The sequence below is a fragment of the Capricornis sumatraensis genome, chromosome 10 (genome assembly GCF_032405125.1).
Source record: "Capricornis sumatraensis isolate serow.1 chromosome 10, serow.2, whole genome shotgun sequence".
Lineage (NCBI taxonomy): Eukaryota > Metazoa > Chordata > Mammalia > Artiodactyla > Bovidae > Capricornis > Capricornis sumatraensis.
Window position 1 is genome coordinate 66,059,646 of NC_091078.1, and position 72,089 is coordinate 66,131,734.

Genomic DNA, 72,089 nt, shown 5'->3' on the forward strand with positions numbered 1-72,089 from the left:
TGTAAACTCTAAAGAGTTAGGTGAAAGTAAAAAGGACTGCCATTACTACTGATGGTGGAGTAGCTTTTTGCAGATCAGTTCTCCTGATAAGAACTGAGGAATGTATCCACATGGCTTTTTAATCTGTTGAAGGTACTGGAGAGCTAGAAAGATAGCCAGAATTTGAGGATTTAGCATTACAGAAAAAAGGAAAACACTGCATCAGTAGACCCGTAACATTTTCCTCTCAAGGTTATTTACTAATGTGTAAGTGATGGAAATAAAGTCCAAAGCTGTAAAGAGCAGTATTGCATAGGAAGCTGGAATGTTAGGTCCGTGAATCAAGGCAAATTGGAAGTGGTCAAACAGGAGATGGCAAGAGTGAACATTGACATTTTAGGTATCAGCAAACTAAAATGGACTGGAATGGATGAACTTCATTCAGATGACCATTATATTTACTACTGTGGGCAAGAATTCCTTAGAAGAAATGGAGTGGCCATCATAGTCTACAAAAGAGTCTGAAATGCAGTACTTGGATGGAATCTCAAAAATGAAAGAATGATCTCTGTTTGCTTCCAAGGCAAATCATTCAATACCACAGTAATCCAAGTCTATGCCCCGACCAATAATGCTGAAGAAGCTGAAGTTGAACTGTTCTGTGAATACCTACAAGACCTTCTAGAACTAACACCCAAAAAAGATGTCCTTTTCATTATAGGGGACTGAAATGCAAAAGTAGGAAGTCAAGAAATACCTGAAGTAATGGGAAAATTTGGCCTTGGAGTACAGAATGAAGCAGGGCAAAGGCTAATAGAGTTTAGCCAAGAGAATGCACTGGTCATAGCAAATACCCTATTCCAACAACACAAGGGAAGACTCTACACATGGACATTACCAGGTGGTCAATACCAATATCAGAATGGTTATATTTTTTGCAGCCAAAGATGGAGGAGCTTTCTACAGTCAGCAGAAACAAGGGGAGATGATTGTGCCTCAGATCATGAGCTCCTTATTACCAAATTCAGAATTAAATGGAAGAAAATAGAGAAAACTACTAGACCATTCAGGTATGACCTAAATATAATCCAGTATCAATATACAGTGGAAGTGACAAATAGATTTAAGGGATTAGATCTGATAGAGTGCTTGTAAAACTTTGGGTGGGAGTTCATGACATTGTACAGGAGACAGGGATCAAGACCATCCCCAGGAAAAAGAAATGCACAAAGGCAAAATGGTTGTCTGAGGAGGCCTTACAAACAACTATGAAAAGAAAAGAAGCACAAGGCAAAGGAGAAAAGGAAAGATATACCCATTTGAATGCAGAGTTCCAAAGAATATTGAGGAGAGATAAGAAAGCCTTCTTATCTTAGTGATCAATGCAAAGAAATAGAGGAAAACAATACAATGGGAATGACTAGAGATCTTAGAGATACCAAGGGGCCTTTTCATGCAAAGATGGGCACAATGAAGGACAGAAATTATATGGACCTAACAGAAGCAGAAGATATTAAGAGATGGCAGGAATACACAGAAGAACTATACAAAAAAGATCTTAACAACCTAGATAATCACGATGGTGTAATCACTCACCTAGAGCCAGACATCCAGGTAATGTGAAGTCAAGTGGGCCTTAGGAAGCATCACTATGAACAAAGCTACTGGAGGTGATGCAATTCCAGTTGAGCTATTTCAAATCCTAAAAGATGATGCTGTGAAAGTGTTGCACTCAATCTGCCAGCAAACTTGGAAAACTCAGCAGTTTTCCAAACTGCAAAACTTAGCAGAGTTTTCTAGAGTCTCACAGAGCTGAAGAAACAACAGTTGGAATTCAGGAACAACTGGTGCTGAATCTGGCCACAGGGTTAGAAAAGGTCAGTTTTCATTCCAATCCCAAAGAAAGGCAATGCCAAAGAATGCTCAAATTACCACACGATTACACTCATCTCACATGCTAGCAAAGTAATGCTCAAAATTCTCCAAGCCAGGCTTCAGCAATATGTGAACCACAAACTTCCAGATGTTCAAGCTGAATTTAGAAAAGGCAGAAGAACCAGAGATCAAATTGCCAACATCCATTGGATCATTGAAAAAGCAAGAGAGTTCCAGAAACACATCTATTTCTGCTTTATTGACTATGCCAAAGCCTTTGACTGTGTGGATCACAATCAACTGTGGAAAATTCTTCAAGACATGGGAATACCAGACCACCTGACCTGCCTCTTGAGAAATCTGTATGCAGGTCAAGAAGCAACAGTTAGAACTGGACATGGAACAACAGATTGGTTCCAAATTGGGAAAGAAGTATATCAAGGCTGTATATTGTGACCCTGCTTATTTAACTTATATGCAGAGTACATCATGAGAAACACTGGGCTGGAAGAAGCACAAGCTGGAATCAAGATTGGTGGGAGAAATATCAATAACCTCAGATATGCAGATGACACCACCCTTATGGCAGAAAGTGAAGAAGAACTAAATAACCTCCTGATGAAAGTGAAAGAGGAGAGTGAAAAAGTTGGCTGAAAGTTCAACATTCGGAAAACTAAGACCATGGCATCTGGTCCCATCACTTCATGGCAAATAGATGATAAAACAGTGGAAGCAGTGACAGACTATTTTCTTGGGCTCCAAAATGACTCCTGATGGTGACTGTGGCCATGAAATTAAAAGATGCTTGCTCCTTGGAGGAAAATTTATGACCAACCTAGACAGCCTATTAAAAAACAGAGACATTACTTTGCCAACAAAGGTCCATCTAGTCAAAGGTATGGTTTTTCCAGTAGTCATGTATGGATGTGAGAGTTGGACTCTAAAGGAAGCTGAGCACCAAAGAATTGATGCTTTTGAACTGTGGTGTTGGAGAAGACTCTTGAGAGTCTCTTGGACAGCAAGGAGATCCAATCAGTATATCCTGAAGGAAATCAGTACTGAATATTCATAGAAGGACTGATGCTGAAGCTGAAACTTTGACCACCTGATGGGAAGAACTGATTCAATTGCAAAAGACTCTGATGGTGGAAAAGATTGAAGGCAGGACAAGGGGACAACAGAGGATGAGATGGTTGAATGGCATCACTGACTCAGTGGACATGAGTTTGAGTAAACTCCAGGAGTTAGTGTTGGACAGGGAGGCCTGGTGTGCTGTGATCCATGGGGTTGCAAAGAGTCGGACATGACTGAGTGACTGAACTGAACTGAACTGAAGTGGCACAGAGCTGAGGCCATAGGAAGGAGAGTGGAACTCAGCATCTCAGGATCTGGGAAACTTAGCAGAGTTTTCTAGAGTCTCACAGAGCTGAAGAAACAACAGTTGGAATTCAGGAACAACTGGTGCTGAATCTGGCCTCTGTACCCTGCCACCAAATTAATTTTTGAAGACAGAGTTTCAGGTGAAGTAGAAAACAATAGCTTTATTACTTTGCCAGGTAAAAGTGGCCACAGCAGGCTAATGTCCTCAAAACTGTATATCCCAACCTAAAGTGGGTAGTGAAGAGTTTTAGAGTAACTGTTCAAACTGAAGAGTGTGATCAGCTTATGGACATTCTGATTGGTTGGTGGTGATGTAATTGGGAGACAGCATCATCAGCCTCTCGTTCCAAACCTGTATGGGGTCTACATGAGTTAGTGAGTGAAGTTGCTCAGTCGTGTCCGACTGTTTGTGATCCATAGACTATAGCCTACCACACTCTTCCATCCATGGGATTCTCTAGGCAAGAGTACTGGAGTGGGTTGCCATTTCCTTCTCCAGAGGATCTTCCCAACCCAAGTATCAAACCCAGGTCTCCGGCATTGTAGGCAGACGCTTTACTGTCTGAGCCACCAGGGAAGTCTACATGCTGGAGTCTACATGCTGGGGAAATATACAGTTAACTCCTCCCACATGGTGGGGGTTTCAGTATCTATTTACAAAACAGTTCAAAGATATTGTAATGTGTACCTATTGTTAAGAAATCAGGACCCTTCCCCAAGGCTACTGTTTCTTGACTGCTCCTCCCTTGTCTAGGCATCTCCTTCCTTCCCTAAATAGCAACTATTTGAGCCTGACTATGGAACTCAGGGAATGTCATGGAGGCTGAATGAAGCTTATTTCCTGCAAACAAGAAACAAACGTGGGACACAGGAAGACTTTTGTGCCCAGGAATCCATAGGGCCCTGCTTGTTTCCAATCCCAATTTTTCTCTAGTACTCTTTAGTCTTGAGAAGAACAGATGTTGGACAAACAAGGGAACAATCATTTTGGATAGAGACATTAATCATGTTAGAATTGTCTGAGACACATGTAATCCATGCAACATATACTGATATGATAGCAAAAAGACTATAATTAACAAACAAAAGAGAAAAATGAAAAGAATGTAAATGTTTGATTAGGTAAAAGTAAAAATAGAATAAAGGGAAAGTAATATAAAGCAGGAAAAAGTGCTATATAAAGGGGTAAAATGACAGATTTAAATCAATTTAAATGATAACACATTAAATGTAATGGATGAAATATTTCATAGGGAGGAAAAAAGAGTCACCAGTATGGTTAAAACGTTAAAACTCTATTTAACTTAAAAGAGACACACCTTAAATACAGGGATACAGAAGATAAAAATAAAAGAATGGGAAACGATTTGTTATAGAAATACTAATCTAGAGAGAGTTGGAGTTCAGTTCAGTCACTCAGTCATGTCCAACTCTTTGTGACCCAGTGAATCACAGCACACCAGGCCTCCTATCCATCACCAACTCCCGGAGTTCACCCAAACTCATGTGCATCGAGTCGGTGATGCCATCCAGCCATCTCATCCTCTGTCGTCCCCTTCTCCTCCTGCCCCTAATCCCTCCCAGCATCAGAGTCTTTTCCAATGAGTCAACTCTTTGCATGAGGTGGCCAAAGTATTGGAGTTTCAGCCTCAGCATCAGTCCTTCCAATGAACACCCAGGACTGATCTCCTTTAGGATGGACTGGTTGGATCTCCTTGCAGTCCAAGGGACTCTCTGGAGTCTTCTCCAGCACCACAGTTCAAAAGCCTCAATTCTTTGGCACTCAGCTTTGTTCACAGTCCAACTCTCATATCCATACATGACCACTGGAAAAACCATGTGAAAGTGAAAGTGAAGTCACTTTAGTTTTGTCCGACTCTTTGTGACCCCATGGACTGTAGCCTACCAGGTTCCTCTGTCCATGGGATTTTCCAGACAATAGTCCTGGAGTGGATTGCCATTTCCTTCTCCAGGGGATCTTCCCAACCCAGGGATCAAAACCAGGTCTCCCGCATTATAGACAGATGCTTTACCGTCTGAGCCACCAGGGAAGTCAAGGGAAAAACCATAGCCTTGACTAGTTGGAGTAGATATATTAAAATGAAACAGATTAGACCTTAAAATAAAAGGCACTACTTAAAATAACAAAAATAACCAAACAACATGAAAATTAAAATGTCATAGGTATAGTTTTAAAATATGTACAACAAAATAAAGGAAATAAAGGAGAAATAGGCTAATATATAATCAAAGAAGGAGACTCATGGTTTTCAAAATTTTCAAATCAACAAAAGTAAACACATGATTTGTATGAATAAATATCAACTAAGTAGCTTATATAAAAAAATCACACTCAACACTGAAACAGTGCATGTTTCTTCTTATACATATCAAACAATCGTGAAGAGAGAATCATGACTAGGGTGTTTCCCTAGGTGGGTTTGAGAGTGAAACATTCTATATTTCACAGGGTGAAAAAAATTTACAGTATGCTATATCAGAAAGCTAGTATCAACAGATTTGAAAGAAAAAAAAAGCCGTTCTGAACATGTTTTCTGACAGTAGAAACCAGAAAGCAGTCCCCAACAGGCAACTACTTGGAAAATGGTTAAATAATTTCAAAATAACCCAACAATTAAAGGATAAATCTCAGTGGAAATTAGACTGTGGACATTATTTAGTTTAAGCTTATTAATAATGAAAATAAGACATGTTAAACTTGTGGGATCCATGTAAAACTGTCAGTTTTAAATATATACATTAGAATAACAGCCTGAAATTCACTTAGACAGCATTCACTTATAGAAAAAAACAGCAAATTAAACCAAAAAAAAAAAAAAGGAGAAACAATAAAGGCAAAATAACAGTAAAACTGATCATAGAATTTAAATATAGAAAACAAAAATCTCCAAATTAGTGATTTTAAAAATAATATAAATAATGGGCTGATCAATAATAAAAAGAGAAAAAATAAATCATCAGTGAAAAGAAAAAGGAGAAATTACTGAAATCATAAAGGAATTACAAGGCAATAAAAAGATTAGCAAGAATAAGTTTATGTAAACAAGTTAAAAATATAAAAGAAATTGAAGAAAAGCATAGAAAAGCCTAGCATGCCAAAACTAATGGAGAAAAAATTTAAAATCTGAACAGTTCTATATTTTCTTAAGAGATTAAATCCATAAAATAACCCCTTAAACTGAGGGCTTTCCTAGTAACATCTTTCAAAACTGTAAAGAAAAATATCTTTCTGACACAAAAATCTTCCAGAGAAAAGTTGAGAAATCCCCTTCTCAACTTGTTTTATAAAGCCAGTGCAAAGTTTATCACACAAACCAACAAGGCTATTTATTACATCAAATGAAAATTATAGGCTAATCCTCTTGACAACTCAGATTCAAAATACCAAAAAATAAAAATAAAGATTACTGAATCAGATTATGTTGGGGATGAATAGAACATCATGGCCAAGTAAGGTTTATTCTATGACTCCAAAATTAGTATAACATTAAAAACTCAAGGAAGACTTCTGGGAATACAGAACAGATGTACTTCCCTGTTTGTCTTGCTAAATGCAGCCAAAAATTTCTGAACATTATTGTGAAACAAACATAAGAAAACTCTCAAAAGTGAAGATAAGCAAGTACATTGATTGGGACTTCAGGAACTGAGGAATGGCATGATATTGAGATTCCTGGGTTTCCTCTTAGCCTGAAATATGCAAGATATGGACTAAAGAAGCCAGGAATATGCAATGAGCACAGTCCAAAAAAATAAATGCTCTCTCTAGGAAAAGGGCCAAAGAAGGACGGCTTAGAAAGACACAAAACTTTTAGGTAAGAACACTCTACTCCAGCTAAACACTATAGGAAAAAACTGGTTATACCTGCACCTATGCTAGCAAAAGACAAGGGGGTGCCTAGACTTTCACTCTTCCAGACAGTAACAAGGCATCACATGTCACTCTCCAGATACGTGTCAGAGAAGACTGAGTCAGCAACAGTCACTTTCATTCCCCCTAAACAGGAGCAAGGACCCCCTCATGTTGTCAGGGTAGACTAGGTGGGAAGCTGGGGTTCCCAACTTCACCCGAAAGTTGTGAAGCGTCCATCATACGCTGCAGTAATGTACGAAAAGGCCTGTGGAGAGTCAGGGCTTCCACTACTCTCCAGCTATAATGAAACCATCGCTTCTGTGGTGTCAGTAGAAGCCATGTTAAGATGAAATAATAAGTAATGAGATACTCCTGTTCTTGCCAGCTGGCGAGATATGGAAATCCAGAATTTCTACCGCTGTCAGGCAGTAATAAGGAAACTGTTCCCTTTGGTTTCAAATAAAGAGAAATTTACTGGGAAACTTGACTTCTATCATGTTTGGCACTAATGATGTATCAGGGTGAGAAAACACCAACAAAAACAAGATCCAGAGTGTCATAACATAATCCAACATATTATGAATCCAACATAGGATCCATTCACTATCACTGGCCAACAAAGAACTGGAAAGACCTCAAAGATTATATAGATAGACCCTAGATAGACTTAAGGATGCATAGGTAGATAATGGAGATACATAGATACCAATGGGGAAGTGACAGGGATGCAAGAAGTATCTGATAAAGATTTTAGAGCAGTCTACACAATAATGTATCAAGGATTACAAACACACTGTAGAAACATGGCAAAATAGACAGTCTCAGTAAGACAATAAAGTTTCAGAAAAGAACTTTAAAAATTTTTAAAGAACCAAATGGGAAAATTTAAGCTGAAAAAATATGTACCAAAATAAACAAACTCAATTGATAGGCTTAACAGCAGAATGAAGAATAAAGAAAAAAGAATCAGGTGTTTGCAAGAATACAGAACCTTGTATACCTTTTTGGTGAAACTATAAGTGAACTGAAACACTCTGAAAGGCAAAGTGTTTATCTGCTATCTAATACCTTTGAGGATGTACATATCTTATGGTTTAGCAGTTTCATTTCTGGAAATATTTGCCTAGAGGAACCTCCATCCATATAATCACGGAACCATAAACAGTGATGTTCACTGCAGCATTATTTATAATATTTTTAAAAAGGAAGCTAAATAGAATATGGATAACTAAACTGATATATTCCCATGACAGAATATGATACATGTAGCATTTCAAATGAATGAACTAGGACTCCTTGTTCTCATATGAATTGATATAAGCATTTCATGAAAGAAAAGAAACCATGCAGAAGGATTTCATTCACCTAAAGTTTAAAAGCAAACCAAGTTCAAGTATGTGTGTATGATAGATAAATGTAAGTTATACTTACATTTTATAAAGAATAAAAACATAGGTGAAGGGCTGTGTGTCAAGTTCAGAACAGGGGTTATTCTGGATAGGGGAGGTAGAGGAATAAATGAATCTTCAGCTTTGCCTGTCATGCTGTATTCTCTAAAGAAAAAGTGATCAATTGAGAAGTGAAACATGAGTCCAAAATGGCAAATTATTAATATCTGTTCATCCTAGCTGGTAGCTACATAGATGTTTATGATAGCATTTTCTTCAGCCTTCCATCTGCTGGCAATGTTCTGTAATAAAAAATATGAAAAGTGGGCCTGTGAGATGACTGACTCATCACTGAAAATACTCAAGTATATATTTTAAAGAACAAATACGTATACACTTAAGAGCAACAGTGTGAGAGGGTCTTATCCGTCAAGTATAGAGACTCTAAATAGATTTCTGTACAAGCCCTAAGAGGTATAAAGACTACAAAATTTTCAGCAGGGTTTGAAAGTCTTTTCCAATGAACAAAGCCTCCAGATAGATATTAGAAGTTTCCCTAATTTTCCTTGTAAATCCATCAGCCTCCTTCATAGAACAAAATTATATCATAATGAAGGAAATTTGCAGTCTCCCACTTACATTCCAGAAATTCCCACTCATCCTAGAGAAGCTGCTCTCAGTGCACCATACTGCACCATAAAATATCACTTGTCACTAGCTTGCTTAAAGAACTATCTCATTTCTTATGTTAACGGACTTAAGGGGAAATCCAAATTTGGCAATACATTTGGGCACCTGTTGTGTTTTAAACTTCATTTTTTAACAACTTCCCTGTTAAATATATTAATAGTGCTCACTCAGTCATATCCAGCTCCTAATAACCCATAGACTATAGCCCTCCAGGTTCCTCTTTCCATGGAATTCTTCGGGCAAGAATACTGGAAATGGTTGCCATTACCTCCTCCAGGGGATCTTTCCAACCCCAGGGATCGAACCCACATCTCCTGCATTGCTGGTGACTTCTTTACCACTGAGCCACTAAAGTATTAATACAATATCTTAATGGAAGTACTGATAGTACAAATAAAGTGGAAGTTCTGCTTTGCATCTCCAAAATTCTCTTAGGTTCCATTGACTGTCCAGAGAAAGCCATTGTTATCAATTTAGAGCAGGGTTTCTGAATGTCAGCAGTAGTGACACTGTGGCTTTGCTGTGAGGCTGTCTTGAAGGATACTTAATAGCACTCCCAATTTCTATCTCCTAGATTCCAATTGAACTTCCTCTGTCCCCACTGTGATAACCAAAAATGTCTTCAGGCATTGCAGAATGTCCCCTGTTGAGCAAAATCTCAAAACTGCTATCTAAAAGTGTATCATCTGAGACTTATACCATACATTTATACATAAAACTTTATATATATATATATATATACGCTGAAATACATAGGGATTTGTGTGTGTGTTTTTAAAATATAAATGGTGTCACATACGCACATTTTTCTGCATCTTGGTTCTTTTAATCTACTGGTAGATATTACAGATCTTTCAACATCTGTAGCTTATTCGTTTTGTTTGCTAGGTTTTATTCTTTAACATGGATATATTATTTTGTTTAACCATGAATATTTAAGCTATTTAGGTACATTTAACCTGCTAGAAAAAGACATTATACATCTTTGCTCCCAACTGTAACTAAAATTGTTGCCTTTCCAGTCTGTGTGAGAGTCCCCTCTGCTTCTTATTTCTATCAAACAGAATAAAAATAGGCAAAATCAATATTTTTAAATGCCTTCAGCTCTCTTACATATTTTCTAAATTATCTTTCATCCTTATCCTTTCCTTTCTGATGAAGGCGCCACCATGTCTAGGTATAAACAGGCCTTGGATTTCTTTCAAGGGATACCTATCACGGTCTGCTTTCTTTCCTTGGGCGTTTTGAGGCTAAGCATTATTGCAGCTATAAATCACCCATTCACAGACTCATTTCCCTTGAAAGGGCCTAAGATCCTCTCGGGTGTCCTGTTTGAGAAAGCATTGATCTGAGCTGGAAGCTGTGTGGCAGAGTGGAAAACAATCTAGATCAGGATTGGAAAGAACCAGGTTCTGTCCTCCTGTGTTGTAAACTATGGGTCCCCAGCCTCCAGGATAATGCCTGATGATCTGAGGTGGAGCTGATGTAATAATAATAGAAATAAAGTGCACAATAAATATAATGCTCTTGAATCTGGAAAACATCTCCCCCACTCCAGCCCATCCATGGAAAAATTGTCTTCCATGAAACCGGTCCCTGGTGCCAATAAAGTTGGAGACCATTTCCTTAAGCAACTTCCTTTTGACCCCAAACCTCTGTTTTCTCCTTGGAGTTATAAAGATTTGTGTCAGATGGGTCCAGGCTGCAGATCTAGGCTTTCATGACTCTGTTTTGATTAGATGTCAGAGTTTTGTATAGATTTTATTTATCTGGCTGATAATTACTATATCAAATATTCCTCATACTCTGTGTGTAGATAGCAGAGCTGGGAGTTAGAGAAGTTTCCTGTGTAATTCATGTGATAGTCTAATGATAACAAACACAAACACCTTTTTGCAGGCTTATCTGAAATATATGTGAAGATATTTTTCCTCAACTCTCAACTGAATTTAGCCTTTACCAGTCAATAATACCTACCATTATACCTAAAATGTCCATTTATGTGTATGTATACCAATATGTATACCAAATCATCACATTGTAATCTTTAAATGTATACAAATATTTCTGGAAATCACTCCTAAGTAAGGTTAAAAATATCCATTTCTTATATCATAGTATAAGTTATTATGTAAGACTGAGTCCCTTCATTGCTCACCTGAATTTATCACAATATTGGCTATATTCTAAAACAAAATAAAAAGTTAAAAAAAAAGAATTCTGCCATTGGGGGCTTTAATTTCAAACTATTTAATTAGTAATTAAATCAGAAAAAAAATATTTGCTAATATAGAATATAATGCTGTAAAACATCCAAAGACAAGTCAAAACATAATTGAGTCAAAATTAGTAAAATTAGTACTTTCCCTGGAAATGTAGCCACGGGTAGAAAAATATTGATATAATGACCGTATCCAACTTTAGTTGTTTCATCTTCAGTCCAGTGTATGCTATGGTCCAGGTTCTCCATGAAATGATTCGGGTGAAAACAGAAATGTGGTCTTCATAAGCCTTTTGACAGGCATATGTTGACTGCTTCTGTTTCAAGGTCCAACCAAAATCAGACACATGAGTACTGACAACTAATTTTTCCATTTTCTTTTTTCTTTCATGACTGTAACCACTGCCTCATCTTGATTTACCAGCAAAAGATGTTTCTCTATTATTTAAACCAAATGTAGGTTAATCTTAAAAGATGGATTTATTCCATCATTCATTTTTCTTTTGAGTGAATAGTGTTGTCTGAGAAAAACATACAACCTAAAAGTTGAGAATTATGTTTTATTTGGTGTATACCGAGAACTGAAGCCTGGAACATAGCCTCTCAGATAGCGCTGAGGGACTATCAGCGCTAAAGAGGTAAGGGAAGAGCGAGGATATGGAAGTGGTTGTTGTTCAGTTGCCCAGTCTTGTCCAACTTTTTGCGACCCTATGAACTGCAGTACAGCAGGCCCCTCTGTTCCTCACCATCTCCCAAAGTTTGCCCAAGTTCATGTCCATTGCATTGGTGATGCCATGAAGCTATGAGCCATGTGTGTAGGGCCACCCACGATGGATGGGTCATAGGAGAGAGTTCTGACAAAACACGATCCACTGGAGGAGGGAATGGTAACCTACCGCAGCATACTTGCCGTGAGAACCTTTGTATAAAAGGACAAACAGTGTGTATAGGAGCAAATAAATAAAATTGGAATATCAAAAATTATCATTAATTAAAGACAAAAATGAAGATCTCAGGTTAATAAATTTAGTGATTTTTCCGTGTATGGGAAGATGCAAGAGCCTAGGCCCATTGAAATCCATCTTTTGATATGCACCTTAACTATCTAGGGCACTTAATTATCCTATCCTGCTTTTCTCCATCCTGAATCGCCTCAGGGTGCAAGGTAGGTGTGGCTGCAGTAGGTAACTGGCTTGATGGTCATAACATCCTGTTTACTGACTGATATGGCAGGTGGCATTTTTCATCCACAGTAGAAACCTGGTTATTGATCTAAATTCAATTAACTGGACATTTTGTAAATCATTTTGTGAAGGAGGCAGACACAGCTTCCTCAAGTCAATTGCAAAACAAGGTCTTATTCTTCAAAACAAAAATAAACACGTATGCTAATCAAAGATGGTTAACTCTTTTGTGCATCTTATCAAGGTTAATAGATAAGTTGCAGGTCATACCAATAACACTATTCTATAGTGCATATAGAAAAAAGTGCCTCTAGGGAGTCCCTTAGACAAAAGTGATCATGGTTTTTGATTCTGTAACTCCCAAACTCTGAACACAACTGATTGAGCTATGAGCCCTGAAAGCAACCTATCTGTTGGCTGGGAAGTGACAGATGAGAGACTCTGGATGGAGGCAGTCTTCCCCATTAGGAATGATAATGATCAATTAAATCAACCAGATCCTCTTTCATGGTGGTTTGGATTGGAAATACAGAATGTCCGAGACTTCCCTGGTGGTGCAGTGGTTAAGAATCTGCCTTCTGATGCAGGAGAGGTGGGTTTGATTCCTGGTCAATGAACTAAGATCCCACACACAGGTGTTACAGTAGGCATAAAAGTAGGTATAAGCAGGGGCCAGGTGGCTGGAAATCACACCTTGTAAAGAGCAGATGTTCATAGGCAGACAAAAGAAAGTAGGAGCTTCCAGACTGACAGGAAACCACACATCTTGAGTGATAAGATTCTGGGACTCAGACAAAGAAAGGTGGGAAAAGGCAGGAATCCCCTGCATCTGAGTGCAACCTGATGGTCACTGTGCTCCATGAAATTAGGTTTACAGATAAGTACCCATCGTGTAGCCATGGCAATTCTGATTTGAGCTAAATGAGGACAACCCCCTTCCTCGGGAAACTGGAGCTGGGATGAAAATCAGGGAAGCCTACCCTCAACTCCTCCTTCCCCAGTGAGTATTCCACCCCTTCATTTGTATGCCCCTCAGATCCAGCCCGCGAAAGAAACCCAGGGCAGCCGCTCTTCACATGTCTGCCCACTCTCCCTCTGAGAGTGTAACCTTGCTTAAATAAACTCTCACTTTACTTTCTTAACTTTGCTTCGCGTCCAAATTCTTTCACACTGAAGTCTGTGTGTGCATGCTCAGTCATGTCTGACTCTTTTCAGTCACATGGACTGTAACCCGCCAGGCTCCTCTGTCCATGGAATTCTCCAGGCAAGAATACTGAAGTGGGTTGCCATGCCCTCCTCCGGGGGATCTTCCTGACTCAGGGATCAAACCCACATGCCCGGTGTCTCTTGCATTGGCAGGAGGATTCTTTACCACTTTACAACGAAGAAAGAACCTTAAATTCACTGGCAACCTGGGGTGGGGGATGGATGGGGGAACTAAGTTGCAGGCTGCAATGAAGACCCAGAACAGTCAAAAGAAAAAAAAAAAAAAAAAAAAAAGGCAAAGGAAAATCCATTGGAAGTAGAGAGAGAGAAAAAATAAAACCCTGCATAGTGACAGAAAATATCTAAGTAGCAAGGTGACAGAATCCAGCAAGAAACTGACACTGTAAGTAGATAGAAATCATAAGACAGAGAATTCTGAAACAGAAGGTGAAGATTCATGGAATAGAGACAAAGGACTTGAGTTGCTTTGTTATTAAGGATCCAAGGACTCTTGCATATGAGAAGGCAATGAGAAAGACTGAAGGCCAGCATGGGTTATGTTCCTAAATCCAAGTTGCTGACATTGTACCAAGATTCAGAATCCAGGATCCAGGCTGCATATTCTTAGACTGAATTGAGCTAAGCCTGGTGCTGAAGATTTAATAGCATAATAGAAGAGAGAAAAAGCATGATATCCTAACAGACCGTACAAAGCCTCAGCTGTGTTCTCTTCTCTTCCCATCCTATTTCGTACCTTTGGGCTAAAGAAAAGAATCTAGAACATGAATATACAGTCCTAAAACTATAGTTCAATAATATAAAACAACTTCAGATACAGTAAGTATTAAAGGAGAAGTTATTCCACACTTCAACAGAGCAAATGAAATTTCTGGAAAGAGCTTCCCCCAATATATATAAGAAAAGTCAAAATACATAGTACAGTAACTAGATTGAGAACATTGTCCAATAGAGTGAAATAGAAATAATAGCTGATAAACTCAATCTGGACTAAAAAAGAAAGAAATAACTCAAGTATCAGAAGAAGATTCTCCACAAATCCTTTGTGCTAGAGAAGACCCTACTAAGTAACTAAGTTAAATAGACTAAGACCTCCAAGATAAAATAATTTATTATCTTTTTATATTTTTATTTATTTATTTGGCTCTGCCAGGTCTTCGTTGCAGCACTCGGGATCTTTGATCTTCCTTGTGGTGTGCAAGATCCTGAGGTGTAGCATGCAAACACTTTGGTTGCATAGGTGGTAACATAGTTCCCTGACCAGGGATGGAACCCAGGGCCCCTGCACTGGGAGCATGGAATCTTAGCCACTGGACGACCAGAGAAGTTCTCAAATAACTTTTTAAAAAAGAAATTTGAAAAAGGAATTTCAGAGCTGAATTAAATTTAGAAATAAAACTATATTAGGAAGTTGGGGAGTGGTAATTGGGGGAAGTTGGAGAATGTTAGTAGTTCTATTTTTTAAAGGAAGTTAAGATAAAATTGCAATGCTATTTCACAATAATAATGATGCCAATAACTTAATATTTTTCACAATACTATTTTTTAACTTTAGAGGGATCATTTAGAAAAACAATACATTGTATAGTGAATTATTATTTGGTATTCAATTTATTTGTGCTTCTTTTCTGTTTAATTTGCATAAATTAAATTAATGATTCTGTTAATATCAATTATTTTATGATGCCATTAGAGTTTTTCTGATTTTATAATGATGTATCTCTGTCTTCCTTTGTACACAAAGACATTTGAAATGGTATTTACCTAATAGCAATAATAGTTATTTCTGGAGAATAGGATTGATTTTAGGTGATTTAAAATTTTTCCTCTGTGTGATTTACTATATTACTTTAATCCCATAATCAGAGTATGTATCAGTTTCATGAAATTAATTAATCTATTTAAAATGTGACCAGACAGAATGTTGCCCATATCTTGAAGTGAGGTGCACAAATATCTCATTTCCTCTTTCTTCAGCAGTGATCAGAGACTATTCCAAGGAGTATGAGACAATAATGCAAAAAATCTTTAGTGCCTTCTCAAAGAAAATAAATGTCAAGATATCTTCACATTTTCTCACAGCGTTATCAAAACTTATTGAAATGCTGAAAGGTTTCCATTGTCTTTTTAGTATCTGTTTCATTCATTTCCACTCTGGTATTTATAATTTCCTTCCTTCTCCTGACTTTGGGCTTCATTTATTCTTTTTTCTAGTTTTTTTATATGTAAGATTAGAGTGTTTATTTGTGATTTTCTTATTTCTTAAGGTATGTCTGTATTGTCATAAACTTTCTCCTTAGTACCTCTTTTCTTGCTTCCCATAGATTTTGGTATGTTGTATTTTCATTTTCATTTGTCTGCGTATCAACAGTTGAATGGATAAAGAGGATGGGTTTTATATATGACACTGGAATACCTCTTGGCCATTAAAAAAAGATAAAGTCTTGCCATTTGTGACAACATGGATGGGTTTTGAGGGAATTATGCCAACTGAAGTAAAATATAGAAAGGAAGATAAATGTATGATTTCACTTATATGCAGAATATAAAATACAAGCAGGCAAAATAAATGAAGCAAGCAAACAAAAACAGACACCAATTACACAAAAACCAATTATGGAGAGCAGAGTAGTGGCTACCAGAGTGGGATGGATAGGGGAATGCAATATGGGAAAGGGGATCAAAGGTATGGTCATGATGGAAACTAAAATTTTGGTGGTGAGCACGCTTCAGCATATACAGATGTAGAACTACAACGTTGCATATATGAAACTTAAACAACAAAAACAACACAAGTACTGAACCTGAAGATGAACTAAGGTCTTGGCCTTTAAGTTTCTATGAAGAAAATCTACATTTATAGAGAAAAAACCTCAAAGAATGAAATTTCAATGACTATCTCACTTAAGTGTTTAGCTTCACTATTCTGTTCTATTTTTTAAATTTGAGTGTTCATGTATCCACTGCAGAAGCTGAAGAACACTGAAGATAATGTCCAAAGAAAAAGGCCCAGTACTCATGGGGAATATTTAGTGCTACTTGAAAGGGAGGATCCATGGGATCCACAAAGTTGATCTACTGGTACCAGATAATGACCCCTTGTGTGCGCTACATGTCTCTGCAAGTAGTGGCATATTGGATCCCAAAGTAAACATTGTCACCCCCTTCATGCTATTTAGGCTCTGTCACTCATGCACATTTGCATGAATCTGAGAATAAAAATTATCATCAGAAGCATCACGTTCACATGTCAAGAATGACACATGGAATCAATAACTGGAACCAAGATGTATAACTGACAAGAAAAGAAACCCCGAATACAAGAGTATAAATCAGCTAAATCATTCTCTAAGGACACACATGAAGTTTATAAATGATTCACTGAGGTAGGTGATCAAGGACAGTCATTGAGCATGCTTTGTCTTTGAGAATCACAGCATTTCAAGATAAGAAAACTCAAGAACAAATGAGTCTGGCTCCATTTCTTTGCCACTGCAGAGTTGCTGTCAACCACCAAATCTATGTGTTTTTCCACTCCAGATTCAAATTCCCAAGGTGACAGCAGTTCTATCTGTTGCCTCAGGAGGAGTGCTTCATCTAACACTGCCAGCAAGATGGCACTGAGAGTTAGCCTAAGTGCTTCCATTATTTTCATTCCATTACTCCTAGTTATCCCCTACTGGGCCATTCTAAATACTGTAATTTCACTCTCATCAGTTTTTATTTCTTTCACATATTCAGAGGCTATCATTAATTCCCCCTGCTTTTGACTCTAAGCTCTTCTAATTGTTTCTTGTAAGTAAGACCTTCCATCCTTTTTTTCCTCTGAAGACATAGTGGTGAGTATAAGGGTGCCTTTTATTTATTTTCATTGCATGGGAATAATATGGTCCATTTATAAAACTTTCTCAGGAGATAAATCACCTAGATCACAGGAGCTGAATGTTTTTGACAATGCATTACTTGCTCTACTGATGATGCTTGACTTCAGGGGCTGTTCTCATAAAAATTGGTTCTTATGGATCATTTGACACAGCCTATGGTGTTGACAGTATCTCAGACAATCCCTCATTGGCCGGCTTTTTCCATGTTCACCACAGCATTTCTATGATTCAAGTAAGTTGCAGTGAATTTGTGAGCTTCAGATTGGATGCCAGCAAGAAATTCATGAGATGTGTCACTAATGAGAACAGAGTTTATTGGGCAGTGATGAGTTCAGTTTCTATTATTCAACTATTTAGCAGGTTGCCCTGCCAACAGTGATTCATAAAACATACGCTGAGATGCATCCATGATTCCTCCTTTCATTCGAAAAGTTCTGAGATGTGCTATGGATGATGGTAAACTAATGTTTTTCATGCTCTCTGAGCTAGAAGAGATCATTACTGTCCAACTTCCCAATTCAAATTAGGTCCTGGGGCTTAGCTGCATGTGTATCAAGATGGTGCAGAACTCCCCTGTGACAATGAACTGAAGAGCTTCCATCTGTAACAGAACGTTTTCTCCCATCTATATTTTACACAGTTGGGTCACAGAAGCAGATAGCTATTGGCAGCAGTTAGCACATAATCCACAATGTAAGGAAGGTGTTTAGGATAATGTATATTCTGAAGCCAGCCAGAATAGGGTATTCTGAAAAGTGAAGTGTAGATGTTCAAAGGTAAATGAAGATGAAATTCTTCTAAGAAAATGATACAGACAGTATTCATCATCAACTATTCCTTAATGTTTTCTATCAACTTCCATGAATGTTTCCAGCCAACACAGTGTAGAATTTCCTTCTTGGCCAAATTTTCATTTGTTTGTTTTTAGTTTGGTGTACTTTTCACTGAGTTTCAGTTCAGTCGCTCAGTCGTGTCTGACTCTTTGAGACCCCATGGACCACAGCACACCAGGCCTCCCTGTCCGTCACCTACTCCCAGAGTTTACTCAAACTCATGTCCATTGAGTCGGTGATACCATCCAACCATCTCATCCTCTGTCATTCTCTTCTGCTCCTCCCTGAGTTTACTCATTTCTTTTCTTCTTCTCATCCCTCTAAATATGACTGTTTCCCTAACAACTTTTTCTTAAACTGGATGTTTGATTTCTCATTATTTTCACATTGGGAATTCATACTCACTTTATCAGCTAGCTTTATAAGAGTGACTCCCAAACCTCTAATCTATGGTTGAGTAACATTCCATTTTATATATGTAGAGCAGAAACCAACACAACATTGTAAAGCAATTATCTTCCAATTTAAAGAAAACAAAAACAAAAACCCTCTAATATATCCCTGAGGCACAGAAGTGAATATCCAACTGCTTGCTAGAAATCACCTGAAATTCTTTCAGGCAACTCAAATGTAGAATTGCTCAAACTGAATTAAACTTCTCTCCCTATCTTCCCTATGTTTGTTTCATGACTTCATTTCCCCACTTATTACCTTCCAAACCTCAGTATCACTTTTGAATCTTTCTTCTTGTCTTCCTTGTTTTTCCTCCTTCCCTAATAAAATCCCTAATAAAATAATTCACTGCCCAGTTCCACTTATTTTCAAAAAAAAAAAAAAAATTCTTCAACACATTTTCCAAAATCTATTAAACCTACTTTCTACCATATCTCCCCACATTCCATTACTTCCTGCTCTGATCAATCTGCTTTTTTTCTATGTGTACTAATATGTGTTAGAGAAGAGAACATTTTTAGTATCAAATATGTTGGACAAATGTGGACTCGTTGGCTTAAAGCTCAACATTCAGAAAACAAAGATCATGGCATCTGGTCCCATCACTTCATGGGAAATAGATGGGGAAACAGTGGAAACAGTGTCAGACTTTATTTTTGGGGGCTCCAAAATCACTGCAGATCGTGATTGCAGCCATGAAATTAAAAGACACTTACTCCTTGGAAGAAAAGTTATGACCAACCTAGATAGTATATTCAAAGCAGAGACATTACTTTGCCGACTAAGGTCCATCTAGTCAAGGCTATGGTTTTTCCAGTAGTCATGTATGGATGTGAGAGTTGGACTGTGAAGAAGGCTGAGCGCCGAAGAATTGATGCTTTTGAACTGTGGTGTTGGAGAAGACTCTTGAGAGTCCCTTGGACTGCAAGGAGATCCAAACAGCCCATTCTGAAGGAGATCAGCCCTGGGATTTCTTTGGAAGGAATGATGCTAAAGCTGAAACTCCAGTACTTTGGCCACCTCATGCGAAGAGTTGACTCACTGGAAAAGATTTTGATGCTGGGAGGGATTGGGGGCAGGAGAAAAAGGGGACGACAGAGGATGAGATGGCTGGATGGCATCACTGACTCAATGGATGCAAGTCTGAGTGAACTCCAGGAGTTGGTGTTGGACAGGGAGGCCTGGAGTGCTGCGATTCATGGGGTCGCAAAGAGTCGGACACGACTGAGCGACTGAACTGAATTGAACCGCAGGAATCCTCTGAGCACTTAATAACATTATGTAGATTGTGTGTGAATAGAATATTCAGTGTTTGCAAAACTTACTGATAGTGAAATTCTTTTTTTGAAAGGAACAAGTGCTGTTTAGAACACACAGCATGTTACTAGCTTTATCCACCTAAAATATTGACTTTCATAAATTTATGATTTTTTAAAATTTAGTAAATTCAAAATAGAATAAAATGCCCTTAGCCCGATAAAGAGTTTCTATTTAATAACAACAATAATAAATAACATCCTTGGGTTTGACATATATATGCTACTATGTATAAAATAGATAACTATTGAGAACTTACTGTACAGCATGGAGAACTTGATTCAGTTCTCTGTGATGACCTAAATGGGAAGGAAACCCAAAAAAGAAGGGATCAAAGTATATGTACAGCTGATTCACCTTGCTATATCGCAGAGACTAACACAACATTGTAAAGCAACTATACTTTGATAAAAATTTTAAACCAAAAAAAGAAAGAAAGAATATCCTAAGTAGGGAAGTGTTTGAAGCACTTCCTTTAGAATCAGGACTAAAAAACATTCACACCACTCATTTCAACACTGTACAGAATGTCTGAGCCAGCAACTAAGACAGGAAGAAGACATTAAGTCATAAGGATTAGAAAGCAGGGAATAGCGTCTTACCATTTGTAGGTGACAAGATAATCTTCACGGAAAATCAACCAAAAAGAAAATCTCCATATAAATCATGAAGAGACATTTTATGGAAAAAACAAATATATGAGTAGATAACTAAAAGTAATTGAGAAATGCAAACCAAAACTGCTTTAAGGGATCATATTATGCAAATTTTGTGGGTAAAAATTAAGAAGCCTGACAACATCAAATGTTTGATAGACAAGATTTTATCTTTTATCTTTCTGATGGGAGCTATTTTGAGTTCCAGAACCCAATCCCAATGTATCTGTGTGAAGGAAGATCTCTCACATAACCCCAAGCACTTGTCAGACACAAGTAGGGTGTCTGAGATTTTAAATCAATTTGGATATTGTCGGATAGCTCTGTTGATTAAGAATTCACCTGCAGTGAAGGAAACCTTGCTCGATTCCTGGGTCAGGAACTTCCCGTCAAGAAGGGATAGGCTACCCACTCCACTCTTCTTGAGTTTCCTTGGTAGCTTAGATGGGAAAGAATCTGCCTGCAATGCGGGAGACCTGGGTTCAATCCCTGGGTTGGGAAGATCCCCTGGAGAAGGGCATGGCAACACACTCCAGTATTCTTGCCTGGAGAATCTCCATGGACAGAGGAGCCTGGTGGGCTACAGTACATGGGGTCGCCAAGAGTCAGACTTGATTGAGTGACTAAGCATAGCGCAGCATCAGCACTGTCAGATTCCAGAGACTGAGGGTGCATGCTGTATACTTTAGACCCCCAACACACACATACTTCAGATGTCAGTGGTAAGCCTAGGCCATTACCTGTTCTTCTAAAGTTTAGACAAAGAAACAATCAGTTTGTGAGGAATTGACGGAACAAACAAGGAAACTTAGGTTTTTGTGAAGAAGCTATTAAAGAGTTTAATTAGTTAAGAATCTAAAATAGAGTTTTAGTTTGGGGTAGGAAATTAAAGCGGTACAAGCTTTGTTTATACAGGCTTCTAGGCCTTAATTCACTACTTCTGGCATGTTTCTACTTTCAGGAGGTAGAAAGGAGAGTCAGAGTGTTCCTCTTTCATTGGCCATTTGTTAAGCAACTTTAAATCAAAATAATTAATATGTTATTGAGGCACATTTTAGGGGGATATTTAGGGCTCCCAACATATGCACAAGAATATATAAATTATAACAACAAGTGAATATGAATAAAGTGTGATATTATCATTGGAATATTATACAACAATCAATATTTTAAGCCTTATGTATATGTAATATATGGAGAAATTTTAACATTACAGTATTGAATAAAAAGCCAAGCCCCAGAAAATTACAAATAGCCTAAGATTGTTTTTATAAACATTAAAATACCTAAACAACATGCTTTTTGGAATATACGTGTGTATATATATATAAAATATCATGAGAAAAAAGTTTAAAGATGATAGTTACCTCAGACAGGAAAGTGCAGAAAAATAATATAAGGAAAGTCACAAAGAATGTAATAAACCAAGGTTTACCATTAATCCAGTTCTCTTTAGCTGTGTTTAAAATGAACAAACACAGTTCAAGGACTGAAAATTAAATGGTAGAGGGAGAGAAGGAATCCTTGGGTTCCTGGCTTGAGAAACTAAGTGAATGATCATGCCATTTACTGACATGAAAGAATAACATTTCATTTTGAGTTTTTCAGGGAGCAAAAGTAATTTTCCCTAAAACCTCTGAGTTCTTAGCTAAGGCCCTGTAATAAAAGATGTCTTAACAAGAGAAAAACAAACAGAAATTTAATAACATGTATACCTGACATATACATGGAACATACCCAGGAGAAAATGTTGAACTCCCCAAAGGAGCTTAGAATTCAAGATTAAATACCATCTTAATAAGGAGAGAGAAGAGGGGTTATAGGCCTCTTAGGGGAAAGTCAGTGATTTTTAGGACTTTTAGAAGAACAGATGGAAGGTGTGATAGTTTTTGACAAAGTTTGTCTAGGTGTGGTGTCAATTTCTAGTATCCTGTGACTGTTGAGAGTTTACTGTTGATGAATCTCATGGAGAGGCAATTTAATACAGTTGAATTCATTTTGAAGGTTCTGTCTTTAGGCAGATAAGGGGAGTTCAGAGAAAGCCTCTCCCTGAAAGTCCTGTTTTTCAAGTACCTACAGCTCATCTAATCAATATACAAAAGTGGCGTATTTAGGGATGGCATATTCTATTATTGGACTTCCCTCATGACTCAGATGGTAAAGAATCTGCCTGCAATGTGGGAGACCCAGGTTCAATCCCTGGGTCAGGAAGATCCCCTGGAGGAGGAAATGGTAACCCACTCCAGTATTCTTGCCATGGACAGACGGGCTGGTGGGCTATAGTCCATGGGGTTGCAAAGAGTTGAACAGGACTGAGTGAGTAACACACACACACACACACATGCACACACACATTCTATTGCCTTTCAAGTTGAGTATGAAACATCTATGTATCTAAGTTAGGAACTCACAGTGGGATCAGAATTCACTTGAACACAAAAGACATGGAGGAGCAGCTGCAACTGCCAAGATCCTTATTACTTTCTTTGCCTGGTCACACAGCTAGATTGCATGACCCAGCCATCCATGCAATTAGATAATAGTCACATGCCTAAGTTCAAGTCAATGTAGTTTGAGAGGATATGATATGGCTCTTCTACCATATCCTTTTTCTTCCTGAGGCTCCAAGGGTGGTATAACCATAAAATGGAAAAAACCAATGTCCTGTAATCATTTTAAGGAGCAAAACCACCCACAAATCATGCCTTCCTTGAAGAGTTACATGATCAAAAAATAAACTTGTGTGCTTGAAATAGTTTATATTATTAGAAACATATAAATCATATACATATATAATTTTATATATAAAACTGTGTGTGTGTGTGTGCACATGTGTACTCAGTCATGTCCGACTCCTTGTACCCCACCAGGCTTCTTGGCCCATGGAATTTTCCAGGCAAGAATACTGGAGTAGGTTGCTGTTTCCTTCTCCAGGAGATTTCCCCGACCCAGGAGTTGAACCCATGTCTCTTGCATCTCCTGCATTTGCAAGCAGTGTCTTACCACTAGTCCACCTGGGACGCCCCAATAAAATTGCATGTCAATATATTAATACATTGACTTTAATAAGCATTAACATATGTATTAATAAGTGTTAGTATAAATAGCTAAATTTTAGCACATATTATCTATATGTCAAAGCAGTTAAATCTATACCACCTAATATGGGAATTAACAGTTTCAAGTGCAGTACTGCTTTAACAAAAACTGATAAAATATGTAGCAATGAAGGACTGATTGGGCTCACAGCAGGTAGTTCAGAAATAGATTTTACAGTCTGCAAAGATGGAGGCATGTTAGGTAGAACTGTCACCTTCAATCACTTGGAAAGAAGATCAAAGGCATACTGAGTCTATTGCTCTGGAAGAAGCAGATGGAATGTGTTACAATACCAGTACTTATTGGTCGTTTCTTGCTGCTTATAGGAAGTCATTACAAGCAAAATTTGCAAACAGAAACTAAAGAATTTCGGGACTGAACTAGCCAATTTCTTATAGATTACAAAGAACAGGAGACAATTTAAAGAAGGCCTATTAAGACTACTCACTTAAAAAAAAAGGAACTCAGCCTTGTGGCAAAGAGAGATTTTTATGTATCTACTCAAGCCTTTTATTTCAGATAGCCTCGAGGTAAGTGCCATTAATTTAGGAGAAAGGGACGTGTGTACAAAGAAGAAAAGAAATGTGGAGGATGCATCTAGGCAAAAGCTTAGGACATTGTTGCTGCTCTCTAGAACTCCCTAGAAGCAAATAGATCAAAAGTCTACTAAGTTTTTAAGAGAATTGCATTGCCAGTGAAAACACAAGCCTGACCTAAAGATGCTTTTAACCTCTCAAGTCATAAAACATCCCAGGGGCTCAAAACTTGCACCAGCAGCAAGCAGGCTGCAAAAGCTCCATATGGGCGCCTGTGCGCACTTAAGATATAGCCAGGAGGGAAATAGGCTAGGAAGAGCATCCCAGAGGGAGTTCTTCCCAGAGAACAAAAGGAGGATATGATGATTCTAGTCACGGAACTTTCTTCATTGCCAGGCTTCTTTACTGCCTGTTCCCCAAGATCCCATCATGGCAATGGACCAGACTGATGACTGCTTTATAGCTTTCTCTTTTTGAATGTAAGTTTTTATTGTGAGTATCCTACCGCTATTCCTCTAATGCATATTGGGTGTGTCTAGAGGTTGTTAACCATGAGTGATTTTATACCCCAGGGTGTTACTGAACCAGGTTCATTCGCCTAATACACAGCTAACCAAACACTGAGATGCTGAGGTTTGTGGCAGAGAAGAGTTTATTCACAAGACAGTCAACTGAGGAGACGGGAAATCAAGCCTCAGATCCGACTGCCTGAAGGCAAGGGGTTGGGAATATTTATGGGATAAAGAAGTAGGGTGGTCTTAAGCATGGGGAAGGGCGATGGGAGGTAGAGAAAAGGCGAGGTAATCGGTGTTCCATGCAGGTGTACCTGAGCAATATGCCTCCTCATGGCATGCGTGTTCAAAAATGGAGGTGTTTTGTATTATCTGAGGGTGGAGTTTTTGGCTCTGTGACATCAAAAGGTTATTCATCATTGTGCCGGCCTAGTTTTAGTGTCAGTTGTCCAAACCAGTCTTAGCTGACTTAAACTGGACAAGAGCTGACTCCAGGTTCCTGAAAAAACAATTTAAGCCCCCATTACTACAGCTACCCATATGTTGAAGGCAATGTCTATGGGGTGGTTAAGAAATCTTGCAACGTAGGCTACCTGAGGCTTGGAGGGTATGCAATTAAAGAAAGGAAAAAAGGAAAGAAACAAAATAACTAAGGTGCATATAATCAGTGAAGGCAGTTTACAAGCTAAGGAGTTTTTTTAATAATCAGTTTCCTAATCTGTTGTTCTTTAAGACAGGGTCAACAAATTCTGCTGGTAAACAGCTGTTACCCATATGGGGCACAGTTTCAAGGGGACATTTTGCAACATCTGGAGACGTATTTTTGGAGTCACAACTGGTGAGGCTGGGGGTAGCCACTGGCATCAGTGGGTAGAGGCCAAGTATGGTGCTAAACTTGGATGGCATCACTGACTCTGTGGACATGAGTTTGAGCAAATTCGTAAGATGGTTAAGGAGAGGGAAGTCTGGTATCTTGCAATCCACGGGTTGCAAAGAGTCAGACATGACTGAGTGACTGAACAACAAAGAAATTGTGCTAAACATTACATAGGGCATCTGCTACATGAAGAACACCCAAACCATCTGCCTTTGTAAATTTTCCCTTTTGGATTCAGGTGAGGTTATATGGCTAGTTTCTACCCAGTGGAGCAGAAGTGATGTGTTTTGTGGCTGGTGATTTCAAGTGAGTAGGTGAGTCTCTTGCTACACTGGCTCTATAGACATAACTCTAAATGATGATGGAGCCACAGACTGAAAAGGGCCGGGGTGTTTCATTCATCCCCAACTGACCAGAACATCCCCTTTGAATGAGCATTGATATATTCTGTGTCTGTTTACTATGGTAATCCTGCCTGTCTTTATTAAGATGGTGCTTTAGAGACTATATTTTAAAGAAAATAATTTGTGAATGTCTAAAACATCATTGGCCACTCATTAGCCACTTTTTCTCTATTCACTTGTATGTCTTGTATTGAAATAAATGTCTAATGTACTCAGAATTGTAAAATGTCTATCTCCATGTGCAAGAAGAAAAGAGCATTGCCCAACTTTGAGGGATCCACAGTCTGTTGGGAAAGTTAGATACTTAAAATAATATCTAACAATACAAGATAGAGAGTTCAGGAAGTACTTGCTTTGGAATGCCATTGGTTTGTCCCCATAGCTTCTACATCCAATGGTAGTTATAAACTTAAATGCCAGCCATAACTTTGACATATTAAATATAACCATTTTCTCCCTCATTCCACATCTATGAAAGAAGGGGAAATTCCATGAAACAATAAAGAAGAGAAAATCAGAGAGGAGAGAATCTGCTGCTTCCTTGGGAAGGACCTATTCAAAGGCAATCTCTTTGGAGAGATCTGCCTTTTCACCTAAAACGATGGGGACAGGGAGCCCTGCTGGGTACTCACTAAAGAACCAGCATGGGCTGAAGTTCTGAAGAGGCAATATTTCCAAACTCTGAGAATATGAGTGTCTCAGAGTAAGGAGGATGCAGTTAGGAAGAAACATGAACCATTGCTACCCAGCCAATAATTAATGAAACAAGAACAACAACAAAGCAAACAGAAGCATAAAACTGGTATTATTAATATTTTGCAGTTTTAAACAAGTCCCATGTACTAGGTACTTAAGGCAAGCTAAGCGCTCTGCTCAGTGGTTTTAAACATCTTATTTAAATCCCAATAACCCTGGTGGCTCAGACAATAAAGAATCTGCCTGCAATGCAGAAGACCTGGGTTTGACCCCTGGATCAGGAATACCCCCTGGAGAAGGAAATTGCTACCCACTCCAATATTCTTTCCAGGAGAATCCCATGGACAGAGTAGCCTGGCAGGCTAAAGTCCATGGGGTTGCAAAGAGTCGGACACGACTGAACGACCATCACCATTATTATTTGGGGCTTCCCAGGTAGAACTAGTGATAAAGAACCCAGCTACCAATGCAGGAGATGCAAGAGCTGCAAGGTTCCATCCCTGGGTCAGGAAGATTCCCTGGAGGAGGGCATGGCAACCCACTCCAGTATTCTGGCCTGGGAAATCCCATGGACAGAGACGCCTAGTGAGTTACAGTTCATGGGGTTGAAAAGAGTCAGACACAACCGAAGTAACTTAGCATGCATACACCATTATTATCTCGTATTCATTTCACAAAATGAGAAAACTGAAGATCAGGAAAGAAAAATGTTATGTCCAAAGTCATTCACCCAACATAATATATTGCTGGAAGTCAAAGAGACCTCTTTGAATCTAGAAATATTGTTTAAATTAATCTTCATGAAACAGTTTCTTTACAATGTTGTGTTAGTTTCTGCTGTACAATTCAGTGAATCAGCTATGTATTTGCATATATTCCCTCTTTTTAGATTTCCTTCCCATTTAGGTCACCCCAGAGCACTAGGTAGTGTCTAGAGACATGTTGACCATGTGGTCAAGCTCTGGTGATATGAAACTTGTCTTCAAATAGAGGCCAGTTAGCAGAAAGTGCAGCATCGTGGATGGACTAAAGTGGTTGATATGAACTGATCAGAATCTGTCCCTGTTGGCTATTACTGCATAACAAAGTACCACTTAGTGACTTAAAAATATTTTATTAATTTTTGTTTTGCTCAGACTCTTGTGGGAAGGATATTAGGAAAGGCTCAGATGGGCAGTTTGAACCATGTGGCATCAGCTGGTGGCCAGGCCTGGAGGAACCACAGCCAAGGTCTCTCCATCTACACACCTGGTACCTCGGTGCTTCTTGGCATGTCTCTCTCTCTCTCTCACCACGTTGCATTTACACCCTAGCCTGGAGCCTCAGGGTAGACCCAAATCTTACAAGATTGCTGGCTTCCATGAAGGAGACATATGAAGCTGCCAGGACAGCTAAGGGCTATGCTCAAGAAACAAGCACGGAATCACTTGCACCATATCTATTCGTCAAAGTAGTACAGAAGATGCCTAGATTTAAGTTGGTGGAGGAATAAACCCCGCCTCTTGGTGCAGGACTGGCCAGGTCACACAGCAGGGGAGCATTAGCAATGGGAGATAATGTGGCCGCCATCTTTGTCAAAGACAACCTGCCCCACAGGCAGGCAGTCTAAGAGGCAGTGTGACAGGACACACAGGAAACAGTACAGACTAAAAATAAAGCTTTTCCAACCAAAGACACCTTCCATCCAGCAGCACCAAGACAATGCCGTAATAACTAAACACAGAGGAAGAGATAGAATAAGGATAGTTTTTAATAAGTAGAAGTGGTTCTTAAAGATTAGAAGATATGTTTCAAAAAGTGGGCTTGAGTGAAGCCATTTGAATGCATTGATTGTTTATATTAGCACTCACATACCAAACCCTATTTTAGGTGTTGGGGATACAAAGATTATAAAGCACAATTTCTGACTTCAAGAAGTTCAGTCTTAAGGAAGCAACATGAGCCCTTTTAATCAATATTTTCTATCACCACCTAGTCAAGGCTGAAATTGTGAAAACAGAGAAAGAGGAAGCAAAAAAGAATCAGGACAAAGAGCACTTTTGCCTCACAAAATCGAAATTAGGGGAAGAAGAAGGTGCTGATTCTTTTTGAATTGAGGTCACTTATTAAGTCATCGGAATTAAATATAAACATATATGTTTTTGCAAAATCAGGGATGGGCAATATATGGTGTTTACTCTTCCTGTCCCTAGTACATCAGAGCACCATGTCCTCCTGAGGTCACAGGTGGTTTTAATGTCTTTTTTAATACTGCATTCCAGGCAGCCACTGCCAGTCTATCAGGTTACCAAGAGGTGACCTGCTCACCATCGTGTTGGAGTGAAGGATTCTCATTTAATATTTTTGAGTCTACCCTTCTGAGTTGACAATTGAACACATCTTAAGACAAGCTGTCATTCAGTTAGTGTGTTATCCTTATGTAAATCACCTGGGGATCTTTGATAAATTATATTATCCAGATGCACCACACACCAATTAAATACAAATCTCTAGGAATGCTGCTGCTGCTGCTGCTGCTAAGTTGCTTCAGTCGTGTCCAACTCTGTGCGACCCCATAAACGGCAGCCCACCAGGCTCCGCCATCCCTGGGATTCTCCAGGCAAGAACTCTGGAGTGGGTTGCCATTTCCTTCTCCAATGCATGAAACTGAAAAGTGAAAGTGAAGTCACTCAGTCGTGTCCGACTCTTCGCTACCCCATGGACTGCAGCCTACCAGGCTCCTCTGTCCATGGGGTTTTCCAGGCAAGTGTACTGGAGTGGGGTGCCATTGCCTTCTCCGATCTGTAGGAATAATCATATATATATATAGGGTTAACTTATATATGTGCGTGCATGCTAAGTTGCTTCCGTTGTGTCCGACTCTGTGCAACCCTGAGGGTTATAGCCCACCAGGCTCCTCTGTCTGTGGGGATTCTCCACACAAGAACACTGGAGTGGGTTCTCACGCTTTCCTTCAGGGGATCTTCCTGACCCAGGATCTAATTCGTGTCTCCTGCATCTCCTGCATTGCAGGTAGGTTCTTTACCCAATGGGCTACCTGGGAAGCCCAATATACATACATATATATGTGTGTGTGTGTATATATATATATATATATGTATATAAAGTTCTGGAGATGACAATATGCAGCCAACGTTGTGATCCGTTGTGCCTAAACAAGAAATGCTTCTTTGAACTTCTGGTACAAAGACATTATTCATACAGCAGGCTCCCAAAGGAAGATATTTACTGATTAAGACATTGTCAGATGACTGGGTTGTGTTCTCAATAGGTTTAAACTTCCACCAGATATCCAGATTTAGTATATTTCATACTTATTTCCATGTTTATGTGCTGATAAAACCTCTGAATTAATCAATACATTACTATCACAATTTGTTGTTCTTAATCTTGTTGACTTTTCATTTTACATTAAGCAAACAAGGGCAGCAAGGAATTTTAAAATATAAAAATAAGGGAGAAAGGAGTAAATGGTTGTTTTGTTTTTCCTCTGGCACACTTGAAATATTGACATTATTGGAAAAAGTCACCAAAACAAAAAAACACCAGAGGTAATAAAAAATGCCCCCATTAGAAAGGAGTTTATCACATCAAAATTAATGATTTTCAGCCAGTAACAATGCCAGTCTTTGGTTGTCAAGTTAACTCAATTTCAATTTAACTGAGCCACTCTATCATCCAAATCAGAGTAACAGACAGAGATGAATTAGGCGATTTCAGAGGCTGCATATACTATGTGCCCAGGGTAAGAATTAATCCTGGGGAATGCTTTTATTTCTTCATATTTTCTCCCTCATGCTTCTCTATTCCCTCTCTCTTTCTCTGTCATGCTTCTTTAAGAATTGTCTTTCTTAATTGCAGTGATGATAATATCATCAAATTTCTTTTATTCAATGGCTGTGATACTAATTTTCTTTTTCTCCCTTGTAAAAAGTAGAGTGATACCATACTCTCAAGGGAACTATTATGTGGTCTCTGTCCCATCTAATGTTATAATCTTTTCTTCTGCATTGTTAATCCATGGCTATTTTAACAGGTATAGTATCTCTATTTAATTCTCCATGACATTACCAGCTTCAAGTCAGTATGCAAAAATGGTTCCATGTTTTCCTTTTGTGTGTATGAGAGAGTAAAATAGAACTAAAGATTTCACACAAAGCTCAAATTGGCGTTAATTGGGACATTGACTCAGCAATCATTTCCTGAAAGCATAAACATCAAGGCACCCTCTCAGGCTGAACGGATACAAAGATGGATGTGACATGATTTCAATACTCAAGAGTAGGTCTAATAGCATTTACTCTGATAAGGGCCATAAAGTCAAAGGATAGCGAGACTGACTAGTTGTTGAAGACTCACTTCTTCCCACTTCCTAGTTAGTTACATCAAAGTCTGACTGTGAGGCCATTTCCTTCACCATTGTGTATACGTGCAGTCATGTCTTTTCTCCACAACCATACAGTAAGCATCTTTCAGAACAGTCTAGTTTCTTCCTGTAATTTTAATAAATTTTGGAGTCGTCATGTGGCTCACCAGACAGAATTGCATTTGAGAAAAATTTAGTAGTATAAGAGCAAAAAATAAGTGCAATGTCAGAAACACAGCTTCGATCCCTGAGTTGAGAAGATCCCCAAGAGAAGGAAATCAATCCTTTCCAGTACTCTTGCCTGGGAAATCCCAGGGATAGAGGAACCTGGTAGGTTTCAGTCCATGGGTCACAAAGAGCCAGACATGTGACTAAACAACAAGATGATAAAGTTGGTCCCAAGATTATGTAAGAAACTGAATATTTATTTCAAAGTATTAGAAAAATCAATGTTAGACTGCAGTTACTAGGAAAACCAGTTAGTCCCCTACAGAAAAATAAAGCTATAACCTTTGGGGTCATCTTGTCTACCATAGAGAAATCTACAAGTCAATATGTAAGTTCATAGTATTTGCATTTAATTAATTTCAATAAGTAACAAATTCAAACACCAGCATGTTTTCCTAGAGAATGAGAAAATTCTTGGGTGGGCCTATTACACAATGAAGCAGCATAACTTTCAGTGGACATATTACATACACTTTTGCCTTATTCCAAGTTTTGAAAACTTTTTGTTAACAAATATAAAGTCTAGTTACAATGGTAGTTAGGATATAAATATGTTGAAGTAGAAACCCTATCTTCTATGTTTTGAGTATTCCTTGATGTATATATGCAATGACATTAAATAAGTATCTAATGAGGACTTCACAGGTGGCACTAGTGGTAAAGAACCCGCCTGCCTATCCAGGAGATGTAAAAAGATGCAGGTCCAATCCCTGGGTCAGGAAGATCCCTTGGAGGAGGGCATGGCAATCCACTCCAGTATTCTTTCCTGGCGAATTCCATGGACAGCCTGGTGGGCTATAGTCCATAGGGTCGCAAAGAGTCAGAAATGACTGAAGCGACTTCACACACACACACACACACACACACACACACACACATGGAAATATCTAACAATGGCTTTCCTTGCTGGTTTTTGAGCATAAGGAGATAATATAGGAAAAGTCTTTTCTCTGGAAATGTTCACACGTCAGTGGATATACTCAATACATTCTTGTTGGTTGTTGAAAAATACACATACTCTATTTATCAAAATATTTAAGAGATTAGATTCTAGCTGCCTGAAACGGAGTCCGTATGGCTCTGTGATCTTGGCAAGTCTCTTACTCCTTTGGGCTTCAGTTGCTTCAATTGTAAAAGAAAGACAAAAATAATAATATACTCACAAAATACGTATAATTATTTAATGAGTTAATACTTTAAAAAGAGCCTAGCACACAGTAAGTGTACAATAAGTTTTAGCTAGCTTTATTATTACTACAATACACTATTGCAAACTGCTTAATGGGACTTCAAAGATGAAATATGGACCTAAAGAATATCGTATTACATGAAGGAAGTCAGAGAAAAGCAAACATTGTATGATATCGTTTATATGTACAATCTAGAAAACAGTACAAAGGGACAAAGCAGAAAAAGACAGACACAGAAAACAAACTTATGCTTACCAAATTGGGAAGGGGGGATAAACAGGAAATAGGAAATTAACAAATGCTCAATACTATATATAAAATAAACAACAAGAAATTACTGTATGGTACAGGGAACTGCAGTCAATATCTTGTAATAACCTATAGTGGAATAGGATAGAAAAAAGAATATAGACATAGACATATATATGTGTGGGCTTCCCTGGTGGCTCAGATGATAAAGAATCCACAATGCAGGAGACATGGGTTTGATCCCTGGGTCGAGAAGATTCTCTTGGAGAAAGGAATGGTTCCCCACTCCAGTATTCTTGCATAGAAAATTCCACAGACAGAGGAGCCTAGTGGGCTACAGTCCATGGGGTCTCAAAGAGTCAGATATGACTGAATCACTAATAGTTTAACTTTTCTTTTTCATATATATGCATAACAATTACTTTGCTGTAGTTGTACACCTGAAACTAACAAAACATTGTAAATCTACTACATTTCAATTTAACGAAAAGACAAAACTTGCCCAATCCTAAAATCTTAACAAGAAACCAACACAATGTCTAGTCAATGGAAAATACTCAGTAAAATTTAGTGAGCAGATGAACAAATGAATGAATATTAAATTTATTGTAAAGTCTACAGAAAAGTGACCCATTTCTCCTTACTTCCATATGACAACAGTTTTCCAATGTAGATAGTATGCAATAGTTAAACTTTACCATGACTTTTCTAAATTTCTTTAGCCATACTTCAGTAGGTTAGTTTAACACAACTAACATACCCATAGACCTAGCATCCTATGACTTGCAAAAAATTACTGAAAATTGAGTTCCAAACAAATTACTGAGCTGAGACTTAATTATAAGAAGTAGAGATACCGAGTAAAATTGTTCCCTAAACATTATTTACTTTTCAGCCCATTGTTTATAACCTTCTTATCCTTCTTCCAATTATCAGCAGAAACCACATTCTCTCAAACAATCCATTTGGCTTTCAAACTACAGAAGCTTGAGTCTGCAGAGCTCATGTTGCTCTAAATGGGGGTGTGTTCTATTGTAAATACATCCTAAAGAATTGAAAGCATTCTTTGATTCCAGGTCTTTTTTCTCCCTCCTAGGTTTGTCAAACCACCGAATTGTCAGTGGTGATGCTAAGGCTGAACACACCCAGTGAAGTGACCACTGCTTTTAAGTCAGAAGACACTAAAACTTAATTTTCAGGAAGGACAGTTCAAATCTTTGGCATTTAGGATTTTTCCCATTACATCTACACAGAAGTGCCTAAATCCAAGTTTCTGATCTGAACGTTATAGTGGGAGAGAGATTATATTTATTTCTAGCAACTCCTACGTAGATGATACCCTTTCTTATTGCCCCTAGAAGATCTTAAAACCTCCATTATTGGGTATATTACACTAATTTTGTATTAACTTACATGTTTGTTTCTTTTACGAGACAGTGAGATTCTGGAGTATAAAATCCTACCTGTTTTTGTAACTATAAATGTTAAAGTAGTGCCCAGCACACATTAGGCATTTAATAAATTTTCCTATGTACACATAACTTCATTTCCCCTTTCTCTCTAGTTCATATCCTCTAAGACTTCCAGCAGTAATCTTTGCTTTGCGCTGTAAACTCAGGTCTGATCTACCCACCTCCAGATTGGCCCAAGGCTACTTATTATGTCAATCCATCTTTATTTATTTATTTTTTAATTGGCAGAACATTGCTTCACAATATTGTGCTGGTTTCTGCCCTACAACAATGCAAATCAATCATATATATATATATCTATATCCCCTCCCTGTTGAGCCTCCCTCCCCTCTCCCATCCCACCCCTGTAGGTCAGCACAGAGCACCAGGTTGGGCTCCCTGTGTTACATAGAGCTTCCCACTAGTTACCTATTTTACACATGATAGTATATATATATGTCAATGTTTCTTTCTCAATTCATCCCACTCTTTCTTTTCCCTGTTGTCTTTTTCATGCCTTAGGTTGGAAAGACTTCTTTCCCTTGTGACTTATTTGAAACCTTTTTACTCTTTTAACATTTGTTTAAGCTTTGCTCTACCTGAGGCAATTGGTCCTTCCTCTTATCTCCCTAAGTGCTTACAGTGATGCCACACTCGAGTCCCACCATGGGCTGCCTCTGCTACCTCTAATTGTTCCACATGTGCTGATGATATGCCCGGTCATGATGTCTTCTTTTTTTTCTATGCTCCATGATGCCCAGTGCTATATACAGAATAAGAGCTCAAAAAAACTTTTTTTCAAATTGAGTTTGCTCACGTCTCATAAACTAATCTCTTCCAGTGATGGCAATTGAAAGTGCTTTCTGTAAAATTGAAACCTTAAGCATAAGTATGCCTAGAATATTTGATCATGGCAATAAAGCCAGTAATAGATTCTTTTAGTAACCAATTCAAAAATTTTAACTCATGGCTCAATTATAAAACAAAACTAAGAATACTGCTGTTTAAAAAAACCTGTTCCTCTACCCCTTTCCTCCTACCCAGGGTTATCTCGTTGCTAAGGTGTACTTAGTACAAAAGTTAATCTGTTTCTCTTTTTTTATTTTTCAGCTTTTTTAAATTTAGAAGAATAGAATACTGTTTAGACACTATTTAAAAGACATAAATCACATTGCTATGCTTTTCAAAGAGAGAGAAAATTGATTGATAGATCCCTTGTCTACTCTGAAATCTTCCTTATCTCCTGTCTAATTCATTTACGTAAACACCACCTTCCATTTCTTCCTGACTTTCCCCTCTCTCTCTTCTGGCCCCCTCTCTACAAAGTTTGAGAGATATAATTGTTTTCAAAAGTCTTACCTTCCTTGGAGCAAACCTAACCCCAATGAGAGATTTTTGACCCACAGAGGCTTAATATATGTAAATTTAAAAATAAGAGTAAGAGGAAAGCAAAAAAGACTAACCTACTTGGAACAACTATTCACCAATGAATTCCTGCATGTTTTTTTTAGACCCCACAATTGATATGAGAGTCACTACTCATCAGAAACTAAAGGAGAGCATATAACTTCATCCCACTGGCAATGTAAGAGGTATTCAAGCCATAGCTATAAAACAGCAGACATATTTCAGTAATATGCATGTTTGGACCACAGTATATACCAGTTGTGGCCCCTCTGTAGTAGAAATGGAAATATAAAACCACTAACAATTTACTGTTTTCAAATTAAGTTAAAAATGAGCCTTGTCATATTTAAATATCAACTCATAAATGCATGATCGTGCCTACATGAGAATAAACACTTCCAGGGCAGACTGCTGCTGGTTACTGCTACCAGCTGCTGCTGGTTATGCTATCACATAAAGTTGTGACAATGTTAATACCTGATTTGATTTATATAGCACCTCTCTTTCAGAAAGCTCAAGGGCACATGCCCTTTGGTATATCTCATGGAACCTTACTGTGTCTGCATTCGAAAATTTCACAGTTACCAGAACAAAAATACCTCAGCTGTAAAACGCTGGTCTCTAATTTAAAGATGAATATCTTCTCTTAGAGACTTACAGGATGGCAAATAAATGGCCAGAACTACAGATCAGTAGAGGTAGAAAAAATAACTCATCATATTATTAATGTTGAGATTTACATTTTAATGTTATAAACCTATGATCAAATTTTGTATATACAATTTATTTCAATACATTTGTCTTTTAACTTTTACATTAAAATTTAAAATTATTTACAAACCAGTATTACAGTATCACTGTTTTTCATATTTGTCTGTATATTTACCCTTACCAGTGAGTTTTATACTATCATATGCTTTCATGTTGCTGCTTAATATTATTTATTCAAACCTGAAGAACTCACTTTGTCTACATTTATGAATAAGAAAGCACTAAAATAAACAATCTATCTTTAAACCTCAAGGAACTAGAAAAATAAGATGAAATCAAGTGCAAAGTTAGGGAAGGAAGGAAACAAAAATCACAAAAGACATAAATGAGATAGACTATAAAAGCAATATTAAAAAAGTCACTGAATTAAAGAGTTGGCTTTTTGAAGAGACAAAAAAAAATTGACAAACCTTAAGCTATACTAACTAAAAAAGAAAGAGATAAAAGACCAAATAAATAAAATTTTATAAAGAAGAAGGAAACTTTACAACTGATGTGACAGAAATAAAAGCATTCAAAAGGACTACCATGCACAATTATATGCCAACAAATTAGATAACCTAAAAGGGAAAAAAGTGGACAAATACCTAGAAATATACAACTGACCTGGACTGAATAATGAAGAAATGGGAAACTGAACACATCAATAACAAATAAGAACTTTGAATCAATAATCAAAAGCCTCCCAACAACAACAACAATGGCAACCACCACCTCAGGATCAGAAGGTTCCACTGGTGAATTTTACCAAACATTTAAAGAAGAATTAGCAACAATCCTTATTAGAGTCAAACTCATTTTACTAGGTCAGCATTACCCTCATAGCAAAGCCAATAAGGACACTCTAAGAAAATACAAGTAAGACCATTACAGACCAATATCCTTGATACACATAAGTGCAGCCAATCTCAAAAAAATACTTGCTAAGCCAAACATAACAGAACATTAAAAGAATCATACACCATGATCAAGTGGGATTTATTTCTAGGAGGCAAGAATTGTTTGACATATGAAAATTGGTAAATGCTATCTATCATATTAACATAATTAGAATAAAAATCATATGATTATCTCAATAGAGGCAAAAATAATAGCATTTGACTAACTCATACTTTTATAATAGAAACACTCAACAAAGGAGATGTAGATGGAATTTATCTCAACATAATAAAGGCCATGTAAAACAAGTCCACAATTCACATTACACTCAATGATGACATGCTGAAGACTTTTCCTCAGAGATCTGGATCAAATCACGGATGTCCACTGTTGCTGCTGCTGCTGCTGCTGCTGCTTCTGCTGCTAAGTCGCTTCAGTCGTGTCCGATTCTGTGCGACCCCATAGATGGCAGCCCACCAGCCTCCCCCATCCCTGGGATTCTCCAGGCAAGAACTCTGGAGTGGGTTGCCATTTCCTTCTCCAGTGCATGAAAGTGAAAAGTGAAAGTGAAGTCAGTCAGTCAGGTCCGACTCCTAGCAATCCCATGGACTGGAGCCTACCAGGCTCCTCCATCCATGGGATTTTCCAGGCAAGAGTAGTGGGGTGGGTTGCCATTCTATTCAATATAGTGCACTGGAATCCCTAACCACAGTAATTAGGCAAGATCAAGAAATGAAAGGCAGCAAAATCAGAAGGGAAGAAATAAAATTATCTCTGTTTGCAGATAACACACTTTTATACATTGAAAACCCAAAACATTACACACACACACCTGTTAGAACTAGTAAACAAATTCAGTAAAGTTGCAGGATACAAGATCAACATACAAACATCAGTTTTATGTCTACACAATAACAATAATCTATCCAAGAAGGAAATGAAGAAAACAATTCTATTTATCATAGTCTCAAAAAGAATGAAATACCCAGGAATATGTTTAACCAAGGTGTTTAAAGGTCTGTATGCTGAAAACTATAAAACATTGATAAAATAAATTAAAGAAACTTGAATAAATGAGAATACATATGACATTCATGGACTGGAATATATATTACTATTAAAATGCCCATGCTACCCAGAGTGATCTAAAGATTCAGTACTATCCCAAATCAAAATCCCAACGGCATTATTCTCAGGCAAAGAAAAAACTAATCCAAAATTCCATGTGGTATCACAAAAGACCACAAATAGACCAAGTAAGTCCTGAGAAACAAAAGCAGAACTGGGGCCATCACGCTTCTTTCATTTCAAAATACATAACAAAGCTACAGGAAAAGGTCAGTTTTCATTCCAATCCCCAAGAAAGGTAATGGCAAAGAATGTTCAAGTCACTACACAATTGCACTCACCTCACACACTAGCAAAGAAATGCTCAAAGTTCTCCAAGCTAGGCTTCAACAGTATGTGAACTGAGAACTTCCAGATGTTCAAGCTGGATTTAGAAAAGCCAGAAGAACCAGAGATCAAATTGCCAACATCCATTGGATCATAGAAAAAGCAAGAGAATTATTGAAAAAACATCTACTCTTGTTTCATTGACTATGCTAAAGCCTTTGACTGTGTGGATCACAATAAACTATGGAAAATTCTGAAAGAGATGGGGATACAAGACCACCTTACCTGCCTCCTGAGAAACCTGTATACAGGTCAAGAAGCAACAATTAGAACCAGACATGGAACAACAGACTGGTTCCAAATTGGGAAAGGAGTACTTCAAGGCTGTATATTGTCACCCTGCTTATTTAACTTCTATGCAGAGTACATCATGCAAAATGCTGGGCTGGATGAAGCACAAACTGGAATCAGGATTGTGAAGAGAAATAGCAATAATCACAGATATGCAGATGACATCATCCTTATGGCAAGAAGCAAAGAGGAACTAGATTCACTTGATGAAAGTGAAAGGAGAGTGAAAAAGCTGGCTTAAAACTCAATATTCAAAAATCGAAGATCATGGCATCCAGTCCCATCATTTCATGGCAAATCGATGGGGAAATAATGGAAACAGTGACAGACTTTATTTTCTTGGGCTCCAGAATCCCTGCAGATGTTGACTCCAGCCTTAAAATTAAAAGATGCTTGCTCATAAGCCAGTCACAGAAGGCCAAATATTGCATGATTCCGCTTTGGTATCCAAAATAGACAAATTCATAGAAGGAAAAATAGATTGGCATTTGCCAGAAGCTGGGAGGAGAAGAAAATAAGATAATGTTATTCAACATGTATAAAGTCTCAGTTATGCAAGAATGAATAAGTTCTAGAAATTGCCTGTACAACATTCTGCCTATAGTTGACAATATAGCAATGAGCACTTAAACATTTGTTAGCAAAGTAGATCTCATGTCAAGTGTTAATACGTACACACCCATATATACACACAACCAAAAACAAAGAGACACAAGGAAAATTTTGGAGGTGATGATTTTGTGGGTATTGGCATACGTCCAAACACATCAAATTACGTACATTAAATATGTGTAGCTTTTTGTATTAAAAGCAGTTTTAGAAATAATGAAAATAATAAGCTTTATAAACAGAGGGCCTCACAGATTATGTTGCTGGTTCTGTTGGAATTGTATTCCTTTTCTCACACTCTCTAGCTGAATGGACAAAATACTTTATATCTTTCAACTTCATCTCCTCATGTGTAAAGTGGTCATGGTGATAGTTCACTGTATTTCCTGGAAGAGTCAGTGAGATAATGTATGCAAAGGACTTACCCATGTGCCTAAGAAGTATTAAGTATGCAGTGAAGGCTGGCCTTTGTTGTTATTTCTGGTTATGCAGGATGCTGAGCCATAGGAGACTGCCACGAGCTTTCTTGAGTGTTAGGCGGGCAGATCACATCTATACTTATAGCTGCATAGTTCCCTAGTCAAAGAATTTGGGCAGCAGTACACAGAATATATGATCTAGGCCATAAGGCAAACACCTCTTACTCTATGAAATCTTCCCTCACAGCCCTCTGGATGCATGAAAAAATGCCCTAAGCCTTCCTCCTCTGCTTCTCAGTGGCACTGGTACCGACATTTCGCACCAGGCAAAGCCTCAACTATCAGTGCCTCTCTGGTTTATCACCTCTTCTGTCACCTCTATAAAGCACCACAGATGTATCTCTATCTTTGGACTTAGAATGTGCTGTGCTCTGGTTTAGAGGTGAGGTGAGATACTTCCTCTCCAAAGGCTTATTTTTTAAAACTTAGGTTTCTATTTTTAATTGGAAGATAAATCTGCACCATTTGAAACTTTCCAGATGCCTTTATTATATATGGCCTGTCTTGGTCTTCACCTTGGGCTCACTCATTTTCAAAGTCAAAGGCAGCAGATGGGTGATCCCAGCAATGGTGTCTTCACTTCCTTTCCCAAATCCCCCAGGCTATACATTCTGCTTTTCCTTGTGTAGACTGGAGCTCATGAGACTATTGCTTAGAAATACAGGGGTGGCTCTAAAGTACTTAAAACATACCAAGAAAATTCCACTCTTTGATTTGAGAAAAGATTGCCCAGAAGGTAAAATGAAAGGATAGTGGGAATATTGAAAAGAGACAGGCTGTAAGTTAGGGAAGAAGTACCAAAATTAAAAAATAAAATGATGCAAGATATTATTATTTCAGCTTTGATCTAGCTTCATATGACAACTCTCGAAAAAAAATACTACTGTAAGACAGTGGAAGTAGTTGAAGAACTTCAAATATTTTCTATTTCTTTGTGGAATGGTTGCAAAAGGAAAATTACTTTTGATTATATAGCTCTGTCAGAATTTACTTTCTTATTTGGGGGTTGATACTTATATCACATTCAAAGTCTGGCAGCATGAGGATTTCTGAAGCTGACACAAAAGAATAAAGGTGTTTAGATATAATCTCCTAAAACAACAGAGAATTTTGTCAGATACAAGCACCCTGACTACATAGTGGGCTCTATACTGGAATATGCAGTTGGGGGGTTCTTAGAAGGGAAAATGTATTACTATTACAGGTCAAAGTAAAATTGAATTACTGTGCTATGAGGGAAACAAGTCTTCCTCTTACCCTTCCTCTTACGTCATATTTCTTGGCTCTGTGACAGTTTAAAGACAAAAGTGATTTGTTTTGATTCCACAAACTTATTTCAAAAGTGGTGTCCAACCATTTAAAGCCCAACTCATGAATACTAACTATGTAGAAAATAGTTTAAATACTATTGTGACCTTACTCTTTTAATAATGGGGATTGAAGAGTATAATTTAGAACACTTCCTACAGTATCACTTAACCTTTGAGTCTTTCTAATGTCCAGGTCTGATCATTCTCTACTGGGCTGGATGCCTGTTAAAGGTCCACTCCCTATACCCTGTAAGGCCTGGTTCCCAGCTTGGATTGGAACAGGAACTATACCACTGACTCTGACTCAACAATAGTCTCTAGCTCACCCAGCAGTCTTGAGACTTGTCTACCTTCCTAATTACATGAAACAATTTCTTATAATAAATCTCTTTATGTAGATGCACATCCTGTTGGCTTTGTTTCTCTGAAGAATCCTAATTATCCTCTCTTTCGGGTAATAATGGAACATGTTGTCTATAGGGGCACAGTTCCTAACACCCTGACTTGGATCTGTTTGGGGCAAGAACTTGAACATTTTTTGGTAAAATAACTTATTAATTCTTTACTTCAGGTTTAAAAAGAAAAAGGTTTTTATTTCTGTTTTTTCTTAAAAAATAAAAATAAAACAACTAAACAGAACTATGAAAGTTCTATGCTCTGTATGAAAAGGAGTATCACATTACTCCACGGTCATCTTTTGAGCACAAAACCAGCCTTTTGTGGTTTCTTAGAAGGACAAATGTAGCTACCGGCAGATTGTATCCCAGTTAGTAAGGGGGACTATACAATATTTTTTTTCCTGTTGCTTGCCTCATATTTACAAAGCAAACTTAGAAACAATCTCTGTGAGACAGAATGCGTTTTTTGTGTAATTGTGGGGGTAGTTGGTTCTACACATATTATATGTACACGTTTGCACAATCTCTTCCTTACTTTCCCATGAACCTCAGTTTCTCAGCCTATGCCTTAAATACATATTTGTTAATGAATACTTTTCAGTTCTTCTCCAAAATCTGTGTCGAGGTCTCATAATCATAAATTGCCCCCCTCAGAGTTTTATAAAATAGTGTCTAGATATATAGTGTTAGATAAAATAGTGCTTTATTTCCATAACAAGAATCTTAAAACCTGTGTCTTAAAATATTAAAACCAAAAAGATGCACAATCAGAAGCAATAGGAGATCCCCCAAAGAAGAAGAAAGACAGTTTCACCTTTCTCTGCTTTAAACCCAAAGCCTATGACAACTTTAACCATTCTCTCTCTAGCTGTCACTCACAGGACCTCAGCAAACTGACACAGAGTCAACGTCACCTCTCTGCAGATTTCTGTGAATGAACAAGCCGAGTTTAAAAAGAGCCAGCTTTTAAATGGTGAGTATCATAAGTTAGAAGACATAGAGGACCTGATCATATTATCATACCCCTAAACCTGCCTTTATAGCTGGAAGCTAGACAGTTCTGAGCAAACTCTTTTCCCCTCAATAGTCCTGGATCATTGTTGGCCCTTTGGTGCAGGCAGAAGGAGCTTTGTAATGGTAGAGAGAGGCCTGGACTCCAGTCCCAAAGCTCCTACAACATTAAGCAAAAGAGTAAATCAAAATAGTGATTTTAAAAAATCATAGCATATTCCTTTCTTTAAATGAAACCTTATACCAAAATTCAGAATACAAAACAGATAAAAGTGGCACCTCACTGAAGGATTGCCCATAGGCCTTAGGACAGTTCCTCCAAATAATTAATGCATAGTTTGTAAACCAATGGTCTTGATTTAGAGAGGACCCTGATCTAGCTTCAAAGCTTTTGCAAATAATATAGATTCCTGGGCTCTCTTCCAGATCATCAGACTCAGAACCTCAGAAAACCATACTTTCCACAAGCCCCTGGATAATTCTTAAGGTGCCCAGTTGGCTGATATGAATCAGCATTTGAAAGTACTACATTTGAATCTATCTAAACAATCAGCGCCACTAAATAAATAACTTAAGATTCCCTCCCCACAGTAGCAGAGTACTTTTACTAGCTTCAAGTTGCCATACTGAAAACAAATGACTTGCAAATTGTGCAGCATTCCACCTGGGTTAGACATGCTTTTGTGATAACAGGCAAATAATGAATTATTTGCAAAAACTTTCTATCCCTAAGCTCCTTGTAAAAGTGTCTCATTTTACCATCAGAAGCTTCTTGGTGATTCTTTCAAATGATGTTATCTCTCCTGAAAGACTAAAAAGGGCCACAAAAATGCATCCCACAAATAAATATAGGAGATGTACCTCCTAAGTCCTAATCCAGGAACGGTTTCCAGGGTATTGTGAATTATTCATTTGGGGAAAGACTGAAACCAAAAACATCACACAGTGCCAACAGTCAAAAAGAAAGTAATACGTGTACAGAAAGTGGTATGATTGTTTGTCTATTAGAAGCATTGAATGAAGCATTCAACTCATAGCTACTGTGACTTTTACTGTTTATTGTCATTATTAACAGAAACAGGTTAAGACACTTTTAGATTCTATAGGTCTGGCAAATTGTTTAGACAAGGAAGATTTGTGTGTATGTAATAAATGCAAAAATATGCTGTAGCTACCTCTGATTAAAAAAGAGGGACATGTTTGGACTCTACAGTAGTAATTCTCTATTTTTAGCTTGCATCAAGATCACCTGGAGGGCTTGTTAAAGCCCATATTGCCAAGCTCCACCTAGAGTTTCTGCTGCTCTAAGTCCTAAAAAGGGCCTGAGACTTTGCCTTTCTAACAAGTGATGCTGATACTGTTGGTCCAGAAGTGTACCTCAAGAAGCACTGCACTGATGTAGGATCACACTCCATGATGCTCTGAGAAATGTCCTTTGTAGCCAAGGCCAAAAGCTATGACTGCAGAGGAATGGTCCTTCAGATTTTTCAAGTATGCATTAACAGCCCCATTCTGAGCTAAAACTGGTTCATCAAAAACACGTTCAAATGCCCCAAGTCTTTATTGAGACATATGGTGTAATGACCAGATTATTTTCTGTTGCAAAACTGACAATAAAACTCGTACGTCTTGATGCAGTAGAAGTAATTTATTGTCTTAAGTAATTGGGAATCCAGGACAGGTGCTTTCAAGGCACAGCACAATATGGTCCGAGATTTCACTCGTGTCTCCTGTGACAGACATCTCTTCAAGACGCAAAAGAGAAGGCATCTCACAGCTCACGATCCTCCAGGAAGAGAGGAGGACTGTCTCCCGGTATCCTCGAATGAAATCACGCCGAAGGTCTCTGTGGGCCATCCTGGTAACGCCCTAAATTTTAGACCAATCACTAAACAGAGTGAGCAGGCACAGGATTGGCCAGCCCTTGGTCACATGTTCAAATAGTGGCTGAGAGAAAATTGAAGGCTTTGCGTGATGGTGCCCCTGAAGTATAGGTAGGGGTAGTCGGCACCACGACTGGAAAACATAGTATCTAACAAAAAAGACTGTGTGTTGAAATGGAGATTAAATGCCTGGGGTGGAGAGAGAAGAGTATGAGTGGTGAAGACAAGGAACTGAGGCCAGAAGAGCAGTGGACTCCGGTTGCGGTGATTTCAAACCTGTACAAGTCCTTTCCCCAGCACGCTCGGACAAAACTCTTATCACGAAACAGTCTTTCACTTTGTTTGGTGACGCCATGTTCCTGTCGCCATGGAGCCTCCTCTTGCCTGGAATTCTGCATCCTGCTGCTGGCATCCCAGAACTAGTTAACACATAAGCCTTCATCACATACCTCATGCTTAATATATTATTGAAGAAATAAGTGGCAAAAAAGGACCCAACTGACTGAAATTGGGGTGAGTTTTCTTTCTTTTTTTATTTTTATTTTTTTAAGTGAGTTTTCTGAGCTCATTTTTTTTTAACCTTTAAAAAATGAATATATTTTCTGGTTATTCTTAAGGGCAGTTTTGAGAATTAAACATGATATTATGTGCCTCTGGAAACTGACAAAAACACAGATGTCAGGTGTTGTTCTAAGGATGTTGTATAAGATTTGTTGACAGCCTACATATCAGGACAGCTAATTAATATTGCAAAGTAAAAAGCCAGCAATATTGCCTGATGTAGCTCTCCCAAGCAGCTCAAATATTTTAATGGTCCTTTATTTCTTCTCCTAACTAGGGGTTCTCAGCCCTGGCAGTGTATACAAGTGACACCAGAACTTTGTAATCTGCTACCTAGCTCAACTCAGAGGTTTCGTTTAAAATCCTGAGGGTTAGGTATCTCCATGGTTTTTTCATTTCCCCAGGTGATTGTCATGTGCAGCCAGGGCTGAGAAGCACCAGCCACATCATGTGGTACCAGAGCCTCATTGATACCTACCTGCGTCTCTTTGCTTCTTGAAAATAGCTTCTCACTTGATTTCAGCTGAGATTTTAAGCCTCAGGTGCAGCACATGAAATTGTCATTTCCCTTAAGTCAGCATCTTCCCCTTCAAGAGTATGACAGGCCACTTTTGTAACAGTCTCTCAGGCATAAAATCTCTTCCAAATGTGCCTTTCTTGCAGGGGTCTGAAGCAAAAACAAAGCAGTTTAACCTTATAGTTACATTGATGACGCACACGAGAGATGAAATTTTTGTCCACAAGCTTTGCATTTATTAAAATTTACTCCTGTTTCTAAATACTTAGAAGAGTTATGAGAAAGAGGCACAGAGACCAATTTAACTTAATCCTGAAACCTTGTAATATGAGTCAAGTATTCTTTGCCAAAGGAAACTGAGTTGGAATAGGGGTTACAAAGCATTCCTTTCGCTTCATATGATTAAAATATTATTGACTGCCTCCTATGTTCCAGGCAAAGTATTATTTTTTGAGTTAGTAGGAAACAGAGAAGGTAAACAAATATGGAAACAAATACTCAAGCTTTCTGCTCCCGTCAAAACGTTACAAGGACAGATTTTTTTAGGATAGAGTTTCTCAACTGTAGCAATTCTACTGAAAATTGATATTAATAACCACCATAACTAATGAATAATAATTTCAATTATGCTATCATTGTGTGCCAGGCACTGCTTCAGGATTGGGAGTATACGATTATATTTAATCCTCATCACTCAGAGTTGAGATAATTCACTCATGGTTGTATTGATAATAACTGATGGCTGAGGTTCCATTCTTTGTCTTTCTTTGGAATAATGGTCTCTATACTGTGCCCTTTTTTATTTTTTTTAAAAATATTTATCTTTATCTATGTATTTGCCTCTGCAGCATCTTAGTTGTGGCACTTGGGATCTTTGATCTTGTTGCTCCTTAGTAATGGCATGTGGGATCTAATTCCCCAACCAGGAATTGAACCTGGGCCCCCTGGGAAGTCCCTACTGTGCCATTAAAAAAAAAAATGTTTTTTGAGAAAGTTGAAGTTCTGCAAGGTAAACCAGATCAGTGGGTTTCAATGCCATCAAGGCCTGAGAGTCCTGATCTTGCATAACAACCCTAGGGTGAAGGCTCACGTGTTCTAACTCCCAGTTAAGGACTGCCACCTCAGCTCCCCAAGAGGATTCTAATATCAAATTCCCTGCGTGTCAGGACTAGGCTTGGCACTGTCCATAGAGAGAGCACCTCCCTTGCAGAGGAGTATAGCCCAATAAATGAATCCCAGGAAGTCTCCCCCTAGTACAATTTATGCTTTCTCAAATTAGCAATTTTTAATTGGTAGGCTGTACAGATTTCTGGGGATCCTTACAGAACAAAAGGGACAGGAAGTGTGTGTGGGCCTTGAGAATGCTTTATAATTTCACGTAAAGTTTTGCTAATGAATGAAGAAAGAGGCAATTTGCTCAGAGGTCACCAACTATGACTTTCCCTTGTGGCTCAGCTGGTAAAGAATCTGCCTGTAATGCGGGAGACCTGGGTTCAATCTCTGGGTTGAGAAGATCCCCTGGAGAAAGGAAAGGCTACCCACTACAGTATTCTTGCCTAGAGAATTCCATGGACTATACAGTCCATGGGGTCAAAAAGAGTCGGACACGAATGAGCGACTTTCATTCACCGCCTATAACACCAGCCCTCTTGGCACACAAGCCCTTTGTTTCTAGAGCAGCACTCCCCACCTGTTTTGGTACGAGGGACCAATTTAATTGAAGACAATTTTTCATAGACTGAGGGTGAGGGGAGTGGTTTGGGGATGATTCAAGCACGTTATATTTATTGTGCACTTTATTTCTAATCTAATGCTGCTGCGTATCTGACAGGACATACAGGTCTGTGGCCCGGAGGTTGGAGATCCCTGCTGTAGCACACCAGTGTTCCTCTTGAGTCTTGACATATGCCATCCCCCTTGCCAAAAGTGTTCAACTCCCCAACCTCATGCTCCCCTGCAACTCACTCTTAGAAGGAAAGCTACGTCATGCCCACCAAGTCATCAATGTCACCTCCTAATGGTAGCCCTTCTGACTTCTCTGAGGAGGCCAAATCCCCCTACTCTTGATTCATATAGTTTCCGTTCATTCACTTTGGGGTACATCTATTTTTAATTCCTTCCTTGTATTAGGCACAGTTCTTTGCATCAGGAACACACGATATGTAACAAACAAGGTCTCTACTCTTAACATGATAATATTTTCCATTGTGCTGTTATTGAAAGTGGGGTCCAGCTGCTTACCCCTCTGAAGCTACTCTAAAGAGGCGAAGTTGGTGGAAAAGAATGTTTGCTTTATTTTAGAGGCCACCAACGTGATGAGGGGTCAGGGCAGACTCCTGTCCAAAGGTCAGTTCCCCCACCCACCCCCTGCCTGCCCCACAGACAATCTTGCCCACAAAAAGTGGACAAGAGCTTTTATGGATGGAGGGAGGGGCCTGCATACAATCAACTCTGACAGTCGTCTTGAAATTGGTCACAGTGTGGTCTGCTCAGCATGAAGTTTATTGCTGTAGGTACAGTTAGTCTTCATTCTAGGGTCTGTTAGTTTCCATTTCGTGGAGGCCAGTTCTTGGAATTGTGGCAGACAGCTCATGTGGCTATAGTCCCGTCATCATGTAGTTAACTCCTTCCACCTGCTGGGGGTTTTAGTATCTACAAGACAGCTCACAGGATATATGGTTCAGAATATTATCTGTAGCTCTTGAGGAGGAACCAATCAAATTCACTTGAATTTGCTTACTGATTAAGTTATTGTTTTTTCCTATTTGACTACTTCCTTTGCTTCTGTATTTTCTCACTTCTCCGATGAAACTTATCTTTTGGCTAAAGTTCTTCTACAAGCAAAAGGCAAGCAGGCTGGGATCACATATAATACAGTACTATATATAAAATAGATAACTAATGAGAACCTCTTGTATACCACAGGAAACATGACTGAATACTCTGTAATAACCTATATGGGGAAAGAATCTAAAAGTGGATATATGTATAACTGATTCGCTTTGCTGTACAGCAGAAACACAACACTGTGAATCAACTATACTTCAATAATTCTTTTTTTTTTTTAAAGGCAAGTGGAGGATGGGGATAGAGGGTGGGGTAAGGACCATAGAATCCTAGCTCTGTTTCAGTGCTAAGCTGAATAATGAATAATTCGGCTTCTTGAGTGGCACTTGTGGTGAAGAATCCGCCTGCCAATGATACAAGAGATGCAGATGTGATCCCTGGGTTGGGGAGATCCCCTGGAGTAGGCACTGGCACTGTACTCCAGTATCCCTGTCTGGAAAACTCCATAGGCAGAGGAGCCTGGCAGGCTACAGTCAATGAGGCCACAAAAATTCGGACACAACTGGGTGACTGAGCATGGATCATTCTAAGAGGCATAGATGTGAAGAACAGACATGTAGACACTGGGAGGGAAGAGAGGGGTGGGATGAACTGGGAGATTAGGACTGACATATATAAACTACGATGGATAAAATAGATACCTAGTGGTAAGCTTCTGTACAGTACAGGGAGCTTTGTGATTACCTGGAGAGATGGGATGAGGGTGGGGTGGAACAGAGGTCCGAGAGGAAGGGGATATATGTATACACTTGGCTGAATCACTTCATTGTACGGCAGAAACTAACACAACATTATAAAGCAATTATACTCCAATAAATGTGCTTACACTAATATTACATGAAATTAATCAAATAAGGTAATGTGTTGGAGCATCACTATGTTCTTAGTTTAGGTGGAGTCATAGTGAAAGCCTCCCTGAGGAAGTAATGGTTGATTGAGAGCTGAAATGCGAGAACACAGCAATGGGAAGAACTGAAGTGAAACCAGGAGAGAAAAATCAGGTGTAAAGGCTCTGACAGAAGTAGAGGAACTACTGAGGCACCTTTGAGGCAGAGAAAGAAGGTATAGCCAGTAGACGCAGAACATGGGAATATGGGAGGCTGTGGGTGGAGGTTGAGCCCAGATAACTTTTATTGTTTATCAGAAATGGAATCATGGTTTTATTCTGGGAGTGGTAGAACGTCAGTGGAAAGTTTTAAATAAGAAGATTACTTAACTTTATGAACATGTTAAGAAGTCATTGACAGCTGAGAGCAAGTTTCAAGGGCAACAGTGAGACAGCAAGACCCATTAGAAGTAGTTCCATTCAAGTTTTTAATCAAGTTAAGAGACAGTGGCTCTCCTTGGAATATAACAGTATACATGAGAGCAAGCACTGGAAATTGGGATGTAATTTGGAAATTGAATCAATAGAACTTCCTAATGCCTTGAAACAGGGGTCCCAACCTACATAATCTAATGCTTGATGATCTGAGATGGGGCTGATGTAATAATAATAGAAATAAAATGCATAACAAATGTAATGTACTTGAATCATCCTGAAGCCATTCCCCTACTGCCCCAGAATCTGTGGAGAAATTGTCTTCCAGGACACTAGTCCCTGAAAAGATGTGAAAGGGTAGAATAAAGGAATCTAAATTCTTTGGGTTTTGGTGTGAGCACAGGAGTTGCCATTTTCTAAGATGGGGAATATCTAGGGAAGAAGTTTTAGCTTGGTCAAAAAGAAATTGCAATTTCAGACTGAATTTTAAATAATTATAAATAGGCTCAAAAACATCTTTATTAATCAAAAGAGGAACCATTACAATCAACACATTTTTGCCAGCAAAAAGTAAGTTTGTTTATTCCTTTAGCGTAAAAATGCATGCTTCAGGATTTGATGAAATCTTGCAAAGCATTTTCTGGCTCCTGCTGGTGTGGAAGCATTTTGCCCACAAAAAGTTATTGAGGTGCCTGAAGAAGTGGTAATTGGTTGGCAAGAGGTCAGGTGAATATGGCAGATGAGGCAAAACGTGGTAGCCCAATTCGTTCCACTTTGGAAGCATTGGTTGTGCAACATGAGGTCAGGTGTTGTCTTGGGGAAGAATTGGGCTCATTCTATTGACTAATGCTGGCTGCAGGCATTGCAGTTTTCAGTGCATCTCACTGATTTGCTGAGCATACGTCTCATATGTAATGGTTTCGTCAGGATTCAGAAAGCTGTAGTGGATCAGACCAACAGCCGGCCGTCAAACAGTGCCCATGACCTTTTTCTGGTATGAGATTGGGTTTGGGAAATGCTTTCAAGCTTCTGCTCAGTCCAGCCACTGAGTTGGTCATCTCCAGTTGTCATATAAAATCCACTTTTAGCCAAACGTCACAATCCAATTGACAAATAGTTTGTTGTTGTTACATACGAGAAAAGAAGACAACACTTCAAAAAATAATTTTTTTGGTTTTTCCAACCAACTCATGAGGAACGCACTTACCAAGCTTTTTCACCTTTCCAGTTTGCTGCAAATGTCTGAACCTCCATAGAATTGTTGACGTTGAAGTCTTTGGCAACTTCTGTAGTTGTAAGAGAATCAGTTTGGATTATCCCTTCATTTGGTTGTTGTCAGCTTCCAATAGTTGACCCTACACTCCTCATCTTTTTTTTTTTTTTAATATTTTCCTTCAGCTGAATTTTATTTCATTTTTAAAAAAATTATTTTAATTGAAGGGTAATTACTATACAGTATCATGGTGGTTTTTTGTCATGCGTCTACATGGATCAGCCATGGATGTGCATTACACTCCTTATCTTTAAGGCTCTTGTCTGCTTTGCGAAACTTCTTGAGCCACCACTGAACTGTACGTTCATGAGCAGTTCCTGGGCAAATGTATTGTTGATGTTGCAAGTTGTCTCTGCTGCTTTATGACCCATTTTGAAATTGAATTTAAAAATCACCTGAATTTGCTTTTTGTCTAACATTATTTCTATAGTCTAAATATAAAATAAACAGAAAGTAATAATTCATCAGCAAAAAAAACAAAGTGAAAAATGTACATAAAAATGATGTATCATCCATGGGGTTGCAAAGAGTTGGACACGACTATGCACACATACATAGTATAACATGACATTTATTTAAGAATATATTCCAGTATCGAACAGGAAAATTCAAGAGTAAAAGTGCAGTTATTTTTGTACCAACCTAATAGGTGAAGGAGTAGGGATCTTGGAAATCAATAGTTCTATTTTATGTCTGTTCTGGGTGCCTGTTAAGATAGTCAAGGGGCAGGATCAAGTGAGCAGTTGAGCCCTGAGATTGAGAGCAGTCATGATGAGGGAAATTTGTTTGAATGTCAGCCTACTGATGAACATTATAGCCCTGAAGTCTGATGAGTTCACTTAGTAAGAGAACAATCATGAGTTCTAAGACTGAACCCTGAAGCACTCCAAAGTAAAAATTGAGCAGAGAACCAGCAAAGGATACAGAAAATAACAAGTGAGATAGGAAAAGAATAATAACAACAACAAAAATACAGTGTATAGAAAGTATAGTGTTCTTCAACCTACATAAATGAAAATACCTTAAATATTAAGAGAAACACCTGTAACTTTTATTGCAAACCCCTTAAATAATGATTCACTGTTTTTGCAGATGAGAAAAAATGTACTCTGAAAATGAATCAGTACATGAGGCTCAGGGAGGGAGTCTACTTAAGGGCCCTAAAAGGGAATGAGTAATATGACACTATTTTTTTTTTAGTATGAAGAATAAATAAATGCTTGAATAATTAATTGTCATTTTCCTTGGAGATTGGTGAGCCCTGAGTAATGGACCTGCATGCAGGAGAAAGATCTCTGAGCAGATATCTGCACATCACAGAGAGATGAAGCTGGCACAGTCTCATGGATGCAGACCCAAAGACCAAACATTCCATGGTAGTTGGTCCAGACCTTTTTGTCTTTGCATCCTCTCCACCCACTACCAGTTACTACAGCTTTTACTTCCCTCTGCATTAGCCTGTGAATCATAGCCATATGACTCTTACCTGGAAATTATGTGTATATGTAAAATACACATGTGTGTACATCTAATATGCTTGTGTATATTACATCAATAGATATACTATATTTATATACTATATGTATACTTTAGGATGTGTATACATTTTATATGTATATCTTGGAAATTGTATATGTGTATATATAAGGTATGATCTATGTATATAATATATATCTATGTACACATATTTTGTGTATATATATATATATATCTTACTTGGAGATTATACATGCTGTGCTGTGCTAAGTTGCTTCAGTCATGTACAGCTCTTTGAGACCCCATAGACCATAGCCCACCAGGCTCCTCTGTCCATGGAATTCTCCAGGCAAGAATACTGGAGTGGGTTGCCATTTCATATTCCCGGGTATCTTACCGACCCAGGGATCGAACTTGCATCTCTTGTGTCTCCTGCATTGGCAGATGGATTCTTTACTACTAGCCCCAATAGTGTTTCAGTTCAGTTCAGTTGCTCAGTCATTCCGACTCTATGTGAGCCCATGGACTGCAGCACGCCAGGCCTTCCTGTCCATCACCAACTCCCCGAGTTTACTCAAATTCAATGTCCATCAAGTCAGTGATGCCATCAAACCATCTCATCCTCTGTCATCTCCTTCAGTCTTCCACCTTCAGTCTTCCCCAGCATCAAGCTCTTTTCAAATAAGTCAGTTCTTTGCATCATGGGGCCAAAGTATTGGACATCAGTCTTCAGCATCAGTGCTTTCAATGAATATTCAGAATTGATTTCCTTTAGGATGGACTGGTTGGATCTCCTTGCAGTCCAAGGGACTCTCAAGAGTCTTCTCCAACACCACAGTTCAAAAGCATCAAATCTTCTGTGCTCAACTTTCTTTATAGTTCAACTTTCACATCCATACATGACTACTGGAAAAAACATAGCTTTGACTAGACAGATCTTTGTTGTATACATATATTGTACTTATATGCTCTCTTTATATATATATATATATATATATATGTATGTATTATAATACCTACATTGTATTATACCTTTTTTCCTCACCTGATCAACCTATCTGCAGTAGTAAGAATAATCTAAGTCCTTAATTATGAAGCCTATACTGTATCAGGCTTTGTTGGAAAATTCACAAACCATGAGGTCTTTCTGGCAAAGTAGTAGACAAGTTACACAGATAATTTAATATGCATAGCTAGTTTAATTGTCTCCAAAATTAATATTCCTTTTCCATAATAACTTTCTTTAGGAATTAATCATCCAAATAATTCTCAGTACTCTACTTTGTTTTATTCCAGCTGACTTAGCCCTTCTCTTAATATTTCCAGATACCCACATAAAATTAAGTTAAAAAGCTTTTCTTTCCTTTCTTCCAGAAACTTACTAAACATCAAGAGATTGGGAAAGATAATTTGTGAGTCATTCACATATTTGGTTGCTCTTTTCATTTTCATACTGGCTGCTGTCAGTTTTCACTCTCCAGATAAGCGTTATCCATGAAGACAAGAGTTTTTAAAATGAGGCTGCTTCACACTTGCTACACAATATTTGTATTAGTAACCATCCTGCTCTCATCAGGGATCATGGGCATTAAAACCATTCCCAGTAATCAGTAGATATAAAATGAAAACCAATACAGTATTGTAAAGTAAAATAAAGTAAAAAAAGTAACCCCCCCCAAAAATCTACAAAACACTGATGAAACAAATCAAAGAGGACCTAAATAAATACAATTTTATTAAAAAAAAAATGCCATCCCTGAATGTTGGCTGACTTTAAAAGAAATAATTATGATACTTTTTTGAAAATATGTTAAGGATTTTTTAAAATGTTTCTAAGTGTCTTGAAAATACCTAACTGATCTTTTTTGTTGTTCGGTTGCTCAGTTGTATATGACTCTTTGCAACCCATAGACTGCATCACACCAGGATTCCCTGTCCGTGACTGTCTCCCGGAGTTTGCTCAAACTCCTGTCCAAGTCAATGATGCCATTCAACCATCTCATCCTCTGTCGCCCCCTTCTCCTTCTGCCCGCGATCTTTCCCAGCATCAGGGTCTTTTCTAATGAGTCAGCTCTTTGCATCAGGTGGCTGAAGTATTAGAGCTTCAGTTTCAGTCCTTCCAATGAACACCCAGGACTGATCTCCTTTAGGATGGACTGGTTGGATCTCCTTGCAGTCCAAGAGAGTCTTCTCCAAAACCACAGTTCAAAAGCATTAGTTCTTTGGTGCTCAGCCTTCTTTATGGTCCAACTCTCACATCTGTACATGACTACCAAAAAGAGTAGCTTTAACTATATGTACCTTTGTCAGCAAAGTGATGTCTTTGCTTTTTAACATGCTGTGTAGGTTTTTCATAGCTTTTCATTCAAGGAGTAAGCATCCGTTAACTTCATGGCTGCAGTCACTGTCCAGAGTGATTTTGGAGCCCAAGAAAATAAAGTCTGTCACTGTTTACATTGTTCCCCCATCTATTTTCCATGAAGTAATGGGACCAGATGCCATGATCTTAGTTTTTTGAATGTTGAGTTTTAAGCCAGCCTTTCACTCTTATCTTTCACCTTCATCAAGAGGTTCTTTAGTTCCTCTTTGATTTCTGCCATAAGGGTGGTGTCAGCTGCATATCTGAAATTACTGATATTTCTCCTGCAATCTTGATTCCCGCTTGTGCTTCATCCATCCTGATGTTTCACATGATGTACTCTGCATATAAATTGAATAAGCAAGGTGACAACATACAGCCTTGACGTACTCCTTTCCCAGTTTGGAACCAGTCTATTGTTCCATGTCTGGTTCTAACTGGTGCTTCTTGACCTGTATACAGGCTTCTCGGGAGGCAGATAAGGTGGTCTGGTATTCCCACATCTTGAAGAATTTTCCATAGTTTGTTGTTATCCACACAGTCAAAGGCTTTAGTATAGTCAATGAAGCAGAAGTAGATGTTTTTCTGGAATTCCCTTGCTTTTTCTATGATCCAACAGATGTTGGCAATTTGATTTCTGGTTCCTCTGCCTTTTCTAAATGCAGCTTGAACATACACAATTTCTCAGTTAATGTACTGTTGGAGCCTAGCTTGAAGGATTTTGAGTATTACCTTGCTAGTGTGTGAAATGAGTGCAGTTGTATGGTAGTTTGAACATTCTTTGGCATAGGCTGCAGTCCATGGGGTCGCTAAGAGTCGGACACAACTGAGCGACTTCACTTTGACTTTTCACTTTCATGCATTGGAGAAGGAAATGGCAAGCCACTCCAGTATTCTTGCCTGGAGAATCCCAGGGATGGGAGAGCCTGGTAGGCTGCTGTCTATGGGGTCGCACAGAGTCGGACACGACTGAAGCGACTTAGCAGCAGAAACAGCAGCCCTTCTTTGAGACTGGAATGAAAACTGACCTTTCCCAGTCCTGCGGCCACTGCTGAGTTTTCCAAATTTTCTGGCATATTGAGTGCAGCACTTTAACAGCGTTATCTTTTAGGATTTGAAATAGCTCAGCTGAAATTCCATCACCTCCACTAGCTTTGTTCATAGTAATGCTTCGTAAGCCCCACTTGACTTCACACTCCAGGATGTCTGGCTTGAAGTTTAGTTCATATTTGATAAGTAAAACTCTCAGTAAAGAAGATGCATTGTCTGTTGTTTTCTGTTGGAAAATAGTGTTCTCTCTTTTTTTTTTCTGCAAGTGTAATTAGATTAAACTTGTCTGAGCAGAAAAAAATAGATTCACAACAGCTTTTTCTGAGGTTGTTTTCTGTTTGACAATTGTATGAAATGCTATAGAAATCAGACCTTTGGTTGGGGTGGGGGGAGGTGGAATTAAAAACTCAAAGTAGATTAACCCAATAGAGGAACTAAACTGGATAAAACTTAAGGCTTTCTTCCCATCTCCAAGTTTCTTTTCTATGTCATCTTCCATCGCAAGTACTCTTCCCATATGGTGGCATTTCTACTAAATTCCATAATCCCAGTGGAATGAATACCCCTCTTTCCTCAAATTTCCACCAAATTATTGGCATCTCCTTTGTTCCAATAGATTTGGGCCACTTCTTGGTGGTCAGAAGTTTGGAATCTTCTGATAGTCCAAGCTATTATAATGTACTGATCACTTAAAATAAGTTAGTAATGGAGAAAGATAGTTTGCTGGAAAAAAAATGGAGATTTTATTAAAAAAATATTCAGGGATTATTGGTTTGGGTAGGACTTTTTTTTTTCCCCCGTGGATGAGCAAATGTTTGTAGTCTGTATGCATGTACATTTCATTTTTATTTGGGAAACATAAGAAAGCATATCCGTTTGATCCTCATGTCAATGCAGTTTGACACATTCTGAAACTGGGGTGTTTACTGTTACCCTTAATGCAGTCATCAAAGGCAGCAAGGCAATGTAGTTAAGATCCCTGCTGTAGTCATACAGGTCCTGACTAGCTGTGTGACCTTGGACAAGTCACTTAACTTGTCTGAATCTCTAGATTCTTGCCTGTATAGGAAGTTAAGGGCAGTATCTGCTATAAAGGGTTGCTTTGAAGATTACAAGCCCTAGCAAATGTATGTAGACCACTACCTGGCACAGACTCATGCTGAGAAAAATGCTTGCTATATTATTACCATAAAGACTCTTTGAATGAAGCTGTAAAAAAAAAAAAAAAATTAAACCACAAGCCTGACCTAATAGGCAGCCACTGAGAGGAGGCTCGATCATCAAGGCAAGACCTCTGAGATGAGCTGCATCCAACCCTGGAAACAAGACTTCTTTTTCAATGACAGATTTCTATCAGAAAACCGAGAAAAAAAAAAAGTCTTTGGTTTCGTGTTTTTGTGGACAAATTATCTCAGGCATCTAGGATGTACATACTCAATGATTATACCGTATTTGCTTCATTGAAGTGCCTTCAACTCTAACTCTAAATGCTTTTCCCCATAGATCATACTCTTGCCTTCTGATAATTTCATTTCCTGATTTAAACATAGCCTTATAGAAAAAGAGTGCAGTCGTCCTGCTTTTATTTACAAACCAAGATTCCACTTGTTTTCTGGGATTTGACTTTCCCCAAGTTCTGTTTGTTTTTTTTAAGCTCATAGTTTATTACCAAAAAGGTATTATATATGAAATTCCATTTTAAGCAATTGAAGATACTGACTTCATGTATGAAAATTAGGATTCAGAATTGGTGAAGAAATCCACAGTAGTTTTGTGGTAAGCATGTCTAAGGACTCATGGAAACTTGCTAAAAGGAACATACATTGAAGTGTCTTCAAAAAACAAAACTATAAAATGCTATGAATAAGCTTTTATTATTGTCTGAAAACCCAAGAACATCAAGTGAGTATTAGGGATTATTCTGTGAGGTTGGATTTTCCTCCAGTTTTACAGACATATAATTGATAGAATATATGATAGAATTGATAGAATTATATAAGGCATATAGCATGATGACTTGACTTAAATATATTGTGAAATAAATTTACCACAGTAACTTCTGTTAATATCATTATCTCCTAGGAATATGAAAACAAAAAAAACAACATTTTTTTCCTTGTTTTGAGAACTCTTAGGCTCTGCTGTCAATAACTGTCAGTTAGTTACACTGGATTCTAGTGTTAACTATAGTCATCATGTTGTATATTACATCTCTAGTACTTATTTGTCTTATAACTAGAAGTTTGTACCTTCTGACCAACTTCATCCAAATCCTATGTACCTATCTTCCACCTCTGATAACCTCAAATCTGATTTTTTTTTTTACAAGTTTAACAGGGTCTATCCATGTTATCTCAAATGGCAAGATTTCATCTTTTATAGCTGAGTAGTATCCCACTGTATATAGATACCACAACTCCTTTATCCATTTATCTGTCAATGGATACTTGGTTTCTATGTCTTCCCCATTGTAAATGATGCTGCTACAACTATGGAGGTGCAGATACTTTCAACATAGTATTTTTATTTTCTTTGCATATATTCCAGAAGTAGAAATGCTGGATCTATTTTTAATTTTTTGAGGGACACTTATGCTGTTTACCATAGTGCCTGCACCAGTACACAATCACATCTGCGGTTCACACAGGTTTCCTTTTCTCTACATACTTGCCAGAGTTTGTTATTTTGACTGATACTTCTCCAGTGATAGTGATTTCAGCACCTTTTCGTGTACCTTTGGCCATTTGTATATCTTCTTTGGAAAAATGACTATTCAGGGCTTTCACCCATTTTTAAAATTGGATTATTTATTGGTTTGCTGTTGAGTTCTGAATATGTTCTGGATATTAATCTCTTATCAGATTCATGATCTGCAACTATGTTTTCCCATTCCTTTGGTTACCTTTTTTTCTCATTGATCATATATTTTGCTCTGCAGAACCTTTTATTTTGATATAGTCCCACTTGTTTAATTCTTATTTTGTTGCTTACACTTTAGGGGTCATATCCAAAAAAGCATTGCCAAGACGCATGTCGATAATATTTTTGTTGGGTTTTACTCTAGGGGTTTTATGGTTTCTGGACTTATGTTTAATTTAATACATTTTGAGTTAACTTTTGTGAGTGGTATAAAGTAGGAGTCCAGTTTCATTATTTTACATGTGAATATCCAATTTTCCCAGCACATTTTTTAAAGAGACTGTTTTTTCCTCAGAGTATTCTTGGCTTCTTTGTCAAATATTAGTTGACTTGATATGTATGGATTTATTTCTCAGCTCTTCATTCCTTTCCATTGGTCTGTATGTCTCTGTTTATGCCAGTCTTGTACTGTTTACTGATTACTGTAGCTTTATAGTATAGTTTGAAATCAGGAAGTGTGATGTCTCCTGCTTTATTTTTCTTTCTCCAGATTGCTTTGGCTATTTGCGGGTCTTTAACAATTCCATATAAATTTTAGAATTGTTTTTCCTATTTCTGTAAAAACAATGCCATTGGAATCTTGATAGGGGTTGCATTGACCAATAGGCAGCTTTGGGTAATATGAACATTTTAACAACATTAATCTTTCCAATCCATGAACATGGATATATTTCCATTTATTTGTATCTTCTTCACTCTTTCGTCAGTGTTTTATAGCTTTCAGTGTAGATGAAAGCTCCTTGGTTAAATTTACTCCTAAATATTGTATTATTTTTGATGCTTTTGTGAATGAGATTGTTGTCCTTATTTATTTTTCAGATCATGTGTGGTTTTTGTGTAGAAATGCTACTGATTTTTGTATGTTAATTTTGTATCCTGCAACCTTATTGAATTTGTTGATTATTTCCTATATAAAAATTGTCATCTGCAAATTGGGACAGTTTTTCCTTTCAAATTCTGATGGCTTTTCTTTCTTATTACCATCTGAATGCTTTAGCTAGGACTACTAGTACTGTGTTGGGTGGCACTAGTGACAGTGGACATCCTGTCTCATTCCTGATGTTAGAGGAAAAACGTTCAACCCTTTCACCATTGAGTATGGTGTTAGCTTTGTGCTCGTCACTTATGCCCTTTGTCTCGTTGAAGTATGGTCCATCTATACATAATTTGTCAAAAGTTTTTATCATGAACAGATGTTGAATTTTATCAAATGTATTTTACACATCTATTAAGGTGATTATATGAAATTTTCTTTTTTTTTTCATTTTATTAAAGTCTTAAGGAGTACATTTACAATTCAAAAGTGCTAATCTGTACAGTATCCTCTGGGATGCCAAGACTCACAGGATGAGAGCGCCCACACTCACCAATCTACTTGTTTGAATTTGGTGAGTAAGATTCAGAGGGCTTCTGAAGTTTCCAATTCTCTTGGAGCATTTTTTACGTTTAGATCTCCTGCAATTTTCTTTCGACATAAAGCAATTGTGTATTCATGTTCAAAGAAGTGACAAAGTGAAGTGATTTTTGGGTGAAGAATTATTGGCTTGGTGATCACTGAGTGGTTTCATTTAGACATAGGGCTGTCCCTGTCTTTGGGATAACAGGGCAGGTACTAAGAAAGAGAGTTCCAGCTAAGGAGATGAAAGTTACCAAGGTCTGAATTTCTCTTTTAAGCATAAATATTATTATGCCAAGTTTTCCAAGATGGAAATTACTCTAAGAGGCATATTTCTCCTTTGATAAAATATTTTAATTCAAGGTTGTTTTACTAAATAAACTAACTGATAAAATTTGTGATGTTTTATTTTAAAAAACAACACTTCCTGAAGTTTTACAGGACTGCTCTGTATTTTCATGTCTCTAGAGGTGTGGTTACTGTAACTGTGTGTATTGCCATTTTGCGTTTGCCCTTTTTTGCTTAACATGGTTTTCGTGTTTCAACACAATCTTCCTAATTAGCATTTTGAAATCTTCCTGGCTTAAATGGACATTCCAATGAGTATCTTTTTATCTATGTATTTTTGATTTTGAAATCATGCTTAAAGTTCTTGGGAGTAGGTTATCTTTACCAATCAAACCAACCACCCTTACGGTTGTGACTCTGTAATATTATAGTGTCTTCCAAAATGCCAGGTAATTTACTTCCCTGGTCACAGAGCAGGAGTACAATGGTTTCAACTCAAGATTGAACCGCAGGGTGTTAAGGAAATTCTGAAGCCTGTCAGTTGAGTTTCAGCTGTTTGAGGATAGCAAGCATGTATGGTGGTTCCTCTGGAAAAAGCAATGGCAACCCACTCCAGTACTCTTGCCCGGAAAATCCCATGGACGGAGGAGCCTGGTGGGCTGCAGTCCATGGTGTCACTGAGGGTCGGACACGAGTGAGCGACTTCACTTTCACTTTTCACTTTCATGCATTGGAGAAGGAAATGGCAACCCACTCCAGTGTTCTGGCCTGGAGAATCCCAGGGATGGGGGAGCCTGGTGGGCTGCCGTCTGTGGGGTCGCACAGAGTTGGAAGCAACTGAAGTCAGACATGACTGAAGCGACTTAGCAGCAGCAGCAGCAGCAGCAGCATGGTGGTTCCTCAGCTTGAAGCAAATACAGAGGAACAGCAATGTTCATCTCTCTATATAGTAGGGATCACATCTTCTAATGCCCTCTTAGTTCTTACAGCGAGTGCAAATTAATCAAGCAAGGTTATCAGGGAGCCTGTAGGAAGAGATAGAAACTATACAAAAAATGGAGTGTGCAAGCACTGTCCACCCTATCCATCCCTGTCTTATAGAGTCATCCCTACTCAGGTCCAGCTGAAATGTCCTGATTTCAAAAAGTTGGCCACTAGTTTCAATTTATTATGTATAAAGCATACAGGAGGGAGGGAGCAAGGAAGGACAGAAGACAGGAAATGAACAATTGGTTTGTATACAGACTTTATAATATATTATCTGCAGTAATTTTTTCTCTGTGGAAGTAAGGCAAGTCACAATGAGAAGATGCCTTGTAAAACTGTTGACTGGAGTTGGTACTGATATAAAAAGTACAAAATGAAAGAGCTAAGCAACCAGCAACATCTAAAAGAAATGTCATTTGCAATGATACACAGTATGCATACTTGAAAAGCAGAATTAGATGCTGGGCTCTAGCAGATGTAATTATATAGCATGATAAAGTAAGCCACAAAAGGAGTTGAACCACTCTTTCCAAATTACAAAGCTGTGAAGCATTCAGCAGTCAAGTAGTAAAAAGAAAAAAAAAAAAGTGCTTTAATTTGCGTAACCTATTTTCCCCCCAGAACAAAATGCCTAGGGTGCACAATGCTTTCAGGAGTTGCAGAATGACTGCTGTTCCTCTCCACTCATTTTCCAAGTGATTTAATTTCTTCAATAAGATCACCTACACAGGATAGTGAGACGCCCTTGACAGTGTGTCTTTTTTTAGGTTTGCCTTTGTGACATGAGAAAATGTGACAGCAAAGAGGGAGGAAAACCTCTAAATCAGGGAAGGATATTGACAGGGATAAGAGAATTCAACCCTCCAAGAATGAATCTCTGCTCCTCATTTCTCAGTGTCCTGTCGAGTTTATTCTTGCATGTTTGGGGATAAGGCAGGAGTAATCCCATTTGCATGACCACTTGAAGTTATCTGCAATGCTGCCGGCTATCAAACAAGCAGAGTGAGAGGAAAATGGAAGCATATTTGGAGGAAGAAGAGACAGGAGTGTTACTAAGGCCATGGAAGAGGGCATTTTGCCATCAAGACAAAAACCCAGAAGATTCTAGTTTCAAGCAAAGAATGTAAACAAAAAGGACAACTAAAATTTTATGTAAATTGCCTTTTGCTAAGATAATGAAAGACCAGGGACTGGCAGGAATGACTGAATCCACAGATTTGAGTTCATTATTCCTTGTTTTTCTGTTGCCTTTGGCAGAGTCTTCAGTGCCAGCATTTCTGCAGGTTCAAAGTACACTTATGCTTAGCTAGTTCACAGAGCTCTCATTCAGAATGTGGAGATTTTAAGTGAGATACTAGGGCAGATATCTAGGTAATTCAAGCTAAGTTACTCTTGAATTTAAAATGGCCTCACAGATGTAGTGATCCTTAGGTATGTTTTTCCAACATGCTACTGAAATTCAATTTCTTTATCACTAATATTTTCTAAGCCTGGCTGATTTGGAAAACTCCTCTAATGAAAGAACCTGCAGTGCTTCCTTGGACTAGAAAAAGTTGTAATGAATAATCCTTTACAAGGCCCTATCACTCAAATCAAGCCCTTGCCTCCTCTCCTTCCCTTACTTCCTTGATCTTAAAGTCTGCTCCCATGATACAAAATGCTGTCTCGCATTGCATATCCCTTCTAAATCTCTTCATCAGTGCCTTGCCTTGTGAATTCACACATAAACCGTATAATAGAGATGAGTAGTCTGCCCTGGAGATACCGTCCTGTAGAGAGGATGGCGTAATCATCATGTACATTGATTAGACAGTTGCTGTGTGGCAGGCCTTGACTAGATGGACCTTTGTTGGCAAAGTAACGTCTCTGCTTTTTAATATGCTGTCTAGGTTGGTCATAACTTTTCTTCCAAGAAGTAAGCGTCTTTTAATTTCATGGCTTCCGTCACCATCTGCAGTGATTTTGGAGCCCCCAAAATAAAGTCTGCCACTGTTTTCACTGTTTCCCCATCTATTTCCCATGAAGTAATGGGACCAGAAGCCATGATCTTAGTTTTCTGAATGTTGAGCTTTATAGGGTCGCAAAGAGTTGGACATGACTGAACAACTGAACTGAACTATCGCAGGCATTACACCAGGTGATAATTGGAGCAATTGAATGCATTAAGGGCTAATTCCTAATATAAAGGTGCAAAAACTGAGGATAAGAGATGTGAAATCATTTTTAAGGTTGTTTAACCATCAAGTGACAGTTCTGGGACAAGATCTCAGGCCTGACTTCGAAGTCTAGACTCTTAGCCAGTACTTGGTGATATAAATGATGATGAAGAGGAAGACAATAGCGATGTTAGCCCATGTGTATTTGGCATTGTGTGTGTGTGTGTTTTAAGCAAAGTGCAAGATACTTGACATAGATAATAATCTTGTTCCATTAGAATAACTACCTTGCGAGATCAATACTGTTGTCAACCCAAATTTTTAATATTAGGTGATGAATACCAAGGGATGTAGAAATTAATTAATTAATACAGTTTGGGTTTTAGTTGTGGCCCTCTGGTTCCAGAGTCTGTGGGCTCAGTAGTTGTAGCTCATGGGCTTAGTACTCTGCGGCATGTGGGATCTTAGTTCCCCTGTGTTGTAAGGCGGATGCTTAACCTCTGTACCACCAGAGAAGTCCCACAAATTATGTCTTATGAATGGTCATTCGATGTGTTCTCCCTGAACACAGTGAGTCCCTCTACTACATCAGAACCAGTACTTCTAAGTTTTCACCAGGCAGGTACCATATCCATCTTTGGCTTCTGAGGAATGAAAGGAATATGAAGAAATTACGTAGCAAAACACAAAGGAAAACCCTGTTTGCCTGGAGTAATGTGAGGAAATAACCAAACAGAAGTAAACAAGTTAAGGGGGAAAATACTGACTACTTCCATTAACATTTTTGCAGAATTTCTTGGGGTCTGTCCTAGCCATCTAATTGCTAAGTCAATGAGCTTCATCTGTTTTTTCTAGGATCCCCTTAGAGCATCACACCAAAAGTGTGCTTCAAAGCATTTAATATCAAGGGGCCAGTTCCCAAGTAGATTGAGGTAATGTTTTAGGAGTTTTAGGATCGCCTCATTTCAGGGGAGTACCTTGTGACTATTGCACTTAGTGAATATTTGTTTATTTCAGTTTTTGATGCTTAGGAATCAAGTGATTAACAATTAGTTTCCAATCATTATACATACACATTCTCTCATATCCACTGAAGCATTTTTTGTATTAGAAAAAAATAATAGCAAGCTCGTGCTTATACTTGATTCGTCAGAACAGTGGTTACAGTATTACTCTTTTCCCATCACAGTACTCTGAAACTTACTTGAGAGGTATTAAAGAATGAGGATATGATTGCTTTAATGTGAGTCCAGGTTCAGTGCATGATACAGGGTGCTCAGGGCTGGTGCACTGGGATAACCCAGAAGGATGGGATGGGGAGGGAGGTGGGAGGGAGGTTCAGAATGGGGAACACATGTACACTCATGGTGGATTCATGTCAATGTGTGGCAAAACCAATACAATATTGTAAAGTAAAAAAAAATGAAAAAATAGGGGTAAGTTATCATTATTGTTTATTTATCTGACAAGCATTGTTGGGATCCTGCTTTATGTTAGGGCTTGGCTAAACTTGCTGAAGAAAGCAAAGACGTATAAAGACATAGGAGTCATTCCATCAGTACAATGTTAATTGCAAAATTCACTGTGTGGAGGATAAATATCTTGAGTCATCTATAATTTGTTATCTACTTCATTCTCTTCATTTGCAAAGACAATGAATGATTCTGTTAGTAAATGTGTAAACAGTGGCTATTAAAGCATAAATACATCCATTTCACTACCTCTTTCCTTTTGCTAATAAGTCTTCTCTATTAATAAACTATGCACAAATGCAGTTTATAGATGAATTGCACTTAGACATGAAAAACATGCCCTGCGTGTGCAGTGCTAAAAATGATATAGGTATCTAGAAGTGAGACACTAGAACAATTAATCACAATCCTTCAGATCTAACTGCCAGTGGTCTTCATGGTGGTGTTTATTAAAGAATTAAAAGCACATTTTCAGGACTTTCGTTACAAAAATGATAGCTTTACCATACCCTTAGAAATTATATCTGCAATTATATTAATATTTTGTTCCAATAGATTTTGTCTTTGAGATGTTTCTGCTCATTCAGATACTGACTATAAAAGCAAAATGAAATGTGGAGTTTAAGTTATGATAAAAAAAATTTAAAACCTTATTGGCAAACAGGGAGTAGTGGCAGTTTTATATTTTCATTGCCTTCTCTAAATAACTAACTACCCAATCTTCTACTTCACTCTGGTAATGTAGGTAATGAATATAAATCCCTTATATATTTGTAAAGCACTTGGGTTTTTATTTGCAGTAGTAAGACAGGTGAGGTACCCTGGCCAAAGCAACTAAAATTGGAGGGCAATTTTACTTTATTGAGGTATAACGTGCATACATTACAGCATGTAAAATGCACTAATCCTGGGCATACAGTTAGATGAGTTTTTAATCCCTGTACAGTCACCACCCAGATCAAGATATGGAACATATCCAGAGTGCCACAAAGTTCCTTCATGGCCCTCTCTAGTCAATAACCAGCCCCACAACCCCCAAAGGGTTTTTCTGGTGGCTCAGATGGTAAAGAATCTGCCTACAATGCAGAAGACCCAGGTTTGACCCTGGGTCAGGAAAAGCCCCTGGAGAAGGAAATTGCAACCCACTCCAGTATTCTTGCCTTGATAATTCAGTGGACAGATAAACCTGGCAGCTGCAGTCCAAGAAGTTGTAAAGAGTTGGACACTACTGAGTAGTCATGTATGGATGTGAGAGCTGGACTGTGAAGAAGGCTGAGCACTGAAGAATTGATGCTTTTGAACTGTAGTGTTGGAGAAGACTCTTGAGAGTCCCTTGGACTGCAAGGAGATCCAACCAGTCCATGCTGAAGATCAGCCTTGGGATTTCTTTGGAAGGAATGATGATAAAGCTGAAACTCCAGAACTTTGGCCACCTCATGCGAAGAGTTGACTCATTGGAAAAGACTCTGATGCTGGGAGGGATTGGGGGGCAGGAAGAGAAGGGGACAACAGAGGATGAGATGGCTGGATGGCATTACTGACTCGATGGACTTGAGTCTGAGTGAACTCCGGGAGTTGGTGATGGACAGGGAGGCCTGGCGTGCTGTGATTCATGGGGTCGCAAAGAGTCGGACACAACTGAGCAACTGAACTGAACTGAGTGACTAACACCAATCCCCCTAATCCTACTAACTACTAATGTGGCTTCTCTTAACACTGATTCCTTTTGCCTGTCTTATAAGTAGAATTATGCAGTACATACTCTTTGTGTTCAGTGTTTGTTTTCCCTACTGAACAAAATGTAAAATTACTCTTTGTTGCTGTGTGTAATTGACTGTTGTGCATAGTTAATTCCTTTTTATTGTTAATAGTGTGTTTATATTGTATGTATACAACAATGTATTTATCCATTCCTTTGGTGAAAGGTACTTGGGTTGTTTCCAGTTTTTGAAGTAGTGGATCAAATACTTTAATAAAACCTTTAAAAGAGCATCAGTAAACTGAAACAAAGTAAAGAATATTCAAAAGACCAAAATCTAAATAAAAGCAGAGACTGAAAAGTTGACTTTAAACTTGAGGGTCTTTTACTAAACTTGGTGAACCTGAGGTTCAAGTGTCAGAGCCTCTCAGATTAACAGGACAGAATAAGCCCCATCTAAGTAATGAGAACAAGCAAAGTCTAAAAGAAACCTTCTTTATTAAGCTAGAGCTCTCCTGTGGGGGTCAAGGTGAAGTCAGACTAACTCTGCAGGGGGCTGCAAAGAATACTGCCCATTTTAAAAGGAACTGCAAAGCATTGGAGAGAAAAATTCACTCTGATGTTTTATTTACCCAAGTTAGACCCGTGTGAATTTGAAGCCCAGTTTTTACCTCCTACTTGTTCCTAAAATCCTCAAGTCTAATAAAATTTTCCTAGGCTATTGGTGCTATCCAGGTACTTGTATGAAACAAATTCGAATTTTCTGAGATGATTCACTTTCAACTAAGGCTTCAAAAGCTCTCATAAAGTTGAGGAAGGATCATGAAACAGAAAGGATCACACTGGAACAAGAACCAGCAGAAATAGACTGATAAAGGAAACCTGTATTGCAATTACAAAATATAGATTATAAAAGAAACTGATAAATATGCTGAATGAAGTAAGAAACTGAAAATATGAATCAGTATAAGAGACCTCAGAAAGTTTAATTTTTGAGAAAAAAACAGAACCTAGTAGAATTTATGGTAATAGAAAATAATTAAAAAGAGGACCAAATATTTGAATTGAAATATATAAATTACATTTCTTCAGAGTTCCAAAAAGAGAGGACGTAAAGAATGATGAAAAGACAATATTAGAGGAGATTATAGCAAATAATTTTTCAGAACAAACAAAAGACAATTTATTGATTCCATAATGCCAAAAACAGAAAAATATTTAATAGAGTCTGCATCTGTTTATACACCTTGAAAATTGCAGAATGCGAAGACAAAGAGAAGCACCTAATTCAGTTAGAGAGAAAAGACATAGTCTCAATGAATGGCAATTGAACTGGCAGTTGATATCTTGGAAGCAAAAGAGGAACCTAAAAGGAGTGTAATAATATATTCAGAATGAATATTTAGAGAGTAGTTAGAATAGTATGTTCATCAAAAATGTCTTTTTTATTTAGATATACTTGACTTGTAATATTAAATGAGTTTCACATATGCAACATAATGGTTCGATATTTGTATATATTGTGGAATAGTCACCATAACAAATCTAGTTTGCATCTATCAACATATATCATTGCAGTTCTTTTCTTGTGATGCAGTCTTTTCAAATCTACTCTTAAAAACTTTCAATAATGTAGGGCTATTATTAGTAGTAATCCCCATGCTATTCTTTACATTAACATGGGTTACATTTTATACTTGGGAGTTTTTACTTTTAAATCCTATTCACCCACCACTAATCTCTACGCTCCAACTTCTAGTAACCACTTAAGTATTCCCTGTATCCACGAGCTGGTTTGCTTTTGTCTCTGCTGATTATGCTTGTTTTGTTTTTGTTATTCCATATATAAATTAGATGATCCCAGACTTTACTTTCTTAGCATAATGATCTGAAGGTCCATCCATGTCATTGCAAATGGCATAACTTCCTTCTTTCTTAGGACTGAATAATATTCCATTGTAGGTATATGTATATATGAATATACATATATATATGCATTATATACACACATACATGTGTGTATATACATGTACATATGTGTATATACACACACATGCATATACATGTGTGTATATACACATACGTGCACATACATATGTGTATATACACATATATGTGCATATACATATGTGTATATACACATATACATGTGTTTATGTGTTTGGGTATATGTGTATACCTATGTGTAGGTATAGGTATATGTGTTTAGGTATTCACCATATCTTCTTTATCCATATGTATATGGATATGGAATGTATATGGATATGGATATGTGTTTAGGTATACACCACATCTTCTTTATCCACTCATCCATCAGTGAACACTTAGGTTGTTTCCATGTCTTGGCTATGAACATGGGCATTCAGATGTCTTCAGCATAGTGTTTTTACATCCTTCAGATATGTTGCCAGAAGTAGAATTGCTGGTCAAATGTTAGTTCTGTTTTAAGTTTTAAGAAGGCTGCATATTGTTTTCCATAGTGGTTGCATCAACTGACAAGCCCATCAACAGTGACCAAGGGTTTTATTTTCTCCACATCCTCACCGACACTGTTGCATTTCAGTATACTAACAACAAACTATTAGAGAAATTAAGAAAATGGTCCAATTCAGTTACATCAAGAATACCTAGGAAGAATATAGCAACAGAGGTAAAAAGACCTGTACTGGGAAAAATAGAAGACAGAATGAAAGAAGTTGAAGACACAACAAATGGAAAGATATGTCCTGCTCATGTCGTGAAATAATTAATGTTAAAATAGCCATACTCCTCAAGGCAATCTACAGATGACATGTAATTCCTATTAAAATACTAGTGACATTTTTTCCCAGAACTAGAACAAATAATTATGAAATCTGTATGGAAACATGAAAAGTCCTGGAATAGCCAAAGCAATTTTGAGAAAAAGGAGCACAGCTGAAGGCATCTAGCTCCCTGGTTTGGAATTATACTCAAAGCCACAGCAATTAGAACAATATGGTAGTAGCACAAAACAGACACATAAATCAATACAACAGAATAGAGATCCCAGAAATCAATAGATGATTGATCCCAGGCTGTTCAATAGATGGTGTTGGGAAAACAGAACAGCTATATGCAAAAAAGTCAAACTGGACTACTTTCTCATCATATACAAAAATAAACTGAAAATAGATTAAAGATTTAAGTGTAAGACCTGAAACTGTTGAGTTGCTAAAAGTTGACATAGGCAGCTCTCTCTTTGACAGTAGTATTTGGGGGAAGGGGGTGGTATGTCTCATCTGGCAAGGAAAATGGAAGCAATAATAAATTTTTTGTGACTACGTCAGACTAGAAAGCTTTTTCATAGTGAGGAACACTATCAACAGGATTAAAGATGGCCTGTTGAATGCAAGAAAATATTTGGAAATCATGTATCTTATAAGGTGCTAATGTCCCACATATTAATATATAAATAATTTATAAGACTCAATGGCAAAAATAATTTTTAATCCAGTTTAAAAATGGGCAGAAGATCTGAAAAGACTTTTTTCCCCCAAGAATGAATACAAATGCCCAACAAATACCTGAAAAATGCTCAGTATCTGTAGTCATTAGAGAAAAGCAGATCAAAACCACAGTGAGGTATCACTTCACACCTGCCAGGATGGCTGTTGTAAAAAAGAAAAAGAAAAAAATATCATTGTTGGTGAGGATGTGGAACAAAGGGAAACCTTGTACTGTTGGTGGAAATGTAAACTGGTACAGCCACTGATGCTGCTGCTAAGTCGCGTCAGTCGTGTTCGACTCCGTGCGACCCCATAGACGGCAGCCCACCAGGCTCCCCCGTCCCTGGGAGTTTCCAGGCAAGAATCCTGGAGTGAGTCGCCAGTGCCTTCTCTGAGAAAACAGTATGGAGACTCCTCAAAAAATTAAAAGTAGGATTACCATATGCTCCAGGAAGCCCACTTTGGGGTATTTTTCCAAAGAATACCAAACACTAATTCAAAAAAGATACCTCTTCATTGCAGCATTATTTACGATAGCCAAGATATAGAAGTTTGTGACAATGTGGATAGACCTAGAGGCTATTAATGCTAAGTAAAATGAGTCAGACAAAGACAAGTACCATATGATTTCACTTATATGTGAAAACTGAAAAGCAAAACAAGTGAAACAAACAGGTGCTTGTTAGAGAGAAAGGGAGTAGAGTGATGAGAATAGATGAGGGAGATTAAGAAGTACAGAGTTATATTTATAAGATAAATGAGTCATGGGGATGTAAAATACCATGTAAGGAATAAGGAATATAGTCAACACTATTGTAATAACTGTGTGGTGACAGATTTTACCTAGACACACAGTGGTGATTATTTTGTAATGAATAAAATTGGGTCACTGTCTTGTACACCTGAAACTAACATTTTACGTCAACTATACTTCAGTTAAAGAAAAATATCTTTTTAAACATAGATGAAATCAGCATCTTTTGAAATGGATAAAAAGATGAGTTTGCTACCTGTGAATCTGTATTCAGGAGAATTCACAAAAATCTGCTGTACTATAGAAATTGTAATGAATGATGTCAATAGCAAACAAATTAAACAAAACATTGATTGTATACAACAAAATCTTATATAGTTAAAAAATAATAGCAAAATGAAGCAGTAGTGTGTCAATTTAGAGAGAAAAAACTTGTTTAAATGTTCTAAGGACTTAGTGTTTGGGGGAAGGGGTGAAGATAATCAGGACCTTAATGTTTAATGAACTAGTGTAGATGTTAAAATCTAGAGTAACAGAGTGAAAACTCT